Source organism: Anser cygnoides, chromosome 1 (assembly GCF_040182565.1).
Source record: "Anser cygnoides isolate HZ-2024a breed goose chromosome 1, Taihu_goose_T2T_genome, whole genome shotgun sequence".
Taxonomy (NCBI): domain Eukaryota; kingdom Metazoa; phylum Chordata; class Aves; order Anseriformes; family Anatidae; genus Anser; species Anser cygnoides.
Window position 1 is genome coordinate 161,449,601 of NC_089873.1, and position 72,089 is coordinate 161,521,689.

General features: G+C 38.5%; 1 long non-coding RNA gene across 1 annotated transcript; it reads left to right on the forward strand.

Moving 5' to 3' along the window:
- Positions 1–25,467: 25,467 nt before the first annotated feature.
- LOC136788469 (uncharacterized) lies at positions 25,468–56,813 on the forward strand. The gene is made up of 3 exons (XR_010827234.1): positions 25,468–25,670; positions 52,875–53,138; positions 55,973–56,813. It is a non-coding gene; the product is annotated as an uncharacterized lncRNA (long non-coding RNA).
- The last annotated feature ends 15,276 nt before the right edge of the window (positions 56,814–72,089 follow it).

A 72,089-nucleotide genomic window follows, 5' to 3' on the forward strand; every position in this document is an offset into this window, starting at 1 on the left:
TTACTTTGAAGGAGTACTGTTTTTGGCTAGGATAAAGTTAATTTTTTTCACAGTAGCTTTTATGGTGCTATGTTTTGGATTTGTGATGAGAATAACGTTGATAACACACTGATATTTAGTTGTTCCTGAGCAATCCTTATATAGAGTCAGGTTACACAGCTTATCACAGTGCCCCACCAGTGAGTAGGAGGGGTGTGCTCAAGAATCTAGGAGGTGAAAAAGAGGACAGCTGACCCCAGCTGAAAAAGGGATATCCCATAAAATGAGACATCAAGTTCAGCAATAAAAGCTGCAGGATAAAAGGGGGAAGAGGGAACATTCAGAGTTAGGGCATTTGTTTTTTGAAATAACCATTATGTGTGATGGAGCCCTGTTTTCTTGGGAATGGCTGAACATCTATCAGCAAAATGGAAGTATTGAATGAATTCCTTATTTTGTTTTGCTTGTGAATGAAGGTCATGTTTTACCTATTAAACTGTCTTTATCTTAACTCACGAGTTTTCTCACTTCACCTTGCAGATTTTCTTCCCCATTCTACTGTGGGGCAGTAAGCAAGGGGCTGTGCCATGCTTGGCTTCCTACGAGGGTTAAACCCCAATGAAGGCACAGATATTCTAGTTATACATTAGGACATATAAATTCACAGAAATGAAAAAGATTTACAGTTTCTCAGGGATACAGGAGTTTAAGGGAACAAATAACATCAGAGCAGAGTCTGTTAAGTTCTGTGAAGCAGACAGATGATCAGTACAACAGAGAAAAAAATTTTCCTGATTGTATTGAATTTCTGTATAAAAATAGCACAGCATAACCAGAAATAACATTTCTCAAGTCTTGTTTCCACTGCAAGTTAGTCTTAATTTATTATCATGACTGTGACCTATGGAATGAACAGCTATATTAAAAAAAAAAAAAAAAAAAAAAAAAGCTTTCTTGCTCAGATATGCTTCTTTAAACTGAAGATTTTCATTTTATTGTAAACATTTATTATTTCTAGTTTACTGGAAATAACTCTGTAGGTTTGATTTTTTGTTGTTGCTTTAAGTTATGATAAATGAATTTGAAATATTAACCTATCTTTCACAGGTTTTCAAAAGTGTATTTTCTTTTGAAAGGAAAATACAATTTTCATAGTGTGTTTCATTTTCAGCTTCATTTCAGTAATTAAGGTGTTTATTCTGTATGTACAGACATTGGAATAGACCTCTGAAGCACATTTTTCTTTATTGCCAAGTTTCTGTTTGCAATAAAAGTTTGTTCAGTGTTATAATTTTTACTTACAAAAAAAGGTTATTCTTAGAATGTACTATTAATCCTTACTATTCAGATGTGAAACAAGTTTCAAATAATTCTAGTTGCAGCAGATTTTTTTTTTTTTAAAGCTGATGCCTGATCAGTGTGAAGAAGTATAGCTACTTTTATGAGGTTGTTCCTTACCCTCATAAGGTGGTACTATAGAAACTTAGGTCCTCTATTATCATAGGATCATAGAACGGCTTGGGTTGGAAAGGACCTTAAAAATTATCAGGTTGCTCAGGGCCTCATCCAACTTGGTCTTGAACCAAGTTTTGGATGGAACATCCACAACTTCTCTGGGCAACCTGTTCCAGTGCCTCACCACCCTCGGAGTGAAGGATGAACTCCAAACCTCTAATTTAAATCTCCCCTCTTTTAGTTTAAAATCATTCCCCCTTGTCCTGTCATTATCTGACTGAGCAAAAAAGCTGCTCTTCATCTTTTCTATAACCCCCTTTAAGGATTGAAAAGTTACAATGAGCTCTCCCCAGAGCCATCTCTTCTTCAGGTTAAACAGCCCCAGCTCTCTCAGCCTTTCTTCATAGGAGAAAGCGTTTCTCTTCATGGAGAGGTGCTCCAGCCCTCTAATCATCTTCATGGCCCTCCTCGAACAGGTCCACATCTTTCTTGTGCTGGGGACCCCAAACCTAGATGCAGTACTACAGGTGGGGCCTCACAAGGGCAGAGTAGAGGTGCACAATCACCTTCCTCCACCTGCGGGTCACTCCTCTGTTGATGCAGCCCAGGATGCGGTTGGCCTTCTTGGCTGCAAGCACACACTGTTTGTTCGTGACGAGCTTTTCATCCACCAGAACCTCCAAGTCCTTCTCTGCAGGGATGCTCTCAATGAATTCTTCTCCCAGACTGTCCTCATTTCTGGGATTGCCCCAACCCAGGTGCAGCACCCTGCACTTAGACTTGTTGAACCTCATTAGGTTAATGTGGGCCCACTTCTCAAGCTTGTCCAAGTCCCTTTTGATGTCATCCATTCCTTCTGTTGTATCAACCCCACCACTCAGCTTGGTTTCATCTGCAAACTTGCTGAGGGTGCATTTGATCCACCTGTCTATGTCATTGATAAAGATATTAAACGACACTGGTCCCAGGACATATCCCTGTGAGAAACCACTTTTCACAGCCCCCCACCTGGACATAGAGACATTTTACAAAGGTAATCCATAATCCAGGTTTACTGCTAATGTCTGATTTACTTGATTTAAACATTTCCCTTAAAAAACAAATTCAGAAGAAAACAACAAAGTAAATATACATTTATTTATTTTTCTCCTTTAGGCCTCACTTGTTGTGTTCCTATTGTCTTTTTCAGACAAAGGGAAATAGTAGCATCCACATGGTAATTTCAGTTTGATTTCGTACTGAGTTTAGGAGCAGATCCCTGTGTTCTTCTCAGTACCCTCCTTGAATGAAACTTATGAGGAAGACATACTCCAGGTATTTGCCTTATTCCTGAAAAGCTAATGGATATTCAATTCAAAGTAAAGTTTCTTTGAAATACTTATAGTGTAGACATTGTATCCTCAGTACCATCTAGTTCACTGTGCAAGCCCAGTCCTATATATCTGCATTACTTGCTAACATAGACATATTCACTGAGTCCAATTCAGTTTGGGCACACAGAATAACTGTACATGTGCAAGACAGATGGCAAATGAATATGAACAAATTATGTCATAGTGTAAGCATGTCCTACTTATTATGGATATCTACAACATGTTCACTAGAGCTGATCTGTCCATGCATAACGGATACTTGTATGATTATTGAACAACTGTCCAAACAGAGCCATTTCTACATCTGGGCCAAGTGGACATCTAATTAAATAGACATAGTTCTTAGCTTCTACCAAGAGACTTTCTGGTCAGAGAAATGTAGTCATACAAATTAAGACTGACAATTGCTCTTGGAAGATTATGATGCACTCTTAAACAGAGATCACAAAATAGACTGTTTCCATTTCTTTGATGTATTAATCTTTCCTGTGCATAACAATATAAGGTAGATCTTATCACAGTATTAATTATATTACCTTCCTAGTAGACTGTGGATGCTCTAAATGATAAGAAATTGTTATAATACTTGAAAACATTAAATCTAAGAGTGATATAATATTAAACTGATTTTTAGCAGCAGTGATGTATCAATACACAAAAACATCACATCCACCAGAAAGACTTTTCAGACTGAGTCTTATTTCTGAAAACTTTTAGAGATAGTTACACTCAACTTATTCTCTGTCCTATAAGTTTTTTTTCCACATGAAAAGGAAAACCTGATTTAGTTGCTGTTAATTTAGCTTTCCAGAACTATGAACAGCTTTCATGCAAGTAGAAGAGTGTAATTAGACAATGACAGAGCCTAAAGAGTGTAGTCCCCATTTACATTGTAAAGTGCCAGTCAGCACTGAGCATTTATCCTCTGCCTTGCTATGCAAGCTTGCTCTTGAATTACAGCCAAGGATGCTTCTATTCTTACTCCTACAAATACTCCCATTTGATCAAACCTGACACTTATTTATTTATTTATTTATTTATTTATTTATTTATTTATTTATTTTTTTTGCCTGCTGTTGGGATTACTATTCTGATATTAATGTGAGCAGGAATACAAGATAGTAACTGCTAAAGACAGCCACTGCTGATGATCCATATGCTGATATGTTTGTTTTTTTCTCATACTGATCAGATTTATCTTGATTACACTTGATCAATTGACTATTCTGATTACATACAGAGTTTAAAAATAATACTAGCCTTAAGTGAACTAAATTAGATCTGAGAGAGAATATTTCTCCTAAAATAGAGGATAAGTTCATAGGAAATGATCCACAGGAATGGTAAATATCCACTAGATGCATATTTTCATATAAAGAAAAACAGTGGTGGTTTTGTCCACATGCAGACAATACTTCCTTAGTCAGCATAGGAAGCCTAAAATAGAATTTTGAGAAAATGCTGAAAAACAAAAAAACATTGCTTTGTTATTTTATCATAGTCAATTCTAATAATTGATTTAGGTAAAAAAATCCTTAAATAAGAAAGTAACTTCCTACATCAAATCCACATGAGATTTATAGATTTATGTATATAAAGGACATAAAATAGGGCCTAACAAAAGAAGAGTTACAGAACAATCTTATGCTGATATTTTGGGGAAAAAAAAGTAATGAAGATGATCAACACAAAGTACTCTAGGTATGTATAATATTGATCTATATTGATCCATTGTGAAATCATGCTTTACAAACTTATTTTGCAAATGTTAACACTGTTTATGAAGCAACACACAATCATTCCATCTACGAAATGGCTTTTTGGCATAGTTTTTGCCTGAGGGCAAAGGAAGGCAGAGTTTTAGGAGTTTTACCTCTATAGATACAATCTTTGGTCAGAAGAATACAAAACTATTGTTTTTTGTTTGTTTGTTTGTTTGTTTTTCCTTCTGACAGATATAGTGAAAGAGTTCATAAAATCCACACAGTAGAATTTTACCGTGATTTTATGACTGATTTTCAGACAGATCATAAAAGAGTGATGAAAGTCATACAAATGGCCATAAAAATTGTGATTGACTCAGGAGAGGCAAAGAAATGGAAAAGGAAAAAATGCTATTCCCCTGTTTATAAACAGAATAGGTAAGACTTTTAACTAGAGATTACTTAGTAGTTAAATACTAAATACTAAAAATGTTTCATATTTTTTATGAAAGGTAAAGGTGATTTTTTTGAAATTTTCTTATTTTATTCAAGAACAGTTTTTTCAGTTCACTGTACCTAAGATCAGCAAAAAGATAACTTTATTTTATTATAAAGACATTATTATATATATATTATACTATAGGGGTTAAATCTGATTTACAGCTATCTGGGATCAGTATGAATCTTTCAGAAACAAAAGCAAAACAATAAATCAAACAAACAAACAAAAAAACACCTCTTTGTGACTTTGAAGTTAAGAGCCTAGGCTTTGTAACACTTTGGGTTGTCACCTACATAGAAGAGTGGAACACAGAAGATCTGTTGACTCTAACATCTTATTACTGCAAATCAGTAGACCTAGCAGAGGATGCATGGATGACCTCAGATTGTAGAAATGACTTCATTAAAACAATCAATTGGGAATTCACACAAATATTAGCAATTTTAGTAGTTAAATCTTTTTCTTCCCTATTTATTATTTTTAAGAGTGTATTTTCTCTGGAGGAAATCCAAGTTACTATGTCTTTATCACCTTCAAATATTTTGGGATGTATAATACAATTTCTAGTTCTAAATTTTTGCAAAAGTGGAAAACTGATAAATTTACCATAATTGTTAAGCAGGTTCCAATAAACCTTACAGCTACAGACATGAACATGAATAAACATCCTTTTTCATTAACACTGACTTTCAATACTACTGCAAATGTCACAAATACTTTATAAATGGCTCTCTAAGCTTTATCCCCTTTATTTATCCCCTTTATTTATTTATTATCTCACATCTCAATTAAAAGAAAACAAAACAAAAACAAAAACACAAATATAATTAATTTTCGTCCACTTTAGCACCGTATTACAAAAAACTTTTGTAACTGTTTCTATAAGCAACATTTTATAGTGCTGTTCCTCTCATTGTGTAGTTCATAATTTTACCTACAGGACAACTTAAATAATGCTTAAGTGAAAGTCCTAATTGCTCTATGAATGTTTGACCCAGTAGATAGCCTTGATTTAAAAACGGTAGAGGCTAGAAAAATAATGATGGATTATGGAATGAATGAATGAAGTGGACAGACATTTTGCAAAGGCTTATTATGGGTTGTACAACAGCATTTCTATGTTTGAGACTTTTACTTTGGTATATTTTACTTTTATATCTAAAGAGGACTTGAATGTATCTGACCAATAAACACCAGATGTGAGAGGATAAGCCTTCTGAAAATGCTGAGATTGAAAATAAGTAAAAGGCCAGGTACATTACAGGAGAAAAAAAAAATGTTTCAGCTAAATTGAGATATTATTCTCAGAAACCTTGCTGAACTGCACCAAATATCAAATGTAAATGTCTTTGATTCCTACAATCAGGCATCCCACAAGTGGACATTTGTACTTGACTACAATCACGATGTTTTACTTGGCATACACATAAAAATTTTGTGATAATGAGGTCTACATGTTTGTCTTAAAATCAGTGGGATGTGATAACAGCTTTTTATTGTCCTGTTACTGCAACAGGCTGGAAACCTAAAAGCACCTCCTACCTCTTAATAACACCAAGACAGTGTGAACTAATTTCAAAATATAAGAACAATGATATCTCTAAAGATAAATATTCTGAGTCTTCCAGTTTGTGAGAGCAGTTCACTCAATAAAGCTATTCTGAGTAGCAACAGCTATTACCAGTCTAAATGAGCACTCCAAAACTGCTAAATTAATTGAGTAGTAAATGGATTATTTAACAGCTACATTTTTAGTGTCAGAGTGCTGCCATCAGTCAATAGTGCTGTTTTGCCTGAAAACTATGGATAAAAGAAAAAGTAGTACTTTTCAGCAGCTGACATCTTAAGTATCAAAGGTTAATTTTGATTTTAAAATAATACCTTTATCAGCGACTCATGAAAGCTAAGTAATAGCTGCCTCTAGTAAAGCATGGGTATTTGGTACAGTATTTTACTGCCTCCATAGTTATATAATAAATATCATTTCCGCCTTTGCAAATCCCTCAAAATTAAGCAAGCTTTCATCTGGTCTTCTCAGATTTGCTTATATAAATTACATATATATGCGTGTTGGTAAAGAAATGCATTCAGCATATTGACTCTGTTATGTTTGTAACACGTTCCTTCTAGCTGTCCAAATTTTTCATTCATGATCTAGTAACAAACTGAAATAGGAAGAAAAACAAATATGTTTAACATTCTTTCATTTACTTAATCAAATTATAGTACACGATTAACACATGGCTCACACTGGGGAAGCAGGATTCATCTGGCTACCTCTACTTTTATACATAAACCTAGTATGAGACAGTTACCCTCTGCACTTCTTAGTAAGTACTAAAAGTAAGTTTTGTTAGCAAAGAATCTGTTGAACTTGTTATACGAAATAGATCGGATTAATTTTACCCTTAAAGTAGCTATTCCTCTTCATTACACAAAACAGAATCTGCTTATAATTGATCTCTTCAATAAAATTATTTTTACTTGTAAAGTAAGACCTCTTGCCTTTTATAACTAAAATGTTATTTATTTATCATGCTGCTTATTGTGCCTTTGAACAGTGCCATAGCAGTATGCTGATGACACTTTATCAGAATATGAGAAAGGAGAACTAAACTGAAGAAAGACTAGCATTTGTTTCAACTAGCGTTTTTTCACTGCAAAATTAATGGAAATTGTAATCTAGGCTCCTAGTCCCTTTTGGCAAGACATTGTCCCATTCTAAGGTAGAATTGTAGACTAATAGAATCATTAAGGTTGGAAAAGACATTCAGGATCATCTGGTCCAACTGTTACCTTACTACCAATGTTACCCACTAAACCATGTCCCTAAGCACCACGTCCAACCTTTCCTTGAACAGCCCCAGGGACAGTGATGCCACCACTTCCCTGGGCAACCCATTACAATGCCTGACTACTCTTTCTGAGAAGAAATGTCTCCTAATTTTTAACCTAAACCTCCCCTGGTGCAACTTGAGGCCTTTCCCTCTAGTCCTGCCACTGGCTACCTGTGAGGAGGCTGATCCCCATCTCCCCACAACTTCCTTTCAGGTAGTTGAAGAGACCAATAAGGTCTGCGCTAAGCCTCCTCTTCTCCAGACTAAACAACCCCAGTTCCCTCAACTGCTCCTCCTAGGACTTGTATTCCAGATCCTTCATCAGCTCTGTAGCTCTTCTCTGGACATGCTCCAGGACTTCAATGCCCTTGTTCTGAGGGGCCCAAAACTGAACACAGTACTCGAGGTGGGGCCTCACCAGAGAAGAGCACAAGGGGATGATCACCTCCCTGGTCCTGCAGGCTACCCTATTCCTGATACAAGCCAGGATGCTGCTGGCCTTCTTGGCCGCCTGGGCACCCTGCCAGCTCATGTTCAGGTGAGCATCAATCAGCATGCCCACATCCTTTTCCTCTGCACAGCTTTCCAGCTGCTCTCCCCCAAGCCTGAAGCGCTGCATGGGGTTGTTGTGGCCAAAGTGCAGGACCCGGCACTTAGCCATATTGAACCTCATCCCATTGGCCTCTGCCCAATGACCCATCCTCTCCAAGTCCCTCTGCAGAGCCTTCCTACCCTCCGGCAGATCAATAGTTCCTCAGAACTTGGTGTTATCTGCAAACTTACTGAGGGTGCAAGCAATTGCACCTCATACAAGTCATCAATAAAGGTATTAAAAAGGATGGGCCCCAACACTGACCCCTGGGGAACATCACCCATGATGAGTTGCCAGCTGGATTTCACTCCATTCACCACCACTTTCTGGGCCCGGCCGTCCAGCTAGTTTTTAACAAATCAGAGTGTACCTGCCCAAGCCATGGGCTGCCAGCTTCTCCAGGAGAATACTATGGGAGACCGTGTCAAAGGCCTTGCTGAAATCTAGGTAGACTACATCAGCAGGCTTTCCCTCATCTACTAGACAGGTCACCTGGTCATAGAAGGAGATGAGGTTGGTCAGGCAGGACTTGCCTTTCATGAACCCGTGGTGGCTGGGCCTGATCCCCAGCTTGTCTCACATACGCTGCATGACTGTATTCAAGACGACCAGTTCCATCACCTTTCCTGGCACCAAGGTAAGGCTGACAGGCGTGTAGTTCCCCAGGTCCTCTTTATGACCCTTCTTATAGAAGGGCATCACATTAACAAGTCTCCAGTCATCCGGGACCTCTCTGGATGGCTAAGACCACTGATAGATGATGGAAAGTGGCTCAGCAATCACATCCACCAACTCCCTCAGCACCCTCGGATGGATCCCATCTGGCTCCATGGACTTGGGACAGTCCAGGTGGAGCAGCAGGTCTCTGACTGTTTCCACCTGAACTGTAGGGGGGGTCTTCTGCTCCTCTTCACAGACTTCCAGGTCAGGTGGCTGAGTACCCCGAGGATAAGTGGTTAAACAGAATGAAATACACTGTGTAAATGATTCTTAATCTCTTAAAGACGGAATCTAAGCAGGTAGCTGACACTAGATATTTGCATTTTAAGGCAGGTAAAATTAGATAAATTGACTTTGCTCCTGAAGGGGTGAATTTCACAGTCAGTTGAATTAAACCAGTATCACTGCCTGTATGAACATGAAAGAGATGTAGGTTTATTAAGGAAATTGGCTCACAGTCCATTGCATTTTGGGGGATTAAAGTAGGTTGTTCTGTCATATATATAAATATATATATGAAACAGAAAATAGATATGTAGTTCCCAACCAACAATTGGACTTTCTTTAGATGCAGTTCTCTTCCCATTTGAACAGTTTTCTCTGGTTTCATCAAGCAAGATAATTCATGAACTATGCTCTTAGAATAATTCAAAAGTAAAGCAGGTGCTACAGGAGTGTTTGATGTTTTCTACCTCTGCCATACATAAAACTAGGACTTGTTTGTTAAATTTCAACAGAATAGTCTCAACACAGAATCCCAGAGAACTGGAAATGTTCTTTTATAATGGAGGACAAACTTCATTGACAAAGCAACCTTCCTTTTTAGGTTAGCTTGGAGACATTCCCTAATTGTGTCTACATTCTCTTTAAGCTCTCTCCTTTATGTTTCTATAATTTTTACAGTTGAATAAGAAACACAATTTGTAAAATTCTAATCTATCACTGATACATTTAATGAAGTGGTTTGTTTAATGAGATAGGATGGTTTGAGACTGTTAGTTTCAGTTGTTATATCAAATAAAACTGATGAACACATACTTTATTTCATTCTGCTAGTTTATATTTCTTTTTATTGCAGGCATTTTAATATTTGAATGGATAGTAAAATCCTGCAAAACTTCAGAATTTTTGTAGAGGTAATAAAAGAATGCTGAAATTCTTATTTGGTAACATACAGAAATATTTCATTTTCTTTCTTTATTAATTTAGTTGCCAAAACTGTGTGGTTTTCATATGAAATTCAGGCAGATAACATTAAATAATTAAATCCAGGAGAATTGTGTGTCTTTTGAATTAAGTATTTTGTCAACGCCTAACATGTAGCACAAATAGTAAAAATGATAAAAAATTATAATATTAATGGGGGAAAAACATGGAAAGCTCTGGTAGCTACGTTCTGCATCCCATGAAAACTAAAATGCCATTTCAGAAAAGCTTAGAGGACAGTAAATGCAGAAATCCCTTATCTGACTGGCCTAGGTCAAGACTGAATTGATTAAGTTATCAAAGTTTTCAAGCAAAAACATGCGTAGGCATATTCCACTGTGCTACTGAACACAGTTTGTGGAGCCCCTGGAATTACAGAACTGTCCATATATCTGATATCTAACTCTATTTAGATGTAAATGCACTTATTTTCTGAAGGGGATTTCTTCGGGATTTTCTAAAATCTAGACTGGCATGTGATTAAATCTCCACACATACACGGGTGTGCACACTATTCCTTATGCTGTTTGAAACTGTTACTAAATTAGGATTTATAGTCTTCATCAAAATTTAAGAATTCAAAAATAATTTTAGATATTTTGGTATAGACATAGTTGTTGAGGCTCTGGGAAATAGATGTCTTCGATCTTATGTTCCAGGAAAACTTAGAAATATGAAGTAGTCTGTGCATCCATGTGTTGTTCATGATTCACTGACATTAGTAAAAAAAACTCAGAGAATTCCTAACACCATATAAGCTTCACAATTCATAAAACAGCATGCTACACAGCATCTTCAATGGAAGCATTGCTGTTGTGGTTTAGCCCTGGCAGGCAGCCAAGCACCACACAGCTACTCACTTGCTCTCCCCAGGTGAAACGGAGAAGAGAATCAGAAAGGTAAAAGTGAAAAAACTTGTGGGTTGAGATAAAGACAGTTTGCTAGGTAAAGCAAAAGCCACGTGTGCAAGAAAAGCAAAACAAGGAATTAATTCACTACTTCCCATCAGCGGGCAGGTGTTCAGCCACTTCCAGAAAAGCAGGGGTCATCACACTTAACAGTTTCTTGAGAATTCAAACTCTATCACTCCTTACTTTCCCCCTTCCTCTTTCTTTACTCCAGCTTTTTAGCTAAGCATGATGCCATATGGTATGGAATATCTCTTTGGCCAGTCTGGGTCAGCTGTCCTGGATGTGTCCCCTCCCAGCTTCTTGTGCACATCCAGCCTCCTCACTGGCAAGGCAGATTAAGAAAAAAAAAATAAATCCTTGCCTCTATGTAAACACTGCTCTGCAACAACTAAAAACATTGATATATTATCACCACTATTTTCATCAAAAATCAGAAACACAGAAACATGTGAGCCTCTATGAAGAAAAGTTTTAAATTTTAAACTTTTTAACAAAGTAATATTTCAGTGATATCACTGAATCATGGAAGTGTTATGAATCTTTTATAAAGTACAATTAAAAAAAAAAAAAACTTTGTCATTTCAAAGCCTTTAAATTAAGAAGTCTAGGAATGTGAGGTAATGGATTAATTCTATCTTCTGTTTGTTAAGTGAAGATTCAAATCCCAGCCATATTGATAATTATTAGTGAGAGAATGATTCAGAACTATGGAATGAACTTCCATATCAACTAAGCACTTGCCTGCTCCACTCCATGGGCTGTTAGGTCTATTGAATCTAATCATGTTCCGAAGATTCTATACTGCTATTCATGTTCTAAAGATTAATTAAGTATACAGAAGTTCTTTAATAAAACAATGTATTCTACACTTCAAATGTTTTGGAAAAGAGCAATATTTGTATAAGTTAAAGTTACTTTCAAATACACATTTGATCTCTTATTTCTACAGCTGTCACAGTGCATCTGTCTTTCCTTAAGAAAAGGAAAGGTTTTTCACTAATTTTCTCTCTTAAAAACACTTTTCTAAATGTTCTGGTGTAATGGTATACATCTGTATAATCAGATATAATATAATAGCATATTTAATCAAGTGGCTGGTCCCTAAGATAGTCTGCTTTTGTGGTTACATCTATATTTGCAACTAAAATATACATGATAATGTTTACTGGCATTTAAAGAATTTATATTCCTCTAGGATTAACACAGAGCTGAATAGAGACATTAAAAATTCCAATTTTGAATTGACACATAAAAACCCCAAAGTCCATACTAGCTATCTAAACTTGTTTTGGAAACTCTTCCTTTGCAGTCAATCTATGAGAAATACTTGCATCCTGAGAGGAGATAGATAACGATATTTGCGTTTATCAACTTATGTGTGTTTATTATTATTATTATTATTATTATTATTATTATTATTATTATGAATATTGTTCATATGAGAGTGGAAAAAATGATTTTTTGACAATAACATTTTCCATTCAGATCTGCAAACATCATATATTTCAAAAATTCATTCGTTGTGCATTAGAATTCAGAGAGTGATATGTCCTTCTGATCGCGTAAGTAGTATCAGATGCTAGCAAGTTTTCTCAAACATGTAGAAGATTTATAGATTTCATAACTTTGCAACATTAATGTGCATATTTTAATGAAAAATTTAGATGCAGAGAATATAAGTTTAAAAAAATATTTTCCAACACTTCATTGATTCCTTGTTCTTAGAAATTGCATTTGTACCGATTAAAACCTCTTCATTTCTTAATTTCATTATATTATGAATGCCGAGGAAATACTTGATTCTGATGTGATTTTTTTTTTTCTTTCTATTCACAGTGGGAAGTTGTCTCTCCATGTGTCTCTTTCTTTATTAATGCTGTTAAATTCGATGAGATTTCAAAGTTTGGTACACCAAGCAGAATTCTTTCAATTTATTTCACTCTTTGTAGTCAAGGAAATCAGTTTATTTAGAGACTATTTGAAGATATGCTTTCAACGAGGGTCAGACAGGAAAGGAGAAGAGGTTTCACTTTTTATTGACATATAAGGAAGCTCTCATTGTTCCCAGAAAAATACATGATACTTCTTTTAAAAATACATAAATAAAATCAAACAGTTTGCAAAACTTTTGTCCAAAAGCTGTCATATATAATAATAGGCACAAAAGCTCCTATTAATTCCTCTTTTATCTTGACTTTTTCAAAGCAGCTGTGAACTCACAAATGCTTTTCAGGTAGTGGGAAACTCAAGATAAAAAATGAAAAAGATTCTACATGATAATGATTGCTTATAACAATATGCATTACTGTAACACTGAATAATTCTTTAGAGTATATGAACTTATAGATATACATATGTGTGCATTTAGCAAAGTATGTCTCCCTAGTACTCTGACTTCTGAGTACCTCCCAGATTTAGTTCCATCATTTTTGTTTCAGGCATGCACAACTGATTGACCTCTTGTTCAACAAAGTCTTTAAGATTCTTCTAGAAATAAAACACAGAATATCTCAAAACCCAATCCAACCAACCAGTAAACAACAGTAGCGGGAAACATAACAAAACAAAACAACGACAAAAAAAAAAAAAAAAGAAAAGGAAAAAGAAGTAAAAAAAAAATCAGAAAACAAGTAAGAGCTGGGATGGAAACTCTGTGGAAATATATATATATATACATATATATATATATCAGTGATTAGACTGATCCTATTCCTTTGGAGTTCATTATACAGACTCACAAATTTCCCTAGAATTCATGAAGGTCTCAGTCTCACAGGAAGTTCCTCTTTTATATGTTTTCTCTCTGTTTCAAAGCAATAATAAAGAATAATAAAGAATAAAGAATAATAGAGTCAATAATTTTTGTTTTAACTGACATAGCTTTTTCCTTAAAAAAAAAAAAAAAGACTGACAGATGATGGGCCCATCTCACCTAATTTTACATCTAATTAAACCTATATTTTAGTCGTTGAACTGAAAGCATGTATCAGTTGTTTAATGAAAGCTTCTATTTTCAAGAAAACCTGTTTTTTTCTTAATTATTTTTAAAAAATTAAAAAAAGAAAAAAAGCTCCAGAAGCTCCTTTTTTTTGCTTAATTATTATTAATAATTATTTTTAATTATTAATAATTATTATTTTTTTTGAGTTAGACATAAATACATATCTGCATACAAACAAGAAATAGTTATCTTCACACTCAGATCTGTACTCAGAATTAACACTGCCCCTGCAAATACTGAAAAAGGAAGTAAAAATGGATATATAGTTCTGATTTGAGGGTAAGCTAAGAGACAATCTCAAAACTTGTGGAGTCCTGGTAGACACAAAGTTGAACGTGACCCAGTGTGACCCTGCCACAAAGAAGGCCAACAATATCCTAGACTGCATTAGGAGGAAAGTTTTGCTAGGTCAAGAGATCCTTCCCCTCTGCTCAGCACTGGCAAGGCCACACCTGGAGTACTGCGCCCAGGTCTGGGCCCTGCAGTACCAAAAACACATGGACATGCTGGAGAAAGTCAAACCATGCAGATGATGAAGGCACTGGAGCATCTCTCATTATAAGAAAAGACATAGAGCTGGGACTGCTCAACCTAGAGAAGAGAATACTCAGGGGGTTCTCATCAATGTCTAGAAAACTGAAGGGAGGTGTAAAGAAGATGTAGCCAGGATATTTTCAGTGGTGCCCATTGACAAGATAAAATGTAATGGTTACAAACTGGAACACAAGAGGTTTCATCTGAACATCAGGAAACACTTCTTTACTGTGTGGAAGATGGACCACTAGAATGAGGTCGTAAAGTCTTCCTTGGGGATCTTTAAAAGCCACCTGGGCATTTTATCAGGCAAACAGCTCTAGGTGTCCCTGCTCGAACAGGTGGGGTTGAACCCGATGACCTCTAGATGTCCTGTCCAACCTCAACCATTCTGTGATTCTGTGATTCTGTGATTCTATGAATTAAGGTAACATTTTTCCATATGGGAAAACTCAGCATTTATGTCTAAACTAAGTACTAAATATGTGTCTTTTTAGTTCCCGGAATGAGTGAACAGATGAGGCTGTATGATGATTTCATCCCAAAACAAGATAAGGGAACACACCATTGCTCATCACAGTAAACTTTGCATCTGAAGGAAACACTCATATATGGACAAGGAGAGAATTTTTGCATGTTTTAGAAGATTTCTTAGATGTCAGGCTAACTGGGGAATCTTGCCTAAAGGCCTCCCCACTGAGGCCTTTTTCTCTCTCTCTCTTTTTCTCTCTCTTTTTTTATTTTAATTTTTAATTTAATTTTATTTTATTTTGAAAGTCAATAGGATTAGAAGGTACTGTTTCTCATAACACCAGAAGACTCCAAGGAGGTGCCAGGTGCTATTCCAATCAGTGTCAACACCCCATTTTTCTTTTTCCTTAACTGTTTTGAATTTCAGAGAAACTTTCCCAAATTGCCAAAACCTGACAAAAAGGCGATAATCCTGAATCACTTTGGCTCTTAGTGCTTTTAGAAATTCAGTAAGAGCAATGACTCTTCAAGAATTTTATATTCAGTTGCTTTCTGAGAGGAGAGAGGGGTGGCTTCTTTTGAACATTTTGAACGGGTAGTATGACATACTATCACATGCATTTCCCTAGAAAAAGTACAATGTCATTGACTGTAGCAGAAGTAAAATGGGTTGTCTGCACAAGTTTCAGAGACATTGCTTATGTCATGTAAATGAAACTCTCCCCCTCCACCACCTCAGTCTCTTATGCAACAGCTTTTGCTAGTTGTTCTATAGCTTTTGTAGTTGTTCATTTTAATGCTCTCTCTGCTGGAATCCTCTCCCCACTGCTGTGACATTGCTTTAATTTAACATCCTCTTTAAATCAGTGGAGCACTGGGGTATATGAGGGAAATCTGGTAGCATAAATTGTGTTCATCCTGTTCAAGAGATCAGTTCTTTTATCTGAGTTAACCAGGCTTAATTCAACACATCCCTTTAAAAATCCCCTACTGTCTGAACACTGAGAAGGTGCTAGGGGAGATTTTTCAACATGACATGGCTAGTATTTCAACACAGACTTTTTCACCCTGTATCATTGAAACATATCATCACGTTAGACCATTAAAATGTGATTGATGAAGAAAGGTCTGTATTTAAAATATTTATAGCTTAATATTGATGTGACCCAAAAGGTTCAATTGACCTACAATAATCTCAGACGTGTGCTGGGTTTCAAGCAGTCCACATTTCTTTTTCCAGCTCCACAGTATAATGCTTTTCAAAGACAGACATAAATATATCCTTAAAAAAAAAAAAAAAAAAAAAAAAAAAAAAAAAACTGTGACTCAAAAGCATAGAAAATTATTCTTTCTTGATTTTCTGAAATAAATTAAAGTACAAGCTAAATTTTAAGGAAGCCAAACTTATATTTACAAACTCAAATAAAGAAGCCAATATATCTGACAGTAGGGTGTGTTTTTTAGCAGAATTATTGAGTATTGAAATTCTGATCTCTGGATGGAGTGGTTTAAGCAGAAATAAGAACGAGTAAGTGTACGTCTGGGGAAATAGAGAGGAATATACTGATTTGTACCTAGGCTGTAAACTAAGAGCATAATTCATCCCTAGTATTTCAAATGACTGTCTCTTTTCTTGAAATATTAGATTTAGTGATTAAGTGATTATCTTTCCATATTAATTCCAGGAAAAACAAACAATCAAACAAACAAAACTTTTATAATAAATGAGACTGAGTTGCTAATGAAAAATAGGCAGCCAAAGACAACATCAAAGTTAGATCAGATACAGTATCTTTGACTCTATCTATGTTAATTAAACAGGTGCATCTTGTATTATGAAGACCCTAACCAAACCTAGGAAAATACTTTTATTTTCAGCAGTCCATTTTATCTTTATTTCCTGAGCAATCCTTAACTCAAACAGTTTTCATGCCATTTACTAATTTAGTAATATTATTTTGCTTTGCATAAACGCAAAAGTCATAAAATGAAAAAAGGCACCTAGTTATTTTTCAAGGCTATTAACAGTATTTTCCCCAATGCTTTTACAGCTGTTAGTAACAAAAACACTTAAATATAGATTAATTTACTTTTCACAGAATCACAGAATCACAGAATTGTAGGGGTTGGAAGGGACCTCAAGAGATCATTGGGTCCAACCCCCCTGCCAAAGCAGGTTCCCTGGAGCAGGTTGCCTAGGTAGGCGTCCAAATGGGCCTGGAATATCTCCAGAGAAGGAGACTCAACAGCCTCCCTGGGCAGCCTGTTCCAGTGCTCCATCACCCTTACCATGAAGAAGTTCTTTTGCATGTTGGTGCGGAACTTCCTGTGCTTCATTTTGTGGCCATTGCCCCTTGTCCTATCCCCACAACCCACTGAAAAGAGGTTGGCCAAATCTCACTGTCTCCCACACTTAAGATATTTGTAAACATTGATAAGATCCCCTCTCAGTCTTCTCTTCTCAAGGCTGAACAGATCCAGGTCTCTCAGTCTTTCCTCATAGGGAAGTGCTCCAGGCCCTGTATCATCTTTGTGGTCCTCTGCTGGACTCCTTCCAGGAGATCCCTGTCTTTTTTGTACGGGGGAGCCCAGAACTGGACACAGTACTCCAGGTGAGGCCTGACCAGGGCAGAGTAGAGGGGGAGGATCACCTCCCTTGACCTGCTGGCCACGCTCCTCTTAATGCATGCTATTGGCCTTCTTGACCATCAGGGCATGCTGCTGGCGCATGGTCAACCTGTCATCCACCAGGACCCCTAGGTCCTTCTCCACAAAGGTCCTCTCCAGCAGGTCATCCCCCAGCCTGTACTGATACATGCGGTTGTTCTTTCCCAGTTGCAGGACTCTACACTTGCTCTTGTTAAAACTCATTTTGTTTCTTCCTGCCCAGCTCTCCAGCCTGTCCAGGTCTCACTGAATGGCAGCACAGCCTTCTGGCGTGTCAGCCACTCCTCCCAGATTTTTATCATCAGCGTACTTGCTGAGGGTGGACACTCTTCCCTCATCAAGGTCGTCGATGAAGATGTCGAACAAGACTGGAGACAGCACCGACCCCTGGGGTGTCAGTTTTGTTAATTTGAATCTGCTGCTGCTTTTTTTTTTTTTTTTTTTTTTTTTAAGTACCAAATTAGTGTTTTATTTTTGTAATACAAATAACTTATTTTAATAATGGGGCAAGGTTCACTTCTGTTCACTTCTGGTCTTTCCGCTCTTACATATATCACTTCTGAGATTGTTTTAAGTTTTATAATCTGACTAACTGTTCTCTCATTTTTATTTTTTTTCTTACGTTTCTTGAATAGTGTTGTATTTTTTTTCTTCAGACTTCCTTCTAGCTTTTTATTTTGTTGAGAGATACAAAAATATTCATTTTTAAAAGTGTATGAGCCTCTCCAGGCCCTGATTTTTTGGGGTATGATGTTCACAAGTTCTTTTCTAAGGTTTCTGGCCTTGTCACTGTAAAGAAATTTGTCTAAAACAATTTTTTGTCCTTTCCTGAGCTGATAGGGGGAATAAGCAAACTGCAACTGCATTATTACATTAGTTCTATGGCCCCTCTCAAGCACATCCTGGTTTTAATCATGTGGTTCACCTTAGAAATTCAAAATCACTTCAGTGGCTAATTAGAAAACTATTTACAATTCCAAATTCCTTGACCTTGGTGCAAGAATGCATTTTTTAAACTGATTTTGGGGAGCAATGTTTGAGGTGGAGAATATGGAACCTATGACTAAGGAGCTTATTAATATATTTTCATTAAGCAGTGACTAGTAGATAACAAGTTATGCTTCTAATTGCTTACAAAGTGTTTAATTTTGTTGCAGACTTTTTATCTCACTGCAATCTGCAAGAAAAGCTGATATCAATGATCAGACTGATTTTCTTTTAAGCAAGAGCAAACCACTATCCCCACCTGAAAAAGAGAACTATCATCTCTTTAGCAAGGCAGAAAGCTCCTTTTGAATTTAAGCTGCTATCAGTTACAAAGAGATTCTCTCATGAGTGCATGAGCATTGCAGTTTCTTTCCATCCTCCTCCTATCCTTTTCAATTTTCCTTATTTTTTTTCTCCTCTTCTCACATTTACTGTCAACATAGGTTTCATTTAATAAAAATGAATGCCTAAGCCAACAGTCAAAGAATCCTGTCCAACTTTCATTTTCCTGATTCTTCCAGTGTCCTAAAAGAATTCATGCTTGTCATGGGATTGTGAGCCACTGGTTTAGACATGGGAAAGTTGTTAAAAATGTATATTAATTTAAGTTCATGATTTTTTACTTAACTTTTTCTGTTTGTTAATATATTTTAGTTTGTTCCTCTCCCCCAATTTCTTGCTTTTAATGGAAGGAAGGAAGGAAAGGAGGGAGGGAGGGAGGGAGGAAGAGAGGAAGGGAGGGAGGGAGGAAGGAACGAAGGAAGATCCTTCTGTGCAATTCCATGAAACCAAACTTAATAGCCAAATATTGAGGCAATAAAATGCTTAAATGCTTAGTGATTTCTCTAAGTCCCTGTCTTTTGTCTTTGGTAGTCATGAGGCCATGAGGATTTTTTTTTTTAATAATTAAAAAAAAAAAAGAATAAATCATGTTCACCAGGTAACTTCTGTCTAAACATTTCCAAAGAAATCAGATGTTAGAAAGGCAATGATTTATTTGATAAACTATATTTGTCTAATTAATGGGGATTTCACATATGTTGTATAATAATACTGTTATAATAATATAGTTTTTAATTTCTAGTAATTAAAGGAAACAAACAAACAAACAAAAAAAACCAGCAATTACCAGGAAATGTAGATGCACAAATTAAGAGTATAAAATCCAGATATCAAGAAATTTGACTTCACACACAACTGCATTTACATTTACTGTATTAAATAATAAATAATAATAATAATAATAATAATAATAATAATAGTGTGCATTCATGGTACCTACGAAATACTTAGGTCATTCTGAAAATCATGCTCATGTAAGGAGCTTGGCTCAGAATTTTTCATAATCTCCCCTATGTTTTCCTGATTCAGATTATTTATATTTCAATTTTCTGGCCATGGTCTGATACTTTACTTCAATGCTTAATTCTGTTCAGGCATTGCATAGAGAACCTATAGTGTACGTTCACTCAGGCCATAGGCATGGAGAGATGTTAGGTGTCTAGATTTATTAAAAGTATTAACCCTAGTTAGAGCTTCTACAACCTAGAGGTAATTAATTGTTTAAACTAATTCTAGAATCAGCAGATTCCCACAGCATATTTTTTGCACCCACCTGCTGACTTTTAAATGTGGTCATGTGGTCATGTTTAAATGTGGTCGTTCATCATCATACATGTTTTTGCCCATTTCGTAGAATCATAGAATGACTTAGGTTGGAAGAGACCTTAAAGGTCATCTAACTCCAACTCCCTTGCCATAGGCAGGGATGCCACCCACTAGACCAGGTTGGCCAAGGCCCCATCCAGCCCAGCCCTGAACAGCTTCAGGGATGGGGTATCCACAACTTCTCTGGGCAACCTGTTTCGGTGCCTCACTACACTTGCAGTGAAGAATTTCCTCCTAAAGTCTAATTGAAATCTATCCTCTTTTAGTTTAAGACCATTCCCTCTTGTCCTATCATTATCTACCTGACTACAAAGTCCTTCTTCATTCTTTTAATAAAAGATTTTTTGAAGACCCCTTTAAGTATTGAAAGGCCACAATGAGGTCTCCCTGGAGCCTTCTCTTCTCCAGGCTGAACAGCCCCAGCTTTATCAGCCTTTCTTCATAGGAGAACTGCTTCAGCTCTCTGATCCCTTGTAGCCCTGCTATGGACTCACTATAATAGGTCCTCATCTTGTTCTGGAGGCCCCAAGCCTGGATGCAGTACTCCAGGTGGGGCCTCACAATGGCATAGTAGAGGGGGACAATCACCTCCCTCAACCTGCTGGTCACACCTCTGTTGATGCGGCTCAGGATGCAGTTGGCCTTCTGGGCTGCAAGAGCACACTGCTGGCTCATGTCAAGCTTTTCAGCCACCAGAAAGCCCAATACCTTCTCTTCAGGGCTACTCTCAATATGTTCTTCTCACAGTCTGTACACCTGCCTGTGACTGTCCTGACCAAGGTGCAGCACTTTGCACTTGGACTTGTTGAACCTCATACGGTTCACATAGGTCCACTTCTGCAGCCTGTCCAGGTCCCTTTGAATGGCATCCCTTCCTTCTGTTGTATCAGCCCCACCACTCAACTTGGTTTCATCTGCAAACTTGCTGAGGGTGCATTTGATCCCCCTGTCTATGTCATTGATAAAGATATTAAACAGCACTGGTCCCAGGACAGACCTCTGAGGGACACCATTCATCACCAGCTTTCACCTGGACATAGAACCATTGACCACCAATCTCTCTCTGGGTGTGGCCATCGAGCCAATTCCTTATCCACCAGATGGTCCATCCTTCAAATCCATATCTTTCCAATTTAGAGATTAGGATGTTGTGTGGGACAGTGTCAAAAGCATTACAGAAGCCCAAGTAGATGACATCAGTCAGCCTTCCCTTGTCAAGTGATGCAGTCATTCCATCACAGAAGTCCACCAGATTGGTCAAGCACAATTTGCCCTTGGTGAAGCCATCCTGGCTGTCCAGCATTGCCTTCCTTGTCCTGCATGTACCTTAATATTGCCTCCAGGAGGATCCATTCCATGATCTTTCCAGGCACAGAGGTGAGGCTCACCAATCTGTAGTTCCCTGGGTCTTCCTTTCTACCCTTTTTAAAAATGGGAGTGATGTTATTTCTCAGTATACAGGTTGAAGAGGTTGTTTCTTGTGATAGAACTCCAAATGTACTGGTCTTATAGCTTAGTATTCCCTTCCTGGTTTGGTTCTAGAGGTAAGTGCAAATGAAACTTGGAAATATCATGGAAATTGCCTCAGGCATACATAGAAGCAGAATTCAGGAGTAAATGTAAGTAGGTCATTATAAATCTGAGTAAAGCAAAAATAACTGAGGTAAGATGCATATGCAAACTCATTTCACAAAATCACTCATACATACAGATAACATATTTTGTAGTTATGTCCTGCTTTCTGTTCTCAAGTCTAATGGCTGAATAAAAGCAGGAAAAAAAAAAAAAAAAAAAAAAAAAAAAACAAGAAAACTGGAGAAACTATTTTTTCATTAAATCAAGCACTGTTTTTCCAGGGAATTGTGGAGAAACTACCCACACTTTAATATAGATTTCTTCTTCAGCTTCTCTTTTAAGAGCAGCAGCCCACGAGAGACTTCCAAATAAGTAGAAGGAGATACCTTTTTTAATGGTATAGTTCACCATATAGTTCATATAGATGCATATATAGTTCAGTATAGATTGGTAAATTTTAATTCTTTCAGAAATCTCAGATGGGTACCTCCTGGTTCCAGCAATTCACTGCACTTGAATTTTTCATACTTCTCCTAAGTTTTCTCTACTGCACTTCAGCTTCCTTTGTTGCTGTGCTTATTGTTTAGGAGAAGTATCTGTAAAAGGAATTTAGAACTAAAGTGACCAGAAAGATGGAGGCATATAAGTTAGATGCCATATGTCTGGAAACAGGGAACTTTACTGTCTTAAACTCTCTATACAGCATATTTAAATGGCTAGACCATTCATGACAGGATGTATAGTAGACGGAGGAAGGAAATGTTCAGTTCTTATTCACAGGGAGATGTCTGTGGCTAGGCTGATATATATGACATACACAACTGATATATATGAGCTGTATGTCAGAGTTGAAACACTATGTCCTTAGTTTCCTATGGACAGAAGATAACACCTTGGTATATAGAGGACCAAGAATTGATTGTTAGTGTATTCAATATTTTAACAGTTGAATGGTCCAAATTATACACTGAATTCAGAGAAGCCTCACTAAAAGTCAAAACTATTATAAAAAGCAGTCTAGTATACTTTTTCCCTGTTTATTATGTTCACCTTCCAGAGCCCCTTTTTGGTCCCAAGGCTGACATTGTCATCTTCCTCTGGAAGAACAGGGCTGTCAGAGTTACAATGAACTGCCAGCATCCCATGGCCTTCACTGCAAGGCAGAAGATGGTCATTGTGGTAGTTTCTCTCCCCTTGGCTGGGGCCTCTCCTAGGGCTCTGTGGATGCATTTCTCCCCTGTTGTCTGCCTTTTGGGAGGTCTGTGGGGGAGTGCAGCAGTGTACACCCTGCTGTGTCACACAAAGGAATATTGTTTTCCTTTTGACCTGGGGTCTACCAGGACATTGCCCCCAGCTGTCTGGCAGTGCTGTCCAAGCCAGTGACAGCTCCTGCCAGGTGGTTACAGTCATATGACAGAAAAATGGGGGATTTAAATTGATAATGGGAGCTACAGTGAAAGGTAATTCAGGTTTTCTTCACTTTTTCTTCACCTACAAATCTGGGATAATAAATAACTAACTAAACAGCAGCTTTGGAGAGGCAGTGATCTTTGAAGTTCTTTTTTACCCTGAATCTTGAATTCATAGAACAATGATAGATAGCTTCAATACAATTAATTTTTTAAAGTGTGTTTCACGAAACACTCATGCTCAAAATGCTCAGAAACATGTAGATGCCTAATATACATGTTGTAGTTTAACCCATCTGGCAGCTAAACACCACACAGCCGTTCGCTCACCCTCCCCCCTCCCTCTCTGGGATGGGGGAGAGAAACGGGAAAGTGAAGCCGGTGAGTTGAGATAAAGACAGTTTATTAAGACAGGAATATAATAATAACAATAATAATAATAGTGATAATGATAATAGTATTAATAATAATAATGTGTAAGAAAACAAGTGATGCACAATGCAATTGCTCACCACCCGCTGACCGATGCCCAGCCTATCCCCGAGCAGCCGGCCCCCCACCCCAGCCAGCCACCCCTATATATTGTTTAGCATGACGTCAGATGGTATGGAATACCCCTTTGGCCAGTTTGGGTCAGCTGCCCTGGGTCTGTCCCCTCCCAGCTCCTGCTGCACCCCAGCCTGCTCGCTGGCAGGACAGAGCGAGAAGCCGAAAAGTCCTTGGCTTGGTGTAAGCACTGCTCTGCAACAATTAAAACATCAGCATGTTATCAGCGCTCTTCTCATCCTAATCCAAAACATAGCACCCTACCAGCTACTAGGAGGAAAATTAACTCTGTCCTAACTGAAACCAGGACAATACAGAAGTCTCCAGAAGATTTAGGAGGAACAGCACCTAATTTCTGAATATGTGTGGAATTTGTGTGTGCCTTGGGAGACACATAGGACCTGCTTGGACCTGAGTTTTTTCTTTACAAATCCTGGTTAATGTTAAGGTCTAATGTTTTTTTTTCTGAAACTGGCTATTTTGAGAGATGTAGACCAAAGGTAGCAGAGGAATATTTAAGTTTCAGAAATAAATCCAGAAATCCAAATAATCAAAATTTAGATTTTACCTTCAACTAGTTTTCATTACTTTTCAGCTAATGTGCATATCCCTATAACTCTTTACAGTTATCAATGTATTTTTTTTTGTTTGTTTCAGAATCTTATTTAACTCTATAAATGAAATACTTCTACCTTAATTTCCAGGGTATCTGTGCTTAGACGGTATTAGTGACATTTAAGTTGCTATTTTTTTAATTGACATGTGAACTGAACATTGGTAGTAGTTTGATTTATTTGCACTCTTCACTGAATTTATTTATCTTATTAAAATACCTCCAAAAAATCTTATATTCAGAAATTGTTTGTATATTTCTGTTGTTACCATTCTGTAAAAGAAGAAATTTAAAGCATAGTTGTGAAGATAATTATAAGTTCTAAAAAAAAAAAAAAAAAAAAAGTCATCCATCCATAGCTTTAAAAAAAATGTAAAACTGTATGCTTTTTTTTTTTTTTTTCCCCCTTCATCAGCAATGAAACAGAAATGTTAAAATGTTCACCATTTTGTTTTGAGCTGGTAGAGGCAAAACACCAGAACCTGAATTCACATGACCTAACTATACTCATTTACATAAGCTTCCAAAGATATGAGGTAAGATACTCTCATCTTCCTCTACTGTTACAGAAAACAATATATGAGGAAACATCAGCACCTTCATTCTCTTCAATGTGAAATTACACTTCAGAGGTGCCTTTTCCTGTCAGTGGCTATTGTTATAAATTACTCCTTTAGCCAGATAGAATTAGTTTATTGAGTCAGCGATCAACAAGCAAAACAGCGCTGGGCGGCCGGGGAGTCTGTGCTCCTCAAACGGCGTGCACCCCCCCCCCCCCCCTTCACAGTCCTTATATCACCGAGTTCTTCTGGGGTTACGTAGCCCCTTCCTGCTACTGCGGCTGCGTCGACTGTTGCTAGGGGGTCGTCTCCGGTCCCTCTGGTGGTCGCACAGATGAAGGCCGTAGTCTTCCTCCGCTTGGTATGTGGTGTTTTTCCCTCCTTAACCGGTCATGCTGGTTTGTCTCAAGATAGGACAGTGGGTTATCAATTTTGCAGTTATAGTATTTACACAAAGTTCTCTCAACTTTCCGTCTGAGACAGCAAGAGGCAGGGAGCCTCAAGGTCCTTACAGCCACCTGGCGACTCCCTTTGTTCCTTCTTAATATAGCCATGGGATATAATGAACAAACATGCTTCATACACCACAGCTATATAAGATATCTAGTGTGATTGTACTCCTAAATTAGGTACCTCAGTTAAGTGCATAAATCTTTAACAATAGTTTGAAGGCAGGCTCTTGGATGAGTTCATGTCACCTAAAAACAGTCATTTAGTTTAAGTGCCTAAATTCTGTTCATTCTTTTTGCACCTAAGATGACACTAAATGTACCACTTCAATCTCAGTTACTTTGATGAATCTGAGAAGAAATTCCACAATGCTACACAAGTACTGAGATATGTGAAATGAATCAGGTTCATGCTTTTTGATGCTTGAAAGACTGCTAAAGTATATGTATAAGGGTGAAGTGGGTTTATGTGGCAAGGTTTTGGTAGCAGGGGGCTGCAGGGGTGCCTTCTGTAAGAACAGTGCAGAAGCTGCCCCGTATCAGATAAGGGCCAGTTTCAGCCAACTCCAAAGGGACCTGCTGCTGCCCAGAGCTGAGCCAGTAAGCGATGTTTTATGTGCCTCTGTGAGAGCAGATTTATGAAAGGGGAAAAAAAAAAAAAAAAAAAAAAGGAAAAAAAAAAAAAAAAGACATTGTGGCACAACAACAGCTGGGAGAGAGAGGAGTGAGATACAGCCCTGCAGACACCAAGGTCAGTGCAGAAAGAGGGCAGGAGGTGCTCCACGTGCCGGAACAGAAGTTCCCCTGCAGCCTGTGGAGAGGCCCCTGGTGGAGCAGGCTGTCCCCCTGCAGCCCATGGGTCCCACACGGAGCAGATCTCCACGCTGCAGCCCTTGGAGGAGCCCCCGGTGGAGCAGGTGGATGTGGCCTGGAGAAGACTGTGGCCCATGGAGAGCCCCCGCAGGAGCAGGCCCCAGGCCGGAGCTGCAGCCCGTGGAGAGGAGGCCACGCAGGAGCAGATCTGAGGGGGAGCTGCCGCCGGTGGGGGACCCGTGCTGGAGCAGTTTTCTCCTGACGGATGGACTCTGTGGTATGGACCCATATTGGAGCAGTTCTTGAAGAGCTGCAGCCTGTGGGAAGCCCACGCAGGATGAGTTCAGGAAGGACTGCATCCCGTGGGAGGGACCCCACGTTGGAGCAGGGGTACAGAGTAATTGTGAAGGAGAGGCAGAGACTGTTAGGGACTGACCACAGCCCCCATTCCTACTTCTCCTGCACTGCTCAGGGGGAGGGGGTGGAAGAGTGTGGATGGGGGGAAGGTGTTTTTGGTTTCTTTTCTTTGTTTCTCACTTCTCTAGCTTGTTAGTAACAGGCAATACACTTTATTAATCTCCCTACACTGAGTCTGTTTGGCCCGTGATAATTGTTTTGTGATATCCCTGTGCTTATCTCCACCCTTGAGCCCTTTTCCTCATATTTTCTCCCCATTTCCTTTTGAGGAGGGGGAGTGAGCAGTTGTGGTGGAGCTCGGCTGCCCACCTGAGTAAAATCACTACAGAGGGATGCACAATTTTAGAAAATTTTGACATCAGAGTGTGTGTCCGCTTACATAGTTTTGGTTACAATTAGAGAGGGATTCAGATTCTGATTCAATTAGAGAGAGAGATTAAGATGTACAGAATAGTTCTGTAGATTCCACTAAAAGTACTGATTAGATCTCCATTGACTACAAGCAATTTTAGATAACTACCATGCATAAAATCACGGACATACAAATATTCTGGTTTTAGCTGAATTCTAACTTTAAATAACCCTGACCCAAATCACACGAAGAGTTTAGGAAAGCTCTGAACGTATTTAGTATATATAAATATAATTTAATCAAAACAAACTTCAGTGGTACCAGATGCTTTTTGAGAACATTGATAGAGAAGGTATATTTTTTGGTCTGCATTTTGCATAATAGTCTAATGATAGAAATTTCCTTCCTACTTACTGTAACATGTTTCTATTCACATTTTATAAAGCCCAAGACAACTCTGAAATTTAGTAAGCTCTTTCTGGGAGAAAATAGACTTTTGTGTTGAACTACATAGTGCAAATTTCATCCCAGCAGATGGATAGCTAAATCGCTGTGGTTTTTTTTGTTTATTTGCTTTTAAGTCTGGTTCCTCTCTCTTATATCAGCAGAAACTGCAATGTATTTTTGGATCTAGCTTTGAGTACAATCCATTTGCTCTGTTTCATAACAAGAATTAGATTTTTGTCTTCAAATAAAATTTCATATATTGTGAAAGAGAATGTCAAGGATAAAAACAAAGGAACAAGCATAACAGAATGTGTAGAATATTTTTCTTCCTCTTTAAGGACCTTCTTTTCCTACTCTGCACTGATTTCTGTCCTTTCCCCACTGTTAAGATATAGGCAAGTATTTGTACTATAATTTATATCTATAATTGTACTATAATTTGCACTATATACTATAATTGTACTATAATTTGCACCTTTAGCAGGTGCCTCATAAGGAAAAGAAGAATAAAAAAAAAAAAAAGGAAAAGAAGAAGAAAAAAAGTATTTATATCTCACTAGACCTTTCATTAGGATGTGGCAAGTATAGTGCTGAACAAAAGACAACCTCTGTGTTGCAGTACAATGAAGGTGGGTCAGTGTGGCACAGGGTATTTCAGTATGAATTTCTTTCTTTTCTAATTAATATCTAACCTACCAAACATCAATGCCATAATATAATACTTTTCCAGACTTGTTACTACTCTAATAAGAACGGAGGAGATGAACATGGATGAAATAGTAACCAGCATGTAACAATTTTAACTAGTAAAGACATGCACAGACTGTGAATGGATAAAGTTAGAAAAGGCATAGGTTACTCAGCCTACTCATTTGTCATTATACTGTTAGACATTCACATATTGCTAATGGTTAAGGTGTTCTTCAAGATTCCTTTTTTTAAGAATAGGCTATGAATCTGAAGAAATAATTTAAAGCTATTTTGTTGGACAAGAATACAGCAGATTTCAAATGCAGTACAACTATTCTATTTGTATAGATCTGTATAGTGATTTTTTGAGTTATTATGTAACAAGATGGTGAAAGAAAATAGTATTTCTTGAAATATCTAAAAAAGTTCCAAAGAATGAACTGTTTATTCATGATACTTAAAGTCTCTCTGTTAGCTATAGGACTATCTTATTAAAAGGACTATCAAGTAAAACATAAAGCAAATGCAGGAAAATGATGCTATAAATTATTATCATCGTGAAAATGCCAGCGTTACTGAGATAGCTTCTTCCAAAGATTCATGACTTTTTTTTTTTTTTCAATGTTCTAAGAAATTCAGATCTGTAAGATACCTTGGGTCTTTTTCTACTTCATCTTGTGTCTAAATGAAAAACATTGACATTACCTGTCTGATACATTAATATAAGTATAAATATTCAAATTAAACATCTATTTTATTTCATGGAAATGGTATTCTTGAAAAGCACCTCTCCAGTGAAGAAAGGGTTAGAGAGTTGGGTAGTTCAGCCTGGAGAAGAGAAGGCTCCACAGAGACCTTGTTGTGACCTTTCAATATATAAAGGGGGCTTATAGGAAAGGAAGAGAAAGACTTTTATACCAGGCCCTGTAGTAACAGGACAAAGTGCAATGGTTTAAACTGAAAGAGGTTAGATTTAGAATGGATATACGGAAGAAATTTTTCACAGTGAGAGTGATGAGACACAGGAACAGGTTGCTTAGGGAAGTTGTGGATGCCCCATCATTGGAGGTGTTCAAAGCTGGGCTGGACAGGGCTTTGAGCCACCTACTCTAGTGAAAGATGTGCACTCCTATGGCAAGGGTGTTAGACTAGACAGCCTTTAAGGGTCCTTTCAAGCTTAAACCTAAATTAAATTCTATAATGTCCCAGTGATGATGTTATACCTAATAGACATTAATAATAGTTACAAAAATATTATATAGATATATTCCAATAGATCATTATGTTTATAAACTGTGACCCTAGTCCAAGAATTCATACATAACTAGTCTGAGCTAACATAGGTTTTTATATTATCTAGAATCTACATTTTGAATGCTGACAAAGAAACACATGGACCCGTAGCCAGACTCCCAAGAATCTGAGTACATGATCAAAGCAGAGGCCTTAACATTGCAGGCACAGAATGATATCAGAAGCTCTAGAGGTTATATCACAAATGGCCAACTACCAGTCACTAAGGAAATCAAAAGAAATCCAACAAAATACAGACTTGAGAGCTGGGTAGAACTAGTTCTAGGGCATAACTTGTACAAAATTGTGTAGCAAACCCATTGCAGATATCCATAATTGATATTATAAGCTCAAATGTCCTTAATTTGTATACAAGACTGCAGAGAACCAACCAGCTGCACAGGCACTTGACTTCAGAACTGGGGATCTCAAGTGTGATCATTCTCATATCTCATACTGGTAAATAGGCAAGCACTGAGTTATTATTGTTAAAGGGAAACATACTTCTCTTGCCTAGGTTTGGTCTCGTAACTCATTCCTAAAACTTGGCTGTAATTTGGATGCAGCAGAAAGAGAAGCGAAAAAAATGGTTCTGTTTCCTCCTCAGTTTGAGGTCATTCATATTTCTTTCTAAGACAATCACAGTGCCCAACAAAGCAAATTACAGAAAAGAAGTTGACCAAATTGTTACTATTACTTCTTTTGAACTTGAAGTATCAAGCAAGCAGGACTAAAAAGCTCATACAACTAGAAGGAATATTCAAAAAGATTCAGGATTCTGTCAGCTCTGAGGAATGTGTTCTTCAGAACATTGTGCTTGAGTTCTGCTCCCAGAAGTAAATAAGCGTCAAAAAGTCTATACACAAAGATCTCTGAAAGCAAAACTGGGTGCCCATTTCTTTGAGACGAGGGATAGTTTTCTCACTAAGTTAATCTCCTCATAGATCCTGAACTTCATTCTTCAAGACAAAACATCAAAAGGAACATTTAAGTGGGGACTGTTTTAACTCTGCAGCATTTAGAAAGTAATATTGGAACACTGTACTCTATGCCTCTGGTTCTCAAGTCCAGTAAAAAAGAATTAAAATTAATGGATACAATCTTTTGATTAAATGTATGAAACCTTTTGTACAAGAAAAAATTTATATTAAATGAAAAAAAAGTGGTGGCCAGTCACTGAATACCAAGGAGTAATTTAGTTGTTTTAGAGGAAATGGATCTAGAAGTTTCACAGCTTCGTGATGGTGCCTTTGTAGACACAAGATTTTCCATAAACGATTTCCTTCGATGATTTGTTGGTTTCTTCCATCTCTCATGATGCCTCTTGTACCTGTTTGTATATTAACAGTGTGATTCCTTTCAAGAAAAAAAAATAAAAGAAATTTACACTCATAATAAAACTTCTGGAGGTTACTACAGGGCTGTAGTAACATTTAGCAGTGGAAAAGACTAATTTGTGGAGATACGTAAGTTGGTTTTGAATATTGCAAAAGAGGTAATTTTAAAGGATTTGGGAATGATCTGTTGTTTTAATGGAAATAATGAAATATACTAATGTATGACTGTTTTGAGGGGAAACTGTTCTGAAAGCAATTCAAAATATCTTCTTATCCTAGTTGACAATCTAAAGGCAAAACAAATGTTTTGAGAAATCCTTGTTGATTTTTGTATTGGTCTGCCTGCAATGAAAGCAGCAGGATTGGATTAAAGATCTAAGAATTTAGTTTTGCAAGGCTGTGTTGCATTGCACTAAATACTATCTTTTTTTTTTTTTGCCTTTTCTTTTAATGCATTTGTCACTGTCTTTGCCATTCCTGTATCCCCCCTCCCCCCGCCAAAATAAAATGTTCTTGTGCACATATAAAATGTTTATGCTGTTTTGACAGGAAAATAAAGCTTCTATTCCTCAGATCACAGAAGAAACTCATTTAATACGTGTGAAAGTCTCACCTAAATTCTGATCATGAAATAGCTCATCTGAGGCTTGTTCTAATTGTGATCATTTGTCAAATCCATACATATACTATATAGATATATAGACATGTTATGTTATGCATAAACATCCTAATAAGATTTATTTTCCTTTTCCTCAAAATGTATTAGCAATCAGAATTCATCAAAATGCATGGCTGAAGTCCTTATGGGATAAGTTTATGTTTTGTTTCACTCTGAGTACTAGTAATTGAGAATTTTAATGAATGTTGAGGCTGCCGTCTTAAAGTTTGGCACTGTCTTCCAAGAACTGAACTGAAAACCTCCAGTTTAGCACTTGCTTTTCTTGCAACTGAATCTGAAGAAAAGATAATGTAGAATAGGATTCAAAGCTCTAAGCAAAACAAACAACCAAAAAAAGCATTAAGCCAAAGCCACAAAATAGGAGGGTCTAATAACAGTAGTATCTAATCTTCCATGTAAAGAAACATTTTATGTAAAGTTTAAAAATGAGAAACTTAATGAGACTTCATGTATTGAAACCCCTCCATGTAGGAAACCTAGGTCACAAGTTGAGTACAGAAGCAAATTCCCATTTTCTTCTAGAAGTTAATATGTGAGACAGGAACCACCTTTCATCTGGACACTACAATATTTATCAAGAAATGTGAAACTGGATTCCAGGTCTGAAAGCATTTACAGCTAATTCAGGATAAACTTGTTTGACTAAACTTGTTTAAGAATTGCTTTATCCAGATAATGATAACAACTGATATTGAGTAAGAACTAACTGTTGGTAACATGTTAATGAATGTCAGTCCAGTAGAGCGTTTTAAAGATTGAAACAGGTGTAATTGGAAGTTTTAAAAACATTTTAATCAAAATGATCTGTAATTCCCTAGCTGTATTCCCTAGGTATATCTATAATATACATATATATATAATACATGACATGTACGTATATTATATAGATTTATAATATATACACAATATGTGCACATATGCATAAATATATATTCAGTTGAAACAGGGTTTCTCTCATTTGCTAAACCCATTGATAATCACCTATTCTCCAAACAAATGGATAGATTGGATGGTGCAAGGAATGTCAAGAGTCAACAGTAGGGTAAATCCTTAATCCAGTGTCTCTACTGAGACATCTTCTGCACTAAAGAGAAGGCACTTTATATAAACCATGCTGTCCTGTCTTACTTTTATAGTCTATTTTATTAATGCTGACCTACATTGTTATCTCAATACCTTTCATGCTTCTTGTGACAGCATTCCAGCTGGACAGAGTTTTGAGGTTGCTTGGCCTACATTATTTTATTTCTTTATAATTTTTTATAGCTTCTCAGGGTAAAAAACCTAATGGACTCAAACCACTGATTTGACTAAAATATAAACAGAAATATGTTATTTTTTAAATATGAAAATCTCAAAGTCACTACATAAGAGACTATGGAAATAAAAATGTTTTTAAATTAGCCTTAATTTATGCAATATGTCTGCACAATTTAGAACTTTCTTCTAGTTTTGGTTTTATGCAGTAAACAGTTATTTTATCCATCTTTGAGGCTGGACTTGTATGTTCCCTAATTCTCTTAGTAATGTCTCCTTCAGCTTCAGCTCCATAGTCATTTGTGATTCTTCATCCTGACGCATCATACAGTTACTGGAAAGTGCTCTACTTGAGAATTCCAAGAGCTCTCCAGGAAATAAACAATCTCCTTTTCTTCCAGATACTCACTCCTGTTACTCCCTGCCCTTTTAAAGGAAAATTGGACAGAAACTGAAAGGGAAAATAAACAAACAAATAAGCAAACAAACAAATAAACAACAACAACAAAAAACAGAACATCAATATTTCAGTCATATTAACTATTTTGTCTTATCTAAAACAGAAATGTACACTCTCATGCCGTGTTGTTCAGTTTTCTCTATTTTGTCTTCTTTCACACTGTGCTTCAGCATCTTAAGTCACTCTGTTTTTCTGCTTTGTATTAGCATGCAAATATTTTAGCTGTTTCTTACTGACCATAAGTAATTCTATTCTAGTTTAGTCCTTTCACTGTCTATATTGCTGATCAATCATTTAGCATCAATCAGCATATATTGCTGTTTCAATCATACTTTCTCTTAGTATGTCTTCTGCCAATTCTGTCCAATACTTTTTGCATTGATATATTCTCCCATTTAAAAATTAAATAAAAATAACTCAGTTATTAAAGAAAGTTTAAAGAATTACACTTCATCCCAGTTAAGCAGCTGTATTTTAAATGCTTTCAATGTTTTCAATAGCATTATTTCATTCCTATCAATAGAGCCACATCAGAAAAGCTATTGTTTTGTTACATTAATACTACATAGTGGTACAAGTATGTTCCTGGAGCTCATTCCATTCCACTGAAGACTGAATGACCTTTCACCATGGTATTCACCCTTTAATTGTAATTGACAGTACAATTTCCTGGTTTCCATTGTGTCACAGAACACTAGATATAGACAATTTGCTACTTTAAACAAGATCAAAATACCCTTAATTGTAATTTTAAGGACAGCATTAGTAAAATTTATCCCAATGAAATAGATTCATACACACACAAATGCAAACACACATACACATAAATTAAAATAAATAAATAAATAAATCTCCTAAGATCTCATACATCAGAAAGTCTCCAGATATGCCTGTAGCTTCAGTTCTAAAATTGTCTAGATGAAGATTCACTCAATTTAAAGATATTTTATACTAATATATGGAAACAGAGACACTGACTTTCTCTTTTGGTTGTGAAGTCAAATTTCTATGGTTTATTCAGCTAAATTTAAGAAATTTTTAATACAATAAACCTAATATTTAATAACCTTTTGAAGTCATTTTTATATATCTAATTACAAATTGTTACTGAATGGAAAAGTATGATATTTGTTAAAAAAAATAATAATTAAAAAAAAAAATAAACATTTATTTGGAAATATAGTTTCTCCCGTATTATAACTTTCCAGAATTATGGTCCCATGATTGCAGTTTTATCAGTGTAAGACCAAATTAGCAGTAGGGACACTAAATAGGCTCAATACCAAAACTCATTTATCTACAGAAATATTTAATTTTAAGGAGTGACAGGCTTTCGCTCCTGCATAGGGAGACAATGTGGTCTGGGAGAAAAATATCAGGTCAGTCCTCGCAGGTGTCCAAGACTCGTGGTATATGGGCTGGGCCATGGGGTCCCTTCTGTTACTGCTTAGTTGCTCCTCAGCATAGGGAGATTAGAAAAATTTACTGCCTATTTCTAACAAGCTAGAGAAGTCAGAAACAAAGAAAAGAAACCGAAAACAACTTCCCCCCATCCATACTCTTCCACCTCCTCCCCGTGAGCAGTGCAGGTGAATGGGGGTTATGATCAGTCTATAGCACTTTGTCTCCGCCGCTCCTTCACAGTCACTCTCTGCCCTTGCTCCAATGTGGGGTCCCTCCCACAGGATGCCGTCCTTCCTGAACTCATCCTGCGTGGGCTTCCCACAGGCTGCAGCTCTTCAAGAACTGCTCCAATATGGGTTTGTACCACGGGAGCATCAGGAGCAAAATGCTCCAACATGGGACCCCCACGGGCTGCAGCTCCCCCCAGACCCCCTGCTCCTGCATGGACTCCTCTCCACGGGCTGCAGCTCCGGCCCGGGGCCTGCTCCTGCGGGGGCTCTCCATGGGCCACAGCCTCCTGCAGGCCACATCCACCTGCTCCACCGGGGGCTCCTCCAAGGGCTGCAGCGTGGAGATCTGCTCCGTGTGGGACCCATGGGCTGCAGGGGGACAGCCTGCTCCACCAGGGGCCTCTCCACAAGCCACAGGAGAACTTTTGTTCCGGCACCTGGAGCACCTCCTGCCCTCTTTCTGTACTGACCTTGGTGTCTGCAGGGCTGTTTCTCACTTCTTGTTCTCCCAGCTGCTGTTGCAGAGCTGTTTTTTGCCCTTTCATTAATCTGCTCTCACAGAGGTGCTACCAACATTGCTCACTGGCTTGGCTTGGCTCTGGCCAGTGAGGAGTCCCTTTGGAGCTGGCTGGAACTGGCCCTTATCGTGTGGCTAGCTTCTGGGCTGTGATCATGGAGGACACCCCTGCAGCTCCTGCTACCAAAACCTTGCCACATAAACCCAGTGCAGTTATATCCTGATCTCTGCTGAGGTAGATAAAAGGAAGTAATCCTAAATTAGCTTTTTTTAAATTGTCTTTACTATATATTTGTCACTTTTTTTTTCTTTTTTGTTTTTACTTTGGTTATAAGACTCATTCCTCCTTTTGTTACCATTTAGAGGTAATAAACACACCCATTAAAATCAGACACGTCAGTCCCTGTTATCAGCACAATTTTCATATTTTTAGCTTAAGTTTTATGCAGCGTTATAAGGAAATATTTTGCATTAGTGTCCTGGTTCCAGTTAGGACAGAGTTAATTTTTTCTCATAGTAGCTGGTAGGGTGCTATGTTTTGGATTAGGATGAGAAGAGCGCTGATAACATGCTGATGTTTTAATTGTTGCAGAGCAGTGTTTACACCAGGCCAAGGACTTTTCGGCTGCTCGCTCTGTCCTGCCAGCGAGCAGGCTAGGGGTGCAGCAGGAGCTGGGAGGGGACAGACCCAGGACAGCTGACCCAAACTGGCCAAAGGGGTATTCCATACCATCTGACGTCATGCTAAACAATATATAGGGGTGGCTGGCCGGGGTGGGAGGCCGGCTGCAGGAGCTGGAGCGGCTGCAGGAGCTGGAGCTGGAGCGGCTGCTCCCACTCCTGTGTCTGGGTCAGAGAAACGAGCTGTAGCAGTGCAAGTTGCCCCTGCAGAGGGTATTCCAACCCCTGTGGCAGACCCTGTGGCTGGGTCAGAGAAATGAGCTGTAGCAGTGCAAGTTGCCCCTGTAGACAAGGTGAAAAAATGGTATAGAGACTCAGGTCGTTTAGAACGCAGACAGTCTTCTGCTAAGTCTGGGCATAGTGAAGACGAGGCTGGGCCATCAAAGGTGCAGGAGACTGAAGATGAGGATGGGGATGTCGAAAAATCAACAGTAACTACCCGGACTCTATACCAGCATGAGCTACGAGATGTGCGAAAAGATTTTGGTCGCTGTATAGGTGAGCAGCTTGTCACCTGGCTGCTCCGGTGCTGGGACACCGGAGCCAATTATGTGGAATTAGAGGGCAAGGAAGCCAGGTGGCTGGGATCCCTTGCTAGGGACGCGTGTATTGACAAAGCAATTGGAGATGGAGCACGATCTCGCAGCCTCTGGAGGCTGAAGTGAGTCTAACCGGTAATGATTGGCAAAAGCACCGTATTGTGACTGGCCCGGATGCTCCGTGCATCCTTGGCATAGACTATCTTAGAAGAGGATATTTCAAGGACCCAAAAGGGTTCCTCTGGGCTTTTGGCATAGCTGCCTTGGAGACAGAGGACATTAAACAGTTGTCTACCTTGCCTGGTCTCTCAGAGGACCCTTCTGTTGTGGGGTTGCTGAGGGTTGAAGAACAGCAAGTGCCGATCGCTACCACAACTGTGCACCGGCGGCAATATCGCACCAACCGAGACTCCCTGATTCCCATCCATAAGCTTATTCGTCAACTGGAGAGCCAAGGAGCGATCAGCAAGACTCATTCACCTTTTAATAGTCCCATATGGCCAGTGCGAAAGTCTAATGGCGAGTGGAGACTAACAGGGGACTATCGTGGCCTGAACGAAGTCACACCACCACTGAGTGCTGCAGTGCCGGACATGCTAGAACTCCAGTATGAACTGGAATCAAAGGCAGCCAAGTGGTATGCCACAATTGATATCGCTAATGCATTTTTCTCCATCCCTCTAGCAGCAGAGTGCAGGCCACAGTTTGCTTTCACTTGGAGGGGAGTCCAATATACTTGGAATCGGCTGCCCCAGGGGTGGAAACATAGCCCTACCATTTGCCATGGACTGATCCCGTCTGCGCTGGAGCAGGGGGAAGCTCCTGAACACCTGCAGTACATCAATGACATCATTGTGTGGGGTGACACTGCAGAGGAAGTTTTTGAGAAAGGGAAGAAAATAGTCCAAATCCTTCTGAAGGCCGGTTTTGCCATAAAACAAAATAAAGTTAAAGGACCTGCACGAGAGATCCAGTTTTTAGGAATAAAATGGCAAGATGGACGTCGTCAAATCCCAATGGATGTGATCAACAAAATAACAGCTATGTCTCCACCAACTAGCAAAAAAGAAACACAAACTTTCCTAGGTGTCGTGGGGTTTTGGAGAATGCATATTCCAAATTACAGTCTGATTGTAAACCCGCTCTACCAAGTAACCCGTAAGAAGAATGCTTTTGAATGGGGCCCTGAGCAACGACAAGCCTTTGAACAAATTAAGCAGGAAATAGTTCATGCAGTAGCCCTCGGGCCAGTCCGAACAGGACCAGATGTAAAGAATGTGCTCTACACCGCAGCCGGGGAGAATGGTCCCACCTGGAGCCTCTGGCAGAAAGAACCTGGGGAAACTCGAGGTCGACCCCTGGGGTTTTGGAGTCGGGGATACAGAGGATCTGAGGCCCGCTATACTCCAACTGAAAAGGAGATATTGGCAGCATATGAAGGAGTTCGATCTGCTTCGGAAGTGGTCGGTACTGAAGCGCAGCTCCTCCTGGCACCCCGACTGCCGGTACTAGGCTGGATGTTCAAAGGAAGGGTCCCCTCTACACATCATGCAACTGATGCTACATGGAGCAAGTGGGTTGCACTGATTACTCAGCAGGCTCGAATAGGAAACCCCAGTCGCCCAGGAATCTTGGAGGTGATTATGGACTGGCCAGAAGGCAAATACTTTGGGATATCATCAGAGGAGGAGGTGGTCCGTGCTGAAGAAGCCCCACTGTACAACAAGCTACCAGAAAATGAGAAGAAATATGCCCTGTTCACTGACGGGTCCTGTCGTGTTGTAGGAAAGCATCGGAGATGGAAAGCTGCTGTATGGAGTCCTACACGACGAGTTGCAGAAGCTGCTGAGGGAGAAGGTGAATCGAGTCAGTTTGCAGAAGTAAAAGCCATTCAGCTGGCTTTAGATACTGCTGAACGAGAAAAGTGGCCAGTTCTCTATCTCTATACTGATTCATGGATGGTAGCAAATGCCCTGTGGGGGCGGTTACAGCAATGGAAGCAGAACAACTGGCAGCGCAGGGGCAAGCCCATCTGGGCTGCGGCATTGTGGCAAGATATTGCTGCCCGGGTAGAGAACCTGGTTGTAAAGGTACGCCATGTAGATGCTCATGTGCCCAAGAATCGGGCTACTGAAGAACATCAAAACAACCAGCAGGTGGATCAGGCTGCTAAGATTGAAGTGGCTCAGGTGGACCTGGACTGGCAACATAAAGGTGAATTATTTATAGCCCGATGGGCCCATGACACCTCAGGCCATCAAGGTAGAGATGCAACATACAGATGGGCTCGTGATCGAGGGGTGGACCTGACCATGGACACTATAGCACAGGTTATTCATGATTGTGAAACATGTGCTGCAATCAAGCAAGCCAAACGGTCAAAACCTCTTTGGTATGGAGGACGATGGCTGAAATATAAATATGGAGAGGCCTGGCAGATTGATTACATCACACTCCCTCAAACCCGCAACGGCAAGCCCCACGTACTTACAATGGTGGAAGCAACCACCGGATGGCTGGAAACATATCCTGTGCCCCATGCCACCGCCCGGAACACTATCCTGGGCCTTGAAAAGCAAGTCCTATGGCGACATGGCACCCCAGAGAGAATTGAGTCAGACAACGGGACTCATTTCCGAAACAACCTTATAGACACTTGGGCCAAAGAACATGGTATTGAGTGGGTGTATCACATCCCCTATCATGAACCAGCCTCTGGAAAAGTTGAACGATACAATGGACTGTTGAAGACTACACTGAAAGCAATGGGTGCTGGGACATTCAAAAATTGGGATACACATTTGGCAAAGGCCACCTGGTTAGTCAATACCAGGGGATCTGCCAACCGAGCTGGACCTGCCCAATCAAACCTGTTACGCATTGTAGAAGGGGATAAAGTTCCTGTAGTGCACGTAAGAAACATGCTGGGTAAAACAGTCTGGGCTACTCCTGCCTCAGGAAAAGGCAAACCCATTCGTGGAATTGCTTTTGCTCAGGGACGTGGATGCACTTGGTGGGTAATGCAAAAGAATGGGGAGGTCCGGTGTGTACCTCAAGGGGATTTGGTACTGGGTGAGAATAGCCCATGAGTTGAATTGTAGTATGTTAATTATTATATAATACTGTATGTCATCACTACCATGATTGCTATATATCATAGATGAAAATGGTGATTAATTAGAATGTATTGGAAAGAGTGTAACCTGAGCATGACATAAATGGTATGGAATAAGGGGTGGATATCTGTCCTGGTTCCAGTTAGGACAGAGTTAATTTTTCCTCATAGTAGCTGGTAGGGTGCTATGTTTTGGATTAGAATGAGAAGAGCGCTGACAACATGCTGATGTTTTAATTGTTGCAGAGCAGTGCTTACACCAGGCCAAGGACTTTTCGGCTTCTCGCTCTGTCCTGCCAGCGAGCAGGCTGGGGGTGCAGCAGGAGCTGGGAGGGGACAGACCCAGGGCAGCTGACCCAAACTGGCCAAAGGGGTATTCCATACCATCTGACGTCATGCTAAACAATAGATAGGGGTGGCTGGCCGGGGTGGGGGGCCGGCTGCTCGGGGATAGGCTGGGTATCGGTCAGCGGGTGGTGAGCAATTGCATTGTGCATCACTTGTTTCTTACACATTATTATTATTAATACTATTATCATTATCACTATTATTATTATTATTGTTATTGTTATTATTATATTCCTGTCTTAATAAACTGTCTTTATCTCAACTCACCGGCTTCACTTTCCCGTTTCTCTCCCCCATCCCAGAGAGGGAGGGGGGAGGGTGAGCGAACGGCTGTGTGGTGTTTAGCTGCCAGACGGGTTAAACCACAACAATTAGGCAAAGCATTTCCTACAGATCAAGGGACTTGAACACCTCCACTCAACGCTGGTGAGGCTACACCTGGCATACTGTGTCTGGTTCTGAGCCCTGCAGTACAAGAGAGACATGGACATACTGGAGGATGGACCACCTTCATGGTCCAACAAAGGACCATGAAGGTGAGAAAGGCACTGAAGCATCTGTCATATATAAATAAGGCAGGGAGTTGGGACTGTGCAGCTCTGAGAAGAGAAGACTCGGGGGGATCTTATCAGTGTGTATATCTGAAGTGAGGGTGCAGAGAAGATGGAGACAGGGTATTTTCAGTGGTGCCCAATGACAGGATTAGAGGCAATTTAGAGACATGATGACAGCTTACAATTGTCACTAAATTTAATTACTGATATCCTTTAAATGTAAATTTCAATATGAAAATTCTACGTGAACAGAAAATACCAGTTTGAAATTTGGCGCTGAGATTAGTGGACACTTAATAGCTGTTTTTCTTTACACTCTCTGAGCCTCTAATCCATAGACACAAAGACTATAGTACTACTTAGATTCACAAAGGTGTTTTTGAGATTAATTCAGTATTCAGATGCTGTGATTAGAACACAAAGGTGCTCTAAGTTTCTAAGAATAGGAAAAAAAAAAAAAAAGCTTCTTTGAGTGTTTTGAAAAAAAAAATTCAATGTTTGAAAAAATGTTTTTGAAAAATAAATGAAAAAAAATTTCAAAAGCTTCTTTGAATTTACTGATGTGTTCTTAATGTTCTACATCTTCAAAGTGCCTGGTGGAGTCCCATTGAAATATCAGGATGAAATGAATATTCTAAGTCAGTCATGGGAAAATTTGTGGGTGCACCACAAAGCATATAACCAGCATCTCTTAATTGTAATAATATTTTACAATTTACATTCATGACCTTTCCAAGTGATTTGAGACATTCTAAGTTTGTTCTGCCTTGAAGCAGTTTCATTTTAGTCAGTAAGTTCCAAAAGATTCCCTAATGTAGGGCTCAAATTGTATTTTAATTACCAGATTTCAACTTTTCTGAAGTGTCATGTAGTACATGATAGACTGCTTTGAATTCTACACAGTGAAAAATCCCTTAAAACACAATTACCACTTGACTTTTGAGTCACTTATGCTTTTGCTCTGACAGTATAGTCATAAGTTTAATGGTATATACTTACTCATGGAAGAAGAACATTAAAATGGTGGTTTAGTCAATCCTAATGTTTCTCTCTCTTGCTCTTCATTATTTTTGGGCTATAGGCACATGTTGTCATAAATACTGATCAACAATTATGTAATGTCTTTCCCTCAAAAGATAACAAAATGCTATATATATATATATATACTTAAAGAAGTATACACTCATCACTGAAGTTCATTTACAACTAGAATAGTATAAGTTAAGTAACAGCTTTCAACAACTGTTACATTTAATACAAGGTAAAAATAAATCATATGGTACCATCCAGAAAAGCTACTTTTTCAGTATAGTAAAATTAATCTGTACAAGATTGTGGTTCACTTCTTTGAAGATTTAAATAATCATCTGCTTTTCCACTTTTTTTTTTTTCCTCTTCTAAAGTATCTGTTACTTCATAAGCAGCCAAATTCTATGAAAAAAAAAAAATCTTATATCTTGCCAGGTGCTTCCTGGCAAGTAGAGACAGTCAAACCTCAGTTTGCATTCTTTTTCACTTGTGTTGTTCTCAGGGTGTTCTTTGTTTTTATTTTGTTTTGTTTTCTAATGTATGTTATTCCTAAATTTATTCAAGACGAATAATGCATTGTTTTTAAGAGTTCATTTATTTATTATTTTTAAAATATTATCTGACAGAAGTGTCTTGTGGGCTCCATTGACTCTGATTCTTTAAAATATTTGTTATTTAGCTGCAAAAGCTTATATAAATCATCTACAACTGTAGTTATACTAGAGCTGTATAAAGAATAATTTTTCAAATATATGTGTATAATAACAGGCAATTGGTGAAAGCAACAAAATAAAACAGGCAATTTAGCATGATAAGGGAAAGTTGCAACAGATAAAATTTCTTCCACTGGAGAGATGGTCTTTGCTTAATGGAAAAAGTTTAAAATTATGCTGATTTTCAGTTGTGGCCAATACCATTTCAAGTTTGTCTGTCATAATATCTACCACTATCATTAGCAATTTCCATAGTATTTAATTAATATATATATATATACACATATATAAATACTAATGTCATGGAGTTTTATTTACTTTGTTCCAATTTATTTTACAGTATTACGCATCTTTTCTGGATCTGAGTTAATGCTTATTTCTCTCTAATGTCTTCATCTTCTCCAAATTCAGGATATGCTGTCATTTCCATTAGCTTGTCACTAATTCATTCTTTCTTATCATTAGAGAGTAAGTCTTGCCCTTAGCACTGTACTCTTGAAGATATCTCTGGGAACCACTCTTCATTTCATAAACTGAAATATCATTATCCCTCTTCTAGTGTCTTTTAGCCATGTTTCAGTCCATATGAGATTATCTGCATACATGCAAACAAAATAATTTTGACTCTTAGCCACTTTGGAGAGAGAAAGACTTTAAAATTAACTACTTAGGGATGTGAAATATAGTTTACGGAACCCTTAAGTATCTTCAGTGCATCTTCTGCTGTTCTCCAGTGTTTTGAAGTCATCCCCAGCACTCTAAAAAACATTCCCCTGGCTTCCCAGGGAAGTGGTCACAGCAGCAAACCTCTCAAGAGTTTAAAAAGTGTTTGAACAACACTTTCAGGCATTTGGTCTGATTTTTGGGTAGTCCTGTGTGGAGCCAGGAGTTGGACTTGATGATCCTCGTGGGTCCATTCCAACTCAGCATATTCTATGATTCAATAATTCTATGATTTTCAACCATCTCAACCAGTTGGAGGAATAATTTGGCTGTCTGCTCTTATCCTGGTGATGCACATTACCACATTGCTACAAAGTTCTTCTCTGAACAACAGGTATTTTGCTGTCTTTTATTCCTACTCAGTACAGCTTATTGTCAGCGTGGATCACAAGCACTGCATTTCTCATTCTAATTCTGCTGGTCATTCGCACTAAATGTACATCACCTATCTCTAGAGAACCTCTTCAGAATAATCGCCTTTCACCAAACCCTGTAAATGGTTGTATTACTTCAGGGTCTGCCTTTCTATCCAGTATGTCCAGAACTTGTCTTGTGTTTGAAATTATTTGGATAATGATAAAGTCTGTTTTTTAGATAAATATCATCACTTTAAAGCCTCTCTCCCTCTTTTTTTTTTTTTTTTTTTTTTTTTTTTTTTAAGGTTTCTGTAGTCTAATGTTAGGTAGATGGTTAGTTATGCTATATACTTTGACAAGCATCTTCCCTTTTAAATTATTATTTATTTTTCTGATGCAGAACTGAGACTCCGTGGCAACTAGACAGTTTGAAGCAAAAAATGTATAGGCAGAAAGCACAGTTGGTCTGATTTCAGACAGTCTCAACTGGTAAACACAGGGCCTGAAAATTTTTGCTTCCTTTAAAACAGCAAATAAACAGGCAAGCAGTCCTTCAAATGTCAATGAGTCAACTCACATTTAATAAAATATGTGAAGCCTCACAATTTGATTGTAAAGGGTTTTATTACTGAATAATTTAGTAAACACAAAAAGCCTTCTGATGTCTCCACTTGAATGTAAAGCACTAGCTGAAAAGACAATTCAAATCCCAATCTGACTGAATTCAGAGATGCTATTTTTTCTTCATCATTCACTAAGTTGAGCATGGGCGCGACATGCCATTTCAGTAAATACACCTTACATTGCAAACATATTGTTATTTGTTCTCTTGCATATATCTCTTTCTTCCTCTTTTTCATTTTATTTCCAGTTTTCTGTTACGTTTTCTAGTAACTAAGTCTTTTTTGGCTAGCCAAGATTGTCTCTTTTACAGTATTAGTGTGAATACATGATAGGGGAGACACCTCACAGTATTTTTATGCAAAATCTGACTCAGTGTCTCAAAAGTCTGATATACCCCTACCCATCCCTCTACGTCCTGGCTTAAGCAGAACATCTGGCCTAAGCAGATATCCACCAATGGAAGTCATGATGGATGTGTCTTGTCATGATAGCTACATCTTGGATTTGGGGGAGACAGAAGACAAATAGCCAATAGCTAGTTTGAGCAAAGCATGCTGACCCGCCCCTCCCCCCGCCCCCCTCCCCCAACCACAGTGCTGGCCAAATTTGGAAGAAAGCCTGGCTCAAACCAAATTTGGAAGGAAACTAACAGTTGTGTGCAAATGTGACCATGTCAATCATCTTAACCCATAGATAGTGAGCAGCCCAAGAGCCCTTGGAGCTCTCATGACATGACAGCAAGCTACACATCGGGACCTAGCCTTGGGCAGGGAAATCTCCACAGGTTACTTCTGCAGATTGAGAGGACCCTTATCACTACAGATAGTCAGTAAGTGGATTAGGAAAATAACCGTATGCTAACACGCTGTAATGATTCTCTGTGATCATGCTTCATAATCTTAGCTAAGCATCACACAGGATTTTCAGAATGTTTATAATCCTTAGACATAAACTGTTGACCAAGTCTGGGACTAGGACTGGATTCAGCCACACCTAGGCTCCTTACCTCTTCAGTGCAAGGCGTTTAGAAAGCAAGGGGGTACATTCTGAACCATGGGACTCAATGGGTGGGTTTCCTTGATGTAATGTCATCTAACCCCAGTGTCTTATGATTTTTTTTTGTAGTATAAAATGTCTTTCATCTAGTGTCTTTGAGTAGTATATAGTGTCTTTTATATACAGTGTAGTTAAGTGTATCTTCCAGTTATAATCATGTGTACCTTGCCATCATCGAATCTTTGTTCAGTCGTGTAAGCTTTGTTGACAATAAGTCAAGTTGCTGCTTGTTTCTCCAGAATGAAGTGCATATCATTCTTCCTTCCTTTTTCCACCCACAACATAGAGTAATACTTATCAATCTTTATTCTGTACCAGACTTCTTCCATTTCAAAATAACACTTTCTGCCAAAATTTGAAACATCATTTTCTTTTCTGTGTTTTCTAGGAAATTGTTTTTTAACAATAAGGGCAACAATATGGTGGTTTTTTTCGTTTGTTTGTTTTTTTGTTTTTTTTTTTTTCTTACCAGACTGATGAATAGCTAGTGAAACTATTGATAATATAATGCGATTGTAAAATGAAATTTTATACTTGTTGTGATAAAGATAAAATTGGCTGGGTTGACACTAACCAACAGCTTTGTACCCACACAGCTGCTTGATCACCACTACCTCCTGCCCAAGCATGACAGGAGAGAGGGTACGAAGGAAAAAAAGGAAAAAAAACTCATGGGCCAAGGTAAAGACAATTTAATATGTGAAGGAAAAAAAAAACAAAGTGGTGCAAATGCAGTGACTCACTACCTCCCACAAACACATTGTCCAGCCAGTCTCTGAACAAAGCCACCTTGGGAGACAGCTCCCTCTCCCTTACTTCATCCTCTGCTTTAGTTTTTATTGCTGAATATGATGTTAATATGGTATGGAATATACCTTTGGCCAATTCAAGTCAACTGGCTTGGCACGGTCTACTAAAGGAATAGAGTGTAAAAAAGAAAATTTTGATGTCATGCAAGAACTGTTCAGCAATAGCCAAAACATTGGTGTTACCAACACTGTTTTAGATACAAAACCAAAAGCACAGGCTGTAAGGGCTGCTATGAAGAAAGTTAACTTCATCTGAGCCTTAACTTCATCTGAGCCTTATTCAGCACACTTATAAATACCTCTCATTAAAAACAAAAAGCAAATGGGCTGTATAATGTTACTGCAGTGAAAATGTTAATTTGGTTTTATATTTTCAGTAATTTTTCCTCTCCTTTCAATATCTCTGACAACTTTATTATTATTATTACTCTTGTTTTGGTTTTGTTGTTGTTGTTGTTGTTATTGTTGTTGTAGTATAGGACAAGAAGCCTATGATTTTTGTATCCAAATTTCATGTTATTTAACTCTGAGTTTCTCAGCAACAGTAACATTGTCACACCCTGGCTCATTCATTTTTTCCTTTGAGTTTGTAAATTGCTCTGCAAAATATCTTTATAATTATACTTGAGATCACAGAATCACAGAATGGTTGAGGTTGAATGGGACCTCTGGAGATCATCTGTTCTAGTGCCTACTTGCTCAGGCAGGGACTGAGCAAGTTGTCCAGGACCTTGTCCAGGCAGCTTTTAAAGATCTCCAAGGAGGGAGACTCCACAGCCTTCTGGGCAACTTGTTTTAGCGTTCAGTCACCCTCACAGTGAAGAAATGTTTCTTGATGTTTATATGGAATCTCTTGTGTCCCAGTTCGTACCCATTGCCTCTTCTTCTGTTATTGGGCACCACTGAAAATAGCCTGGCTCCATCTTCTCTGCGCTCTCTCTTCAGGTGCAGACATTGATAAGATCCCCCCCTGAGCTTTCTCTTCTCTAGGCTGAACAGTCCCAACTCTCTTTGTCTTTTTATACATGAGAGATGCTCCACTACGTTCCTCACCTTCATGGTCTTTTGTTGGACTCTCTCCAGTATGTCCATGTCTCTCTTGTACTGCAAGGCTCAGAACTGGACACGGTACTCCAGGTGTAGTCTCACCAGTGCTGAGTAGAGGGGAAGGGTGACTTCCATCCACTTGCTGGCAAAACTTTCCTTCTAAAGCAGCAGTAGCCTTCTTTGGGACAAGAACACATTGCTGTGTCATGTTCAAGCTGGTGTCTACCTGGACGTCCAGACCCCTTTCTGCAAAACTGCTTTCCATCTGGGTGAACCATATATTGTGTATGGGGTTGTTCCTCACTACATGCAGGACTTTGCACTTCTACTTATTGAACTTCATGAGATTCCTGTCAGACCACTTCTCCAGCCTGTCCAGAACAATGATCTGGGTCTATCAGACACATTTGCATCATCAACAATTTTGCATCATCAGCAAACTAGCTGAGGGTACACTCTGCCCCATCATCCAGATCATTAATGAAGATATTAAATAGGGTCGGATGCAGATTTTACCCCTTCAGTACACTGCTAGTTACTGGCCTCCAACTAGATTTTGTGGTAACCATCCCTACCTTCTGGTATTGGGTATTCATCCAGTTTTCAGTAATGTTTCTCTGCCCATCCAGCCCACAAAATTCTCATTAAGCATGCTCTCACAAGTAATAACATTTATAGCCTGGAAAAATACTGCAGAACTACAACCAGGTACAGATCACTACTGTACTTTGAGTTAAATATATTGCTAACTGTATTTATATCATACTCAGGAAACTTAATTGAATCCAACAGTGTCTCATATTAAACATTTTATATATATATGTATAAAACATATATATATATATATACTTGAAAGACTGTAAACTGGAGGTCATTACCATGGAAAGCATATGCTCTTGCATATGAAATGTAAAAACAATAGCTGTGCAGAGAGGAATTGATGATTTCTATCTTTTCCATATTATATAAAATAAAAGTACTAGCTGCATAATATTGTTTTACATGTATGAATGAAAGAAAAATGCAATTAGAAAATACTATACTTCTACCACGTAGTGAAAATATATCTGAAAATAAAATATGTTCTGTCTGGTATGAAACATACTTTTGTGGGGAAAAATAAAAATAAAAAAAAATTAATAAAATCTTCAAACCAGTATAGTTATCGAACTTGATTGTCAGCTATGAGAGCATATCAGGTTGCTCAGAGTTTTATCCATCTGGGTCTTGAAAAACTTCAAGAATGGAGAATGCAAGGACTCTATTGACAACCTGTTCTACTGGTTGATTTTCCTCATAGTGAAAGCATTTTCTTCACCTTGTTCTCATAAACTCTTCTGTTTTTTCTCTCATAAAAATACATAAAATGATAATTAAATCTATAAATACTATTTTTTTCAGTAATAGAATTAGTTTTTCTTGGGCTGTTGCTATGCCACTTCATGATCATCTTTCTTCTAATAAGTATCATCAGCACAATTCATAAGAAAATAAGAGAACTTCACATAAAATACAATGAGGTTATAGGAGCTGAAACTGAATGTAGGTGCTATCAGTGTAGATAAATAAGATTTTAGGGGTTAATTTATCTATTAACGTCATGTTCAGTTTCTATGTCTAAAAATTGGATGTCAGCATGAGTTTTTCTTATGGTCCTATTATATCTGATGGAAATGTGTTCAATTAATGAGGTAAATAATTTGCCAAATGTATACATGTGGTACCATTTTCGGTACTGTAGGATATCCTGTCTGGTCTCTGTCAGTATAGAAGGAGGACTGGCATCGGGATTCAGTTAGCAAAGGCCACAATGATTACGTAATCACTAGGAAGTCACAACAATGCTCTGAGATAATAAAGTATATTAAGGTTCATAATTTCAATCTCTGATTAGCGAATGCTTTATCGAAAGATTATTCTCAGATAACCTGATTAAATGTTAAAAAAATAATGAACTTAAATATGTGAAACTATCATTTATTTCATTTACATTATTCTTTTGAATTTTCATCTTTGAGTTGCCTCAGTTTTTAGAAAGTTTTCTCTGGATGCTAACATTATTTATTCATTGTTGCTGTGAGGGAGTTCCAAGTTCTCAGTCCTCCCATCAGTCTTAATTGCCCTTACTTGTCTCACCTGAAAATACCTCTTGCCAATGGGCCCAGGAGATGTAATTGCTGAAATATTTGCTCTTGCCTATGCTGTGGACAGTTTTGGCGCCAGCTCCTCTCATGGAGCAGGCCTGTTCTTTCTGCTCCTTCTCAGTTGAACAGATCCCTCCAAAAGAGGGTAATTAAGTGAAAAGATTTAAAAAGTTGCAAAAAGCAAGAAAAAGGAACCTTTTCAAAGGTAAAAATGAACTCTTCATAAAAGAAGATCTTGAGACGCAAAAGTAGCAGACAAACTGCATGGGAATTAGCTTTCACTGTCTTAACGAAATTATTTCAGTCATAAGGGCATAAGCATACAATGTCATCTCAAATAACCTCAGGCTTTTAGAGCACCAGCATAGGAATGGAAGATAGGACCCATGTTACATGACGAACTATTACCTTCCTGAAGCAAAAGCTAAATGTAAAAGGCATATCCTAGAACAAATCAAAAAGCTATGTATAAAGAACTGTCTAAAGTCTTGGTGTACACCATGTAAGGGACTACATGTGAGTTAACTGTACAAACTCCCATGGAGGACTAATCATTACAGCCAATTGACTCAGCTTACCCTAAAACAAACAGTCACTTTAAACCAATTGAGTAATTCTCCATTGACTGTACTGACTACAAGTTCAACTCATTTGCCAAATGTCGGTGTCTAGTGTAATTTGAAACTCCTTAAGTTATATGAGAAATCTTCATAAGGCTTAGAATTGTGACAGAGGACTTGCAGAGACTCATGCTTTTCTGAATCAGCAGCTGAAAGGCAGGTGGATAGACATGAGGATCAGAAATTGCAAATGGCTGAATATTTATGGAACTGAATTGCTCCCTGGATTTTTACCAGCCGTAATGATGACTTTGACACATTAGAGTATGATACAGTATAGAAGTGATTTTAATGACCCACCTGACGTACAATTTCCACGCTACAAAGTCAAGGGATGTCTTGGTCTTGTACTATACCATATGTCTTGTACCCTACCTTCAACCTCAAGTAGAAATCTCAGTAAACCAGTGTATCTCAAAACAGGTAGACAGCATGCACTTTTTTTTTTTTTTTTTTTAACCCAATCCCTAGGTCTCTAGGTAATGTGAATCCCTTTATGGAGCATATTCAGTATGTCGAACATAAAGGTAGTAACGTGCTAACAGAGAAGACCTCTTTGCCTCCTGTAATAGCTGTTCCACAAAACATGATACATACGAAGCACAGTGTATTTCTCAGAGATATAACAGATGGGAAGTGGGAAGTGTGGTTGATTGAGATTCAGTTCTGAACAATGTCACATTGGATATTCTCACATTCTTAAACTGTATTTTGATCTATGAGGTCAAAAGCTCAGGAAGGCAGAATAACTATCTGGATCTTTCTATACAATTTATTATAAACTTAATAAACAAATACAGCAAAGTTGGTATGACAGAAAAAAAATATATATATATATATATATTCTCTTTATACCTCAAAGTGTACTACTGCTATATCTAAACACAAACAATATCAAGTTTAACAAGAGCAAGTGATGGATTCTGCACCCGGGAAGGGACAACCCTGGCTGTATGTACACACTGGGGAATAGAGGCTGAAAAGCAGCCCCACAGAAAGGGATCTGGGAGTTCTAGTCAATGGCAAGCTGAATATGAGCCAGCAGTGTGCCTTGGCAGTCAGGAGGGCCCACTGTATCCTATGGTGCATCAAGCACAGCATTGCTAGCCATTTGAGGGAAGTGATTGTCCCACTCTGTGCTGGTGCGGCCTCACCTCAAGTAGTGTGTGCAATTTTGGGCACCACCGTATAAGAAGGACTTAAAACTATTAGAGAGTGTCCAAAGGAGGACTACAAAGATGGTGAAGGCTCTAGAGTTCAAGACATATGAGAAGTGGCTGAAGTCACTTCATTTGTTCAGATGAAAGAAGAGGAGACTGAGGGGAGACCTCAAGGTGGTCTACAGCTTCACCGCGGGGGAGAAAGTGGAGGGGCAGGTGCTAATCTCTCCTCTCTGGTGACCAGCAACAGGACAGCAACAGAACAGCAAGGGAATGGCATGAAGCTGTGACAGGGGAAGTTCAGATTGGATATCAGAAAGAAGTTCTCCACCGAGAGGGTGGTTGGGCAGTGGAATGGGCTTAGCAGGGAAATGATGACGGCACCGAGCCTGAAAGAGTTCAAGTAGTGTTTTTACCCTGATGGGCAGCTGAACTCCACCACAACCACTCTCTCATTCCCACTCCTCAAAGGAAAAGGGGGAGAAAATATGATGAAAGGGCTCAGGGGTTGAGATAAGGACAGGGAGATCACTCACCAATTATTGTCACAGGCAAAACAGACTTGGCATAGGGAGATTAATATAATTTATTGCCTGTCACTAGTAGATTAGAACAGTGAGAAACTAAAAGCAAACTAAAAATGTCCTCCCCTTATCTACCCTCTTCCACCTACTCCCCCTGAGCGGTGCATAAGAATGAGTGCTGCACTCAGTCCCCAACACTTCGTCTCCTCTGCTCCTTCATGGTCACTCTCTGTCTCTTCTCCAGCATGGGGTCCCTCCCACAGGATGCCATCCTTCCTGAACTGATCCTTGTGTGGGCTTCCTACAGGCAGCAGCTCTTCAAGAACTGCTCCAACATGGATCTTTACCACAGGGTCCATCCATCAGGAGCAAAATGCTACAATTTTTCCCCCATGGGCAGCAGCTACCCCCAGACCTCCTGCTCCTGCGTTGGCTCCTCTCCATGGGCTGCAGCTCCAGCTCGGGGCCTGCTCCTGCAGGGGTTCTCCATGGGCTGCAGCCTCCTCCAGGCCACATCCACCTGCTCCATGGACCTCTCCACAGACCGCAGGAGAACTTCTGCTCTGGCACCTGGAGCACCTCCTGCCCTCTTTCTGCACTGACCTTGGGGTATGCAGGGCTGTTTCTCACTCCTCTCTCCCAGATGCTGTTGCGTAGCTGTTTTTTCCCTTTCTTAAATCTGATCTCCCATAGGTGCAACCAGTATCACTCATTGGCTTGGCTCTCGCCAGAGGCATATGTCTTTTGGAGCTGGCTGCAAATGACTCTTCTCTGACATGGGGCACCTTCCGGACTCTTCTCACAGAGGCCACCCCTAGAGCCCCATTGCTACCAAACCTTGCCATGTAAACCTAATACAACAATGCTCTCAGACATATTGTCTAATTTTTTGTGTGGTCCTGTGTGGAACCAGAAATAGGACTCGATGATCCTTGTGGGTCCCTTCCTACTTGGGATATTCTATGATTCAATTATTCTATTATTTTAATATATCAAATTAGATCATTTAATTCTTACTGTTTTATTAAAAATAAATATACTAGTCACTGTTATATTTTCAATACAATAAGTTTCATGGAAGCAAAATAAAGTTTTTATTGTAATTTAAGGCCTAACTCATTTTTTTGTTTATTTTTATTTTCTTGTTGTTTGTCTATTTGTTTGTTTTCCTTCTGAAGCCAAGAAAATCGGAGAAGATACGTGTTCCAAACAGGACCACATATGTGTGTGTTTTTCACAGCCCCTGTATTTTCCTCATTTTATAAATCAAATACCTTGTAAATTGGACAAAGTCTGCTACCAGGTTATATTCTTCACATTGAGCTACAACTGCAGACTTCTTGATCACCAGGAGTGAAAGTCCTGTTCCTCCATGCCTGAGTCGATTTTACGTGTCACACCTGGACCTGACATTGATGTGCATAAGTTCTGGAAAAAAAAATGTTAGTGTGTGTCTATGTCTATGTTTATGCTATAGAAGTGAAATTGTTCTCCACCAACCATACACATTCCACTTAGTAAATAATTTTTCCATTTTCTGTCCCTGAATGATGTTCCTGTGGCAACTTCACTCTAATTTTTCATGATGCAGAGAAAGTATCAAATGGCACTTAGTACCTGCCTTGCAGATAACTAAATTAAACTTCTATTGGCTGATAAACTGACTTCTGACTGGTTTAATTAAAGATAAGAACTTGAGTTGTTCACACACAGGCTTCTTGCATTTTAAATATCCTGGGGAATCTTACCTGCTCTCCAGTTGCCATCAAAGAAGAAGAAGATCTCTCTGCAGTCCAGTGGAATAGCTGGTGGCCCCATGCAAGAGATTTACAGACTAAGATGAAGGAAACATATAGGCAATAGAAGCAGGAACATGTGGTCTGTGAAGAGTATAGGTTCACCACACAGATGTGTAGAGATGGGATCAGGAAAGCCAAGGTACCATTGGAGCTGAACTAGGCAAGGGATGGAAAGAATAATAAGAAGGAATTCTACAAGTATATTAGCCAGAAGAGGAAGACTGAAGAGAATGTACCCCCTCTGATAAACAAGATGGGAGGACTGGTGACAACAGACATAGAGAAGGCTGAGGTACTCAATTTTATTTTTGTTGCTTCATTCTTCACTAGCAACCAGAACTTCAAGGCTGGGACTAGAGGAGTGAAGTCCCTTCCACTGTGAGTGAAGATGCGGTTTGAGACCATATGATCAACCTGAACATCAGTCTATGAAGACTGATGTTATTCATCACAAGTTCCTGAGAGAGCTGGCTGAGTAGTCGCCAAGCCTCTCTCCATCATATTTGAAAAGTCATAGCAGTCAGGCGAAGTCCTCAGTGACTGGAAAAATTGAAACATCACACCTATTTTTTAAAAGGGTAGAGAGGAAGAGCCTGGGAACTACAGACTGGTGAGCCTCACCTCCAGATCCTCCTGAAGCTATATTAAAATGTATGGATGACAGGAAGGTGATTCAAGAGAGATGAAATGGCTTCACAAAGGGCAAATTGTGCCTAACAAATCTAGTGGCCTTCTATGATAAAGTGACTACATCAGTAGGCAAGGGAAAATCAACCAGTGTCATCCGCCTGGACCTCTAGGCCTTTGGCACATTACCACACAACATCCTTGTCTCTAAATTGGAAAGATATGGATTTGATGGATGGACTATATGGTTGATAAGGAACTGGCTGGATGGCTCCATCCAAAGAGTTGTCATCAGCATCTCAATGTCCAGGTGGAGATCAGTGACAAGTGGTGTCCCTCAGGCATCTGTATTGGGACTGGTACAGTTTAATATCTTTATCAATGACATAGACAGTGGGATTGAGTGCACTCTCAGAAAGTTTGCAGATGACATCAAGCTGTGTGATGCAGTCAGCACACTAGAGGGAAGGGATGCCATCCAGATGGGCCTGGTCTGTCTTGAGAGATGTGCCCATATGAACCTCATGAATTTCAACAAGACCAAGTGCAAGGCCCTGCATCTGGATTAGGGCGATCTCTGGTAACAGTACAGACTGGGGAATGAATGGACTGAGAGCAGCCCTGAAAAAACTTGGGGGTAGTGGTGGAGAAAAACTCAGCATGAGTCTGCAGTGAATGCTTACAGCCCGGAAGGCCAACTGTATCCTGGGCTGCATCAAAAGAATTGTGTCCAGCAAGTCGAGGGGGATGATTCTCCCTCTATACTTCAATCTTGGGAGACCACACCTGGAATGTTGCATTCAGCTCTGTAGCCCCCAGCACAAGAGGGATATGGACCTGTTAGAGCAGGTCCAGAGGAGGGCCACAAAAATTATCAGAGGTTTGGAGCACCTTTCCTATGGAGAAAGGCTGAGGGAGAAGGGTCTCCAGGGAGACACTAATGCAGCCTTTTCAATACTTATAGGAGTCTTATAAGAAAGCTGAAGAGAGACACTGTAAAAGGGTGTACAGCAATAGAAAAGGTGTAATGGTTTTAAACATACATGAAGGTAGATTTAGATCAGATATAAGAAATAATTTTTTCACTGTGAGCGTGCTGAGGCACTGGAACAAGTTGCCCAGAGAAATTGTGGATGCCACAAGTGTTTAAGGTTCGGTTGGATGGGGCTTTGAGCAGCCTGATCTAGTGAGAGATATCCCTGTTCATGTCAGGGTATTGGACCAGAGGTTCTTTAAAGGTCCCTTCCAACGCAAACCAATCTGTGATTCTCTGATTCTATGAGTCCATGATTCTATGGTTTAAGATGATATGGGGTGGCAAGAGGTGTCTCCTTTTGGTTCATTGAATCTATCTCCATGTCTCAAACTGCTGAAACAGGAGTTTAGAAATATCTTCTCAATATATGATATATGATATATGATATGATATATGATATGTGATATATGATATGGTATGATATGATATTTCAATATGATTTATATTCACAGCATACATATTCTGAGTGTTGTATTGCAGCTGCCATTAAGAGATGTAGAATGTTCTAATGGGAAAACATTTTCTCTTCTTCATCTCTTTTAGCTTGCACTGGCATTTCTTTGCCGTGGGTGCAACCTGTCAAAAGAAATTGCTCAACACACTTATTAATAGCAATAACAGTATGCCTAATGTGATTTAATTAGCACAATCTAGTAGACTTAGCCAGTGACTGCTTCAGGAAACTTGTCATTGAATTTTAGCTCATAACCTTAAAGATTATGTGGAAGCTATTTTAAAAGTCTATTTAGATTTTTTTTATTATTTTTTTAGAATATTTAAATATTTTCTATTTTTATTTTTCTTTATCTTACAGATTTAGAAAATAGAAGCCAAAACACAAAACAAAATAAAGCAACTGATTCCCAGGAGAAGATAACAATAAGTGAAAATATTTTTTTCATATTTAAATTTTAGTTGATGATTTTAGCTTTTACACACACTCTTGAAACTTGTTTGCACTGAAAGGGGCAATGCGTAACCCTTTGTCAATGTTTTCTGCTTTAGTAGAAAAACTCACCTACTTTTCCTTCACTTATACATGAACATCATTTGTTATTACAGAATACATTCTTTATGTGTCTGTAAACGTTCTTTCTCTAACCCCCATGGGTTAAGAGTGATGGGATCTCAAACCTATGCCAGTAAAATCAAATGATAAAATGTAAATCTCTTTCACTTTTTAACAGCATAAGCAGACAGAGGAAACCAAACACCTTATTGGTGATCTTGTGTGAAAACAAACAAACAAACCAACAAAAGCAACAACAAAACAGTAATAATAAAAGGAAAATCAGTATCATATATGTCATTGTTCTAAAAATTTAGTATCCAGAAGAGTGGGAAAACAAGAATATGTTTCCATTTTTAACTTACAAAAGTAGAGAACAAGTTAACGCCTATGTCATCAGTGTCCTGGGGATTCTGTTCAGAAACCGAAAAGGCCGTTCCAGAAGCTGCAAGAGTTGCTTTAAAAGCTCCTATTACGGAAGCACCTTCTATCTTGTGATATCTTCAGTAATAAAGATGACATCAAAATGGAATGTTAATATAACAGTAGTGGATTTACAACAATATGTGATTTTAATATGCTTGTCAGAATAAATAATTTCCTATTATTAAAAGTAGAAAAAAAATTATACTTTACTAATAAAGAATCGTACTATCCTACACAGATTTGACTGTTGATCTTTTGTTTGTTTTTTAACACAACTAATATATTTTTGTTACAACTAGTAGAAGAAGGACATCGAGGTGCTCGAGTGAGTCCAGAAAAGGGCAACGAAGCTGGTGAGGGGTCTGGAGAACAAGTCTTACGAGGAGCGGCTGAGGGAGCTGGGATTGTTCAGCCTGGAGAAGAGGAGGCTCAGGGGCGACCTTATCGCTCTCTACAGTTACCTTAAAGGAGGCTGTAGAGAGGTGGGGATTGGTCTATTCTCCCACGTGCCTGGTGACAGGACGAGGGGGAATGGGCTAAAGTTGGGCCAGGGGAGGTTTAGGTTGGATATTAGGAAGAACTTCTTTACTGAAAGGGTTGTTAGGCATTGGAATGGGCTGCCCAGGGAAGTGGTTGTGTCACCATCCCTGGAGGTCTTTAAGAGACGTTTAGATGTTGAGCTTAGTGATATGGTTTAGACTTGTTAGTGTTAGGTCAGAGGTTGGAGTAGGTGATCTTGGACGTCTCTTCCAACCTATATGATTCTGTGATTCTGTGATCATCCTTATGGGGGAAGGGATCAAAACATCATACAGAATAAAAACAGTTTCAGAAGCTGTTGTTGTTGTTGTTGTGATGTGGCAAGATGGACTTCAGAAAAGAGCCACCCTTCTTCATAAGCATTCATCTGCATACACAGCAATTTAAATGATCATACATGAGTAGTGATTGTCTGATAAATATAATTCCACTGTCCTCTTATAAAGATGGAAAGTCATTCATAAGAAAATCAGGGTTTCATTAGTTGACAACAAATTTTCTCTAATGCAATGGATCTTTCTTCTCTAGGAAAACTCTTTTATTTTTTTGTTTGATTTTGTTTTCTCAGTGGTCTTTATGATCATTTCTTTTTTTTTTTTTCTGCAATATTTTTGTTTTCATGGGGAATCACCACCGGTATGTCTTGAAGTAGATATAGTAAGCAGACTTTTTGTTCAGAGCTCAAAGTTTCAGTGACTCTTCAGAAGAAAAGTATGCTCTTCTGAATAGAAATTTTGCATAGAGTTCAAAGAACCAAGGGAATAGAAGGGATACTTCTGGAGGAACTTTTACTCACTCAGTGATGAGTGAATCTTACAGACAAGCTTGTGCCAAACATTAGAAAACATGCAAGTAAACCATCAATGACAAGAAAGAAAGAGCCCATCAGAAGAGATGAAAGCAAAGACAGGAAAATATTTGACAAGAACTCTTATAATATTTAGATCTAATAGGTGGAAAAGAAATCTCCTCTACGCCTGACTCTGATCTTTATTCAGATAAATCTTCCATCTAGCTTGATACAGATTTTACCTGTAAACTTGTTTTAGTTTTATCATAGAGTATGTTTTGTAATTTACAGCTTCCTCTAAGATATATATATATTTTTCCTTTGTCAGCTAATATAGGATTGAAACAATGGCTACCCTCTCTTTTGCTTTAGATACAGTACATAGATTTCTGCGTAAATTACAATATTTGCAGAAAATATCAAAACATACTGACAGAAGATGAATACAGGACAGTTAGTTCTGAAAAATCTCAGCATCCTAAAGTAGCATGAAATTTTTATATGGAAAAAAAAATCTGAACAAAATAAGCAATATGATTTTGGGATTTACTAATGGTATTCTGCATGCCGATTTATAAATATATGCAAGTACATGTACAAGTATATGTGCAAGTACAAATGGGTAGTGGAGATGGGAAATGCTACTACTATTGAATTAGTAGTAAAATCTTGGCATTTGTGGAGGCCTAAGCAATATTTTAGTTAAAAGATAATTACTAAATTCATGAGCTTTGATTACAATAGAGTGAGGTTTTATTCTGAGTCATACTGTCATTTCCAATACTGCACTGGTACATCTGGTACTGTTTTCTTTTCAGTGGTACCCTAATGTTGTTTACATGTACACATTTTAGAATCATAGAATCATAGAATGGTTTGGGTTGGAAGGGACCTTAAAGTGCATCTAATTCCACCTGCCCTGCCATAGGCAGGGACACCTTCCACTAGACCAGGTATCTCAAAGCCCCATCTACCTGGCCTTGAACACTTCCAGGAATGGGGCATCCACAATTTCTCTGGGCAACCTGTTCCAGTGCCTCACCACTCTCACAGTAAAGAATCTCTTCTGAATATCTAATGTAAATCTAACCTTTTTTAGTTTAAAGACATTACTTCTTGTCCTATCCCTACACTGCCTGACAAAGGGTCCCTCCCCACCTTTCCTGTAGGCCCTCTTTAGGTACTGGAAGGCCTCTGTAAGGTCTCCCTGAAGCCTTCTCTTTTCCAGCCTGAACAACACCAACTTTATCGGCCTGTCTTCATAGGAGAGGTGTTCCAGCCTTCTGATCTTTGTGGCCTTCCACTGGGCTCACTGCAATACATCCATGTCTTTCTTGTGGTGGGGGCCCCAAAGCTGAATGCAGTATTCCAGGTAGGGTATCACAAGAGTGGAGCAGAGCAGACGGGAAGAATCACCTCCCTTGACCTGCTGGCCATGCTTATTTTGTTGCAGCCCAGGATATGATTACTTTCTGGGCTGCTAGTGCACACTGTTCGCTCATGTTGAGCTTCTCATCAACCAGCACCCCCATATCCTTCTCCTTAGAGCTGCTCTCAATCCATTCTCTGCCCAGCCTGTATTTGTGCTTGGGACTACCCCAACTAACATGCAGGACCTTGCACTTGGCTGTGGGAGTGTGGCCATGGGGGTTGACAAGCCCTATGGTTGGTGATAACATTGGACTCTTAATGATGAGGCCATCAGGAATGTAAAGAGTTTAGAGGAAACAAAGAAGGGTGATTCAGCAGAGCCTTGCTGTTTTGGACTGCTTGTTACATGGAAGTTGCTGGGTGTTTGCGGTTGCCAGGCAAAGTTGTTGACCAATGAACAGTTAGTGGAAAAGTACTGCTGTGGGAGAAGGGAGCCTGTCCTCAGTAAGTAGACGAAGTTATGCCCTCAGTATAAGAGATGAAGTTATGCCCTCAATAAGAGGGAGCTGAAGTTATGTCATCAATAAAGTAGTAGCAGTTACTGATCCTAAAAGAACCCTGGTGTCTGAGTGGTCTTTATGCCACACTTGGCCTTGTTGAACTTCAGGAGTTTTGCACAGGCCCTCCTCGCCAACCTGTCCAGGTCCCTCTGGATGGAATGTCAGCAGCATGTCAACTGCACCACACAGCTTGTTGTCATTGGCAAACGGTGCACTCAGTCCCACTGTCTATGTCACCAAAAAGATGTTAAACAGTGCCAGTCCCAATACTGACCCCTGAAGAACACCACTCATTACTGATCCCTACTTGGACATTGAGCCATTGACCACAACTCTTTGAGTGTGACCATCCAGCCAATTCCTTACTCAACAAGTGGTTCATCTGTCAAATCCATCTACAATTTAGAGACAAGGATATCATGGGGGGGGACAGTGTCAAATGCTTTGCACACATCCAGGTAGATGATGTCAGTTGCTCTTCCCCAACCACCAATGCTGTAATCCCTTTGTTGAATGCCACCAGATTCATCAGGCATGATCTGCCCTTAATGAAGCCATGTTGTCTGTCACCAATTGCCTCCTTATTTTCCATGTGCCTCAGCATAGTTTCCAGGAGGATCTGCTCCATGATCTTGCCAGGCACAGAGGTGAGACTGACTCGCCTGTAGTTTCTTGGGTCTGCCTTTTTTTAAAAATGGGGTTATGTTTCCCCTCTTCCAGTCAGTGGGAACTTCATTGGACTGCTACGACTTCTCAAATATGATGGATAGTGGTTTAGCAACTACGTTCGCCGGTTTCCTCAGGTTCAATGGATTTGTGCACCTTTAGGTTCCTTTTCAAAAAAGGTAATTGGTTAATACAGTTAATAGCATCACTGAGGGAACTTCTGAATGGGAACAAACTTAAATTTTCCAGAAATTACAGAATTGGGAGATTTACTGTACATATGTATAGGTAAAAATGAAACAAAACAAAGCAAACCCACCAAAAGCAAACAGATGAAAAACAGTAATACTGAGTTCAAGAGACTTTCCTCTTGGATAGATAGGGCCACAGATTTCAATGAGATGGAACCTGCAACTAGATTACTATACTTTTTCTTAAGCTTATGCATAAATACATAATTTAGTAGTTCACCTGATTCCTACCCAAGAAATTGAGTATTAAAAAATTTTCAAGAATATACGTTTTTCTTCTTCTAGGATGTTAAAGTAGTTTGATGGCCAGAAAGATGTTTATGGGAATACTTAATTAGTTAATATTAGTCTCTAAGTCTAGTGGATTAAGCTGATTTTATGCTTCCTCCATTCAAAATTCCTCTACTTACCAAGAAGTAGGCAAGTAAAAAGAGAGGTGTTATTTACTTCACTGAGGTTCCTTTGTACAAAAGTTTCTGCTTCTAAATATCTAACTTCATTAGAAATAAAAGTTGGCCAGGTTTGCCAAACATAAATTCTAATATTTAATTTAATAAATTCAAGTCTGAAACTGAACAAATAAATTTAAAGAGGAAATACTTTAGCATCTGAACTATTTTAATGATATATTTAATACAAAAATATTAGTTTTATTACTCATATATGTAAGGATTCCTTCATGTCATGGTGTATTTTAAAAGCATCCTTTTGAATAATGCCATAGAGAATGTAAAGATTCAATTCATCATTAAAAAGTCATACTTATTAGATGTAACTTAGTTTTGACCTTAAAATGCCATATCTATTTCAGTGATTTCCTTTTCCCACCTGGCTTTTGCCTGAAAAAGCCTAAGCCCTGAAACATATTTTGTCTAACTTACAAGTAAATCTTAAGTATTATTGATATAAATGGATCACTAAAGAGATCTTAATAACCACCCTTACTCCATAATAATGTACTAACTCATGATATATGAACTGACCAAAACCAATTTTACAGTTCTCATGAACAGGTATTTTTTGTTTGTTTGTTTGTTTTGCTTTTGTTTTTTAAATTTGTCATTATCCGTGTTCATTCCACTGAGATTCCTTAATTAATGTAACTCTCTTGCATATATATTTTGAGATAGTCTTTCTTACATACACATTTTTTCCCTTGCACAAAATGTTTTAAAATATATGTACAATGTACCTTAAACACATGAGAAAATTTATCCCCATTACCCTATTATTCTTCCAGAGATTTTTCTTACCACACTCTGATGAAAATTTCAAGAAAATCTAAGTAAATATAAGATTATGCAAAACAACTCTGAAATCCCAACCTATTTTAGTTAAAGAAATTTAAGTTAATACTGCATAAAAACATGGTAAATTAGGTATGAAAAAGAAAAAAAGAAAAAAAAAAAAAAAAAGAAAAAGAAAAAGAAAAAGAAAAAGAAAAAGAAAAAGAAAAAGAAAAAGAAAAAGAAAAAGAAAAAGAAAAAGAAAAAGAAAAAGAAAAAGAAAAAGAAAAAGAAAAAGAAAAAGAAAAAGAAAAAGAAAAAGAAAAAGAAAAAGAAAAAGAAAAAGAAAAAGAAAAAGAAAAAGAAAAAGAAAAAGAAAAAGAAAAAGAAAAAGAAAAAGAAAAAGAAAAAGAAAAAGAAAAAGAAAAAGAAAAAAAAGAAAAAGAAAAAGAAAAAGAAAAAGAAAAAGAAAAAGAAAAAGAAAAAGAAAAAGAAAAAGAAAAAGAAAAAGAAAAAGAAAAAGAAAAAGAAAAAGAAAAAGAAAAAGAAAAAGAAAAAAAAGAAAAAGAAAAAGAAAAGAAAAAGAAAAAGAAAAGAAAAAGAAAAAGAAAAAGAAAAAGAAAAAGAAAAAGAAAAAGAAAAAGAAAAAAAAAAGAAAAAGAAAAAAAAAAGAAAAAGAAAAAAAGAAAGAAAAAGAAAAGAAAAAGAAAAAGAAAAAGAAAAAGAAAAAGAAAAAGAAAAAGAAAAAGAAAAAGAAAAAGAAAAAGAAAAAGAAAAAGAAAAAAAGAAAAAAAGAAAAAGAAAAAGAAAAAGAAAAAGAAAAAGAAAAAGAAAAAGAAAAAGAAAAAGAAAAAGAAAAAGAAAAAGAAAAAGAAAAAGAAAAAACAAAGGGAAAAGAAATTTTATTAAACCTACTAACTGTCACTCATCTGAAGTTAAGGTCACACAGTAGTTGCAGTCATTTATTTGTTCCCACTATTTTTGTCATTCATGTCACCTCCAATGTCATTCATAAGAAATTCCTGTCAGACAGGTTTTTGTTTTGTTTTGTTTTGTTTTGTTTTGTTTTTGAGGAGGGGGAGGGAGAGGGGGAGGAAGAGGAGGAAGAGGAGGAGGAGGAGGAGGAGGAGGAGGAGGAGGAGGAGGAGGAGAAGGAGAAGAGAAGGAGAAGGAGAAGGAGGAGGAGAAGGAGAAGAGAAGGAGAAGGAGAAGGAGAAGGAGAAGGAGAAGGAGAAGGAGAAGGAGGAGAAGGAGAAGGAGAAGGAGAAGGAGAAGGAGAAGGAGAAGGAGAAGGAGAAGGAGAAGGAGAAGGAGAAGGAGAAGGAGAAGGAGAAGGAGAAGGAGAAGGAGAAGGAGAAGGAGAAGGAGAAGGAGAAGGAGAAAGAAGGAGAAGGAGAAGGAGAAGGAGAAGGAGAAGGAGAAGGAGAAGGAGAAGGAGAAGGAGAAGGAGAAGGAGAAGGAGAAGGAGAAGGAGAAGGAGAAGGAGAAGGAGAAGGAGAAGGAGAAGGAGAAGGAGAAGGAGAAGGAGAAGGAGAAGGAGAAGGAGAAGGAGAAGGAGAAGGAGAAGGAGAAGGAGAAGGAGAAGGAGAAGGAGAAGGAGAAGGAGAAGGAGAAGGAGAAGGAGAAGGAGAAGGAGGAGACGAAGGGATCATTATTTATAATATTAATGACAGATCTCAAAGCCCCATCCAACCTGGCCTTGAACACTTCCAGGGATGTGGCATCTACAACCTCTCTGGTCAACCTGTTCCAGAACCTCACCAGCCACTGAGTAAAGAATTTCTTCAGAATATCTAATCTAAATATACTTTCATTTAATTTAAAGCCATTAGTCCTTGTCTTTTCACTACATGCCCTGATAAAGAGTCCTTCTCCAGCTTTCTTGTAGTCCACCTTCAGGTACTTGAAAGCCACAGTAAGATCTGCCCAGATCCTTCTCTTCTCTAGACTAAATAATCCCAATTTTCTCAGCCTGTCTTCATAGGAGAGGTGCTCCAGCCCTCTAAATATAATTGTGGCTCTTCTCTGGACACGCTCTAACAGGTCCATGTCTTTCTTATGCTGGGGGCCCCAGAGCTGAATGCAGTACTCCATGTGGGGTCTCACAAGAACAGAGTGGAGGAAGGGAATCGCCTCCATCAACCTGCTAGCTACACTTCTTTTGATGCAGTCCAGAATACAGTTGGCTTTCTGGGCTGCAAAAGCACGTTGCCAGCTCATGTTGAGCTTTTCATCAACCAGCACCTCCAAATTCTTTTCCTTAGGGCTTCTCTCAATCCATAGAGACCAGCTCTCAATCCATTGATGGTTGCTTTCAATCTATTGATGGTTGCTCTCAGTCCTTTGCAAGGCATTTAAAGATCAAAGGTATTGTCAGACATAGTCAACATGGTTTCATGAAGGGAAATTTGATCTTCTTCTATGATAAGATACACTGATGGGTAGACGAAGGGGAGGCAGTGGATGTAATTTTTCTGGATTTTAATAAGGCCTTCACAGTATCTTTCTGGACAAGTTGTCCAACTGCGAGATGAAGAGTTTCAAGCCATGCTGGGTGATTAACAGACCTAATAGCAGAGCTAAAAGGGTCGTAGTGAATGGGGCTCCATTTGGCTCTTGGCCAGTCACTAGTGTTGTTCCCCATGGCTTAACTCTACTTCCAGTTCTATTCAACATTTTTATCAGTGACCTGGAAATAGGAGTCGAATGCATCCTTAGCAGGTTTGGTGATGATACCAAACTGAGAGATACTGTTGACTCTCTGGAGGGACACGAGGCCTTGCAGACGGGTCTAGATAGATGAGAGCATTGAACAATCACTAATGGCATGAAATTCAACAAAGGAAAATGATAGGTTCAGCACCTGATGCAAAGTAATGCTGGACACAGATACAGACTGGAAGACAAGTTGCTAAAGAGCAGATCTGCAGAAAGGGATCTGAGTGTGCTGGTCAACAGTAGGTCCAACATAAGTCAGCAGTGCGCACTGACAACCAAGGCAGCAAAAAAGCATTTGGGGTTCCATTAAACACAGAATAGCCAGCTGGTCAAAAGAGGTGATTCTCCCACTATATTTAGGCTAGTGCAGCCTCAGCTTGAATATTGTGTACAGTTCTCGGCTCCACAATTTTTTGTATTGTGGAGGATGTTAAGGTTCTTGAAACCATCCAAATGATGGCAAAAAAAATCTGATAAAAGGGCTGGAAGGCATTTTCTACGAGGAGAGGCTGAGGACACTTGGGTTGTCTAGTCTGGAGAAAAGAAAGCTAAGAGGCAACCTCATTGTTCTCTACAACCTCCTGAGGAGGGGAAATAGAGAGGGAGGTGTCAATCTCTTCTGCCACGTAGCAATGACAGAATGTGCAGGAATGGCAGAATGTTGTGCCAGGGAAGGTTCAGTATGGATATTAAGAAAAAGTTCTTTACTGGTCAAACACTGGAACAGGCTTCCTAGCAACTGATGCTCCTTCCTTATGGGCATCGACTCAGTTGGAACTGGATGATGTCCCACAATTGTCTGTGTTCAAGAAGCATTTGAATAATGCCCTTAGTAATATGCTTTAACTATTGGTTAGCCCTAAAGTGGTCAGGCAGTTGGACCAGATGATCTTTGAATTTCCCTTCCAACTGAACTAAACCTGTTCTGTTCTGTTCTGTTTTGTTCTGTTGTGAGAAAATGGTATTTGTAGAAGAAAGGCAGGTACTAAATAGATGGGGAAAGTAATAAGTAAAATACAACATCAAATACAGAAAGTCAGGCAGGATCAGAAGAGAAATTGAAAAGCCACTACACACTGCTAGAATAAGGGAAAAATGATTTTTGTTTGTTATACAATAAAGAGACTATGAATTCTTCTATTTATTTATTTCCCAGTTCTAGTATTGGCTGCATAGCAAACTTTGCAAATCACATTGACTATTTCTCCACAAGGATTTTTTCAGTGGACCCAAGCATGTTCTTTTCCTGCCCACCATTTGACCATGTAACTGTCAATCTCACAGCCTGTTTCTGCATCATGGTAAACTCACAGGTGTGCTAAGATGCACAAACTGTGCGATGTGAGAGAGAATATGGTTGAAAGACCTGTTATTGTTCTTAAGCCTATGCTTCACAGAATCACAGGATAGTGAGGTTGTAAAGGACCTCTTCAGATTATCTAATCACATCACCCCCCCACACACTCATCCCACCCCCCCCACTCAAGTATGATCAGTTAAAGCAGGTTGGAAAGGACCTTATCCAACCTTATCCTTAGGTTTTCAGTATCTCCAAGAACCAAGATTCTACAGCCTCTCAGGGTAACCTCTTCCAGTGTTTGTCCACTCTCATAGTAAGAAACTGATTTATTTTTTCAGATGGAATTTAACGTTTCAATTTGTGTCCATAGCCTCTTGTCCTGTCACTGGGAACTACCAGGAAGAGTCTGTCTAGTCTTCATTCTGTCCCATCAGGTATTTATATACATTGGTAAGTTCTCTTTTCACGTTTATGCTAAAGAATCACAGCTCTCTCAGCCTCTCTTCATATGAAAGATGCTCCAGGTTCTCCAGATGAGCCACTTGAAGGCTCACTGACTTAATTTCATTTGATCCTAGTTTGGAGGACAATTAGAGCTCAAACTCTTTTGTTGTTGCTGTTTTTCATTGAGGGATGTTGTGGGAAGAGGGTAGACATAACCATTATCACAGTCCATAAATAATATCTTATTGTAAAAAGCAGTTTTAATGGTGTCAAACTACCCCGTTGGTGGTTAAAAACATTTTGAGGTCTGTCATTGAGAAATTGTCTTTTATTTCTTGTTATTCAATAAAGACAAGCAATCTGAATCAGAGACTGTTTGTTCATTTACCATGATTAAAATCCCACAAATAGTACTTGAAACTCTAAGGAATGCAACTGGGCTTTCTAGGAACAACAAATTCCTGAAGTTTATCTCGTTACCATAGCATTTAATGAGATGAGTAGTGAAAATGAACTATAACTTTTGTCATTCTATATATTTAAGACTGCAGTTCCTGAAGTCATATGGTTAGAGCTAAACATCTAGGTTTTAATAACAAATCTTCATTAAAAATATATAAATAACTAAGGATTCAAACTGAAACTGCAAAATATTTTTTTCCACCAATTTTTGAACTGTTCCTTTATGTTATCAAATCCAGAGAAACCTGCTTCCTAAATACTACCTTTTCAAAAGAGCTGGAATCAGGTATTTGGCTACACTGTATCCTCAGGTGAAGCTGGATTTTTCAGTGCAGTGGTTTCACCCTGATGAGCAGCTGAGCTCCACCACAACCGCTCTCTCACTTACCCTCCTCAAAGGAAAAGGGGGAGAAAATATCATGAAAAGGGCTCAAGGGTTGAAATAAGGACAGGGAGATAACTCAACAATCATTGTCACGGGCAAATATAGGGAGATTAACATAATTTATTGCTTATCTCTAGCAGACTAGAATAGTGAAGTTCCGAGGTTGGAAGGGACCTCAGAAGATCATCTAGTCTAATCCCCCTGGCAAGCAGGATCACCTAGAGCATGTAGCATCCAGGCAGGGTTTGAGTATCTCCAGAGAAGAAGACTCCACAACCTCTCTGGGCAACCTGTGCCGGTGCTCTGTCACCCTCACTGTAAAGAATGCCCTCTCATATTCAGCCAGAACTTCCTGTGCTTCAGTTTGTGCCTGTTGCCTCTCATCATGTTGCTGGGCACAACTGAAAAGAGACTGGTTCCAGACCTTCCCCCCATCTACCCTCTTCTATGTCCTCCCCCTGGTGGAGCAGGGGAAGGGGGAATAGGGGCAGCGATCAGTCCATAATGCCTCATCTCCTCTGCTCCTTCACGATCACCCTCTGCCTCTGAACTGCTCTGCTCCAATGTGGGGTTCCTCCCATGGGATGCAGTCCTTCCCAAACTGATCCTGCCCACAGGCAGCAGCTCTTCAAGAACTGCTCCCACATGGCTCTGTACCATGGGGTCCATCCATCAGGAGCAAACTGCTCCAACATGGGACCCCCATGGGCGGCAGCTCCTGCCAGCTCACCTGCTCCTGCGTGGGCTCCTCTCCATGGGCCGCAGCCTCCTCCAGGCCACATCCACCTGCTCCACCGGGGGCTCCTCCATGGGCTGCAGTGTGGAGATCTGCTCCATGTGGGACCCATGGGCTGCAGGAGGACAGCCTGCTCCGCCATGGGCCTCTCCACAGGCCGCAGGGGAACTTCTGCTACAGTGCCTGGAGCACCTCCTGCTCTCCTTCTGCACTGACCTTGGTGTCTGCAGGGCTGGTTCTCACTCCTTTCCCTCCCAGCTGCTCTTGTACAGTAGGTTTTTGTTTTGTTTTGTTTGGTTTGGTTTTCCCCTTTCTTAAATCTTCTCTCCCAAAGGCACATCTATCTCTTAGTGGCTTAGCTCTGGCCAGCAGCGGGTCCCTTTTGGAGCTGGCTGCAAATGGCTCTTCTCTGACATGGGGCAGCTTCTGGGCTCTGCTCACAGAAGCCACCCCTGCAGCCCCACCAGCTACCAATTCTTGCCACATAAACCCAATGCATTCAGCATCTGTCTCTAAATAGTGAGGAATCTGAATTTAAGAGAACCTGGTGCTTAGCCTGTTGACTTACATAATTTTTTTAAAACATTTTAGCTTACTTACTGAAGGAAATAATTTGCATGAATCTGTAATAAGATTAAACATATATACACTTCTAACCTTACCTGAAGCTGCAAAATTAATATTCTTACATTTATACAAACGAACACTCAATTTTTTCTAATGCTAAATTTAGATATTCAGTCGAATTTTTCTACATATAAGTTTGTGCATATATAAAAAATATGCAAAATATAAAATGTAAAAACAGAAGATCATTAGCAGTGGAATAAAAAAAGAATAACTGTAATAGTATAGTAAGTGTATCATTCTGTACAGAAGATACCTCAAAATTTAAATGGTCTGAGCTCATTTAAAGATCTTTTCAGAGGATTGCAACAAATATATTTTTAAGAGCAAGATGTAACATGAAATTGAAAACTGGCACGGAGGAGCAATCATTACTTTAGTACAGACAGTATTACACTGCTCTGCTTCATTACACAGCTAGGAAAAAGATATGTGGGATCAGTGCTGATGTCCTTTGACTGTAGTGAATGAACTATTAGAGAATCAAACATACAAGACAGCAAGAGTCAGAAAGATTACATGTGTCACATATCATGTTCTAGTTACCCTTAATTTGCCTCATTTTTCTGCATGGTTATGACTGAAAATTTAACTGTGATATTCAGATGAATAATGTTGTAAGGAGTTGCAATAAAATAAAATTATAATTACCAAACTTTTGCTATCAAACTAGTATTGAATAGGGAAATAAAACACAGAATATATTATTCTTGAAGTCATTGGTGTCCAAAGTTATATTCTATGGCGTGGAAGTAAAAAAAAAAAATAAAAAAAAAATTGCAAAGTAAATAACCAACAACTATGTTGGTATTGTTTTTGATACTGTTTTCGGTATTGTTTTCTGATACTGAAATGCAATTAGAGCTTTCATTTCACAGAAAAAGAGAATGGCATAAGTACTTATATATCAAATTGGCACTTAACACTGTTTTCAACTACCTTCTTACTCAAAAAATTAATATGCATTTTGTTTGTGGTTCACGAACTCCAATTTATATTTTTCATATATGTCAGGAGAATGATCAAAAGGATAATTTATAATCAGCTTTACCATTCTTCTATCAAATGAGTTATTCAAACTCAGCATCTATGTGAAAGTCTCATTCATCTTAAAAATTTTAATGCTTCTACACTAACAGAATTTACATTGAAAACAGTGCACAAACAAGTGTTTTTAGACCAACAGTATCACAAGCTAGAATGTTCAGCCACACTCACACCTAACAAAATTTACTAGGGTTATGCGTTTGAGAACATATATTGGGGACTGACAAAACTAAATATTGAGGAGATGGTTTAGAAAAAGCAAGTTTCCACTTCAGGTTCCAGAACATGCCATCTTGTTGAATTATGAAATTTTGCTCCATTTTTGTGATTGCAACAAACAAGATACAACTGCTAGCATATATTGTTCTGTAAAACAAGTTAACAAAAGAAAATATGTGAAATATTACCACTTTGTGATGAGTTAACATGCAATTTCTCATTATGAGAAAAGGTCTCAAAGGATGGGCAAACACTCCTGATAATCCACAGTATGAATAACAATATATACTTGTTGGGATCCTTTTGAAAATAGTAGAGAAAATTTAGAATCTCAGCAGTATGATTCTGTAATGTACGTAGGTGTTTTTCAAAGAGTAAGTTTCACTTACTATCTCTGAGGGTAGATCAGAAAAATAGATCAAATGTAGATTTTCAGTTGGTACAATTTTGGCATGTTTTGTCAATTTACATTTACAAATGAATAGTCATTTCTCCTTCACGCTTGTCCAAATTCAGTCAGCCTTAAAGAGTAGTTTGGCTTTCCTTTTCCTTTGTTCATTCTTCCCCAGAGAATTTTACTACAAGATCATCATTGTTAAAATAATTTACCTTTAATACTATCTTCTTTTTATTTTAACTTTTCCAGAGTATGTGAGTATCGTGGTTGTATCTGCAGGTTAATTTATCTCCCCTTCTTCATCCCTCAACACCCAATCCCTTTTTTAATGAATGTGTGAAACAGTATTTTAAAATTATATATATATATGATATTAAATGGAAAATATCTTCCTGTAACATATGCTAGAAAAATATATTTAACAGAAAGCTACTTTTCAGCTCGTATTTCAGCATCCTGGCTTTAGGTCAAAACATCCTAAAGGTGCATTATTTTGCCTTTTTTTTTTTTTTTTAACTCAAAAAGTACTCTGGATTTTTCTGATGTGATGCAGTGCTACACAAAGGTCTTTTAAAAACCCGTTTATTTATTTATATTAGCCATATTTAGATAGCTTAGTTGTGCTGACTAAAAGACAGAACATTATGTTCAGATATCGTTTGACATTGAAAAAGTCCAGAAAAGATTAATTTGATTTTTTCTATAGTTCTCTTTTTTTGGAGTTGCATTTTCTAGGTATATATTAAACATTAGATAGATAAAGATATAACTGAGTGGGAAAACACACATACACACAAACAGAAAAAAGCAAAACAAAACAAATATAATATTCAGAACAAGCTAACTTCTTAAGATACTATTACAGAAGCATTTAGATTAGATGATCATTTCAGAAGAAATTATCCTATCTTTTCAAGACAATTATAGTTTAAAAACAAACAACAACAACAAAACTGTAATCACTAGGAAGTCATTTTGTTTATATAAACCAGTTAATTTCTTCCTCTTGAAACTTGCTAACAAAAATGTGACCTTGTCAAGTATGTTTGAAGCTCAAATATGTCCAACAAATCTTTTTTTTTTTTTTTTTTCTAATTAAATTCTTCAACTTTGAATCACAAACTTTGACACCACAGTACCTAGCAAATTGTGACTTTTAGTCCACATCTGGTTTGGTAGAAGTGAATAATAGCTATCCTGTCCCACACTTAACAATGTATTTTTTCAGGTTTTGCTGCAAGTTCTATAGATAGCTTTTGATAAGTTATTTTCATTTAATTAACCAATATGAATTTTAAAATTAACTTTGAAAATTAAAATGATTATTCCTTGTTCAGATATGGCAAGCTTTGTTCAGAAATGAAGTTATGAAGATGTTTGTCCTCCTGAAAAAAACGCTACTCGTATTGAGGCCTTGCTTCCCAGGACATTACCGAACATCACTTGTTGATGCGAAGTAGAGAATAAATATTTTCCCCCCTCTCTGTGCTTTTGCATGATGTTTGCTCATTTAGTTCCCTCCTCCTTTCCTCTTTAATTAAATCATTGGGTTTTTTGTTTGTTTGTTTTTCTTTCCTGTATACTTTCTTCTTCCCATCTTCTTCTGAGGGGGAGTGAGAGAATGGTTGTTGTGGAGTTCAGCTGTCCAGCAGGGTAAAACCCCCACACATCATAACCCTGCAACTGCATACAAAATTCTAACTCCTCTGATCCACCCCCACACCTGCCATTTTTCTGCATGTGTTAGCATATGGATA